Source organism: Babylonia areolata, chromosome 18 (assembly GCF_041734735.1).
Source record: "Babylonia areolata isolate BAREFJ2019XMU chromosome 18, ASM4173473v1, whole genome shotgun sequence".
NCBI lineage: Eukaryota > Metazoa > Mollusca > Gastropoda > Neogastropoda > Buccinidae > Babylonia > Babylonia areolata.
In genome coordinates this window covers 48,023,861-48,095,949 of record NC_134893.1, presented here as the reverse complement: position 1 = coordinate 48,095,949, position 72,089 = coordinate 48,023,861, and the positions used below count along the sequence as shown (strand labels likewise).

The 72,089-nt window shown below is 38.2% G+C and overlaps 3 protein-coding genes across 7 annotated transcripts in view; 2 read left to right on the top strand and 1 right to left on the bottom strand.

The window, feature by feature from the left end:
- Positions 1-6,563, top strand: part of LOC143292038 (uncharacterized) — a 23,359-nt gene extending 16,796 nt beyond the window's left edge. The window contains exons 3-4 of the mRNA XM_076602208.1: positions 1-16; positions 5,002-6,563. The exon at positions 1-16 is cut by the window's left edge and continues 257 nt beyond it. Coding sequence (XP_076458323.1) covers positions 1-16; positions 5,002-5,181 — 196 coding nt within the window. The 3' untranslated portion in view covers positions 5,182-6,563. The remainder of the gene's footprint in view (positions 17-5,001) is intronic.
- Positions 6,564-20,705: 14,142 nt separating this feature from the next.
- LOC143292859 (phosphonoacetaldehyde hydrolase-like) lies at positions 20,706-31,281 on the bottom strand. Of its 4 annotated transcripts, XM_076603489.1 has the most exons (4): positions 29,357-29,764; positions 26,248-26,376; positions 24,636-24,775; positions 20,706-23,233 (listed from the first exon to the last, which is right to left on the bottom strand). In XM_076603489.1, the coding sequence occupies exons 2-4, from the start codon at positions 26,366-26,368 to the stop codon at positions 22,526-22,528; spliced, it is 969 nt and encodes a 322-aa protein (XP_076459604.1). In that variant the 5' UTR covers positions 26,369-26,376; positions 29,357-29,764; the 3' UTR covers positions 20,706-22,525. The 4 variants fall into 4 exon arrangements, with proteins under 4 accessions (XP_076459604.1, XP_076459605.1, XP_076459607.1 ...); XM_076603490.1 differs by lacking the exons at positions 26,248-26,376; positions 29,357-29,764 and adding an exon at positions 31,083-31,281; XM_076603492.1 differs by lacking the exons at positions 26,248-26,376; positions 29,357-29,764 and adding an exon at positions 30,423-31,030.
- A 210-nt stretch (positions 31,282-31,491) lies between these two features.
- Positions 31,492-63,246, top strand: LOC143292858 (uncharacterized). Of its 2 annotated transcripts, none has more exons than XM_076603488.1 (13): positions 31,492-31,682; positions 34,845-34,875; positions 39,598-39,647; positions 40,193-40,363; positions 41,041-41,168; positions 44,300-44,464; positions 45,025-45,937; positions 46,500-46,764; positions 47,437-47,709; positions 48,263-48,400; positions 49,279-49,544; positions 50,450-50,566; positions 51,245-63,246. In XM_076603488.1, the coding sequence occupies exons 1-13, from the start codon at positions 31,590-31,592 to the stop codon at positions 51,728-51,730; spliced, it is 3,096 nt and encodes a 1,031-aa protein (XP_076459603.1). In that variant the 5' UTR covers positions 31,492-31,589; the 3' UTR covers positions 51,731-63,246. The 2 variants fall into 2 exon arrangements, with proteins under 2 accessions (XP_076459603.1, XP_076459602.1); XM_076603487.1 differs by having other exon boundaries at positions 50,435-50,566.
- The last annotated feature ends 8,843 nt before the right edge of the window (positions 63,247-72,089 follow it).

Genomic DNA, 72,089 nt, shown 5'->3' with positions numbered 1-72,089 from the left:
CTCGCCTGCTTCACAGGTTAGCGGTGCTTCTGCTTTGACTCCTTGAGATCCTGATATGGTATTGGAAAAGGAGGTCCGCAAGGGTGTTGTGGGGGTGGTGGGGAGTCAGAGAGAGAGAGAGAGAACAAAATGAAGAGCATTGCCCGCACGTGCAGTTTGTTTTCTAAACTGAGTCAGCCCCTGTACAGTGCCCGTGAAATGGTTCATTTTATGTATAGATGAATATGACTAGGGGTGGCAGGGACCGCGAACATGGCTGGTAATAAACCCACCGTTCGTAGGCTGGACCATTTTCATCCACATCATTAAGCTAGGAGTGTGGGGTTTGCTATTGTGACGAGTCTGTTTACTCCTGCATTCAGTGAGTTCGAGTGTCGAGAGGCATGCAATATTTCTGTGCTGTTCTGATCTAATTCTGTCATTAAAACACTTGAATTTAGGCAGATCAAATACACCACATTACAGTAATTTATTCATTCATTAAGATGTCTTGCTACAGCACATATTCTTGAATATAATGATAATGGAGGAAAGAAGCCTAGTCGATATGTAATAGCAAGAAAGGGGAAGGGGAGAAAAATTGGGGGTGGTGGGGGGGAGGTATGGTGAGGGAAGGAGATGTGGGGGGTATTTTGAACAAACCCTATGATAAAAGTTGGTCCGCAAGGCCGAATGGGTTACCATGCACCCCCACCCCCCAGCCCCCAGGAATGAAGTAGACTAGTCTTAAAATGTTCTTCGGTGTATGCTGAACTCATTTTAATATGTTCCCAAGAAAAAAACTGGGACGCACTCAAAGTTGCTGTCCTTGTCACAAGGGTACCCTCTCCCGCCCCGGTCAATGAAATTAAAGAAGCTCAACTTCCAACCCTCATAAATCATATTCTTATCAAGGAAACCACCACATATTGTATGTTTTCTTTTTCAATAAGGTCGTTTGTATTCGAATGAATATACAGAATTGAAATATCTTCATGCATTCCTTCACAATGAAGGCTTGTATTGGCCAACTATCAAATATTCGACGAATTAACGTAAAATTTTCCGGTCGTTTTATTTTATCATTTCAAGACTAGTATATTTCATTCCGGGTGCGGGGGATGTGGGAGAGGGAGGGGTGGGAGTAACTCCCTCAGCCTTGCGGACGAAGTGTTCTCGACAGAGCAAGTGAAGGGAGATAATCCTAAAAAAACAACCCAACCGTGGTTTAGACTGGAGACAGAAAGCTCTCTCTCTCTCTCTCTCTCTCTCTCTCTCTCTCTCTCTCTCTCTCTCTCTCTCTCTCAATGTAAAAAGAAGATCCAAATACCTATCGTGAGATTTCCCTTCAAATGTATGTAGTAAGCTGCACAGTTATATTCTTAACAAGCGTCTGGTCACATGGATTGAAGAAATGAAAGTAGGGGAGATGTACAAGTGGGTTTTAGGGAGGATCACGCCACAATAGACCACATCTTTACACTCTTTGCAGTCATTCAGAAAGACTTAGTACAAAACAAGAAACTTCATGTTGTGTTTATCGACATCAAAAACGCCTTTGACTTTGTATCACTCAGTAAACTTTGGCCAAAACTTTTGAAACATTAGTTAAGTGGGAGAATAGTCCATGCAATTCAAAGCATGTACATACAGTAAAATTTCGAGTCAAACAAGGAAGAATAACCTGCCCATTACTCTTTTCCCTGTTTATCAACGAGCTAGCCACTGACGCACTAACATTGTGAGTAATGGATTGATTATATTACTATTTGCTGACCATGTAGCCTTGTTATCGCTCACCCCTATTGGGTCACAGCATCAACTGACTTTGCTAGCAGTCTCTTTTAATCTTATTGTTATAGTGTGTCAGGCGCCTATGGTGGAAGCATGGAATTTTTCTCAGGACACACTGCTTACTAATGGACCCTCCTTCCTAACTCCCTAATCTTCTGTCGCTCCCCCCCTTTCCATGGCATCTATCCCCACCAACACCCCTCCCCACCTCCCCATACCCTCTCTCCCTTCCCCCCTTCCTTTGGCCAAGTGCAGAGGGAGCAAGTTATCAAGAAATACTAATTAAAGATGGTATCTCCTCGAACCGTTCTCTTCCTATACACTCCCCTGCCCTTTTCCCTTCCACTTCCATCACCCCAACCCCGTTTCCTCCCCCACCCCCACACCCCCTTACCACCCATGTCGATCTCTGGCAGGATGGCATCTGCCTCAGTGGTGAGTGAGGAGCATGGTATAGAGTGTTTATCATGAGCTGTTTAGAACAGAATCAGGGCTGGGCGACCTTTCCTCCTTCCCTTTCTCTTTTCGTCACCCCTCCCCCCTCCCTTCCCCTTCTTCTTGGCAGTGCCAGGTTCTGTGAGAAAAGTGTTGGATGAGTAAGTCTAGCACTGTTGCTCCCAGATTGGTCTGTTAACTTCAGCCAATTGGGAAGGTTCTGGGTAACAACTTGGCGTCGCCGACAGGATCAGCAGGTGAGGTGTCACTTTTGCTTTAGCAGCACACAGCCCAACCCAGCCTGACAGAGCCCGAAGATGACAACCCCAGCTACCATGGCACAGAAGTTCCCCATGCATTGGTATGCGACACCCACACTGCCGGTATTTTCTGGTGAGACATCCGAAACGTCTGCTGAAGATTTCACCAAGGAGGTGAAACGGGTACTGTCAACATACCCCATGGGAGACAAGATGGCTGCCTGCTGCATATACAGCCATCTTCAGGGAACCGCACGCCGGGAAATCCAACTGCGGGACCTGGAGGAGACCAACATCCCAGAGAAAGTGACCAGCATTCTCCTGAGAGTGTTTGGTGATGGGCGGCGTGTCACCACACTGCTGTCCACATTCTTCAGTAGGGAGCAGCAACCAGAGGAGTCCATCCTTGACTATGCTCATGCTCTCTACAGCATAGAGAGAACCATCCATATAAAGAATGCAGGGGCCCTCATCTCTGATCTGCTGAGGGACCACTTTCATCGATGACTTCCTGAACCCCCTACTGAAGAAGGATCTGCGCCATGTAGTGAGGCAGGAACCACAGACCACCTTCATCCAGGCAAGAGATGAGGCCCTTAGGTTGTTTAGGGAGATGGAAGAAGACCAGCAACAGCAACAGTACAGAGGACAGATGACACAGCTGGGAAATGAACTGTTGTTATTGATGGAAAGTGTTAGGTCAATGCAGGGGGTTGTTCAAGATTTAGTCAGACAAAGAGATGGTGTTTTGGTGGAGAAAAGGTGTTTGGGCAGAAAACATAAGAGAAAGGTTAGGAAAGGGAAAGGTCAGTCAGCAGTGGGGAATGAGATTTCCCCAGGCCACAAAGTAAAGAGCAAGGTTTCTCACAATGAAATACACAGAGACTTCCACAATGGTCTCAAGGGGCGGGATCAAAAACTGGAAGAAAGGATTTCAGATAAACTGATGAAGAGCCATTCAGTAGGTGACTGCAATGGTGATGATCCATGCCGAGATGAATGGGTGCTGCTGCCCATCATGCCACCTGATCCAGGGATTCCCGGTCAATGTTGGAAGACATCATTGTTGTCTATTTTATTTTTTTTTTTTTGTACGCTTATAGTTGACTTCATCACGTTTTTGCGCCTTATAAATAATAGTAGTAGTAGTAGTTGTTGTTGTTGTTTTTAATGTATTTATCTATTATTTATTTATTTATTTACTGATTTTGTTTTTTATTTTTTCATTATTTTTTTTCATTTATTTTATTTATTTATTTATTTATTATTATCTTTAAAAAAAAAAATTCATTTATTTTATTTCATTTATCTATTTATTATCATTTAAAAAATTATTTTCATTAATTATATTATTTTATTTATTTATTTATTATTATGGGGTTTTTTTTCTCAAGGCCTGACTAAGCGCGTTGGGTTATGCTGCTGGTCAGGCATCTGCTTGGCAGATGTGGTGTAGCGTATGTGGATTTGTCCGAACGCAGTGACGCCTCCTTGAGCTACTGATACTGATCTTCTTCACCTTCTACACCTACCCACCACCACCCTTTCACGTTATCAATCTTAATCAAATTTATAGAAATCGAACATTGATTTTTGTTTTCTTAGGAAAAGCGGGTGCATGTTAATCAAGAAAGGTGGTTTTCCAAAGGAACAGGGATAAAAATCGTGAATGCTTACAATTACCTAGGAATTTGGCTCAGCGCTCAACTTTCATTTTCTTTGTCTCTGAGCAAACATACAACCAGGGCGTAACCTCGCCAAGAGTCCACATGGTTTTAGATATTACAAGAATTCCAGCTCTTGCCCTGGTTGTTTGTGAGGTTACGCCATCGCCATCTCTCTCTCTCTCTCTCTCTTTGTCTCAATTTCCTCCTATCCATCGTGTCAATCTGAGTTCTGGGTTTTCTCCCTTGTGTGTGTGTGTGTGTGTGTGTGTGTGTGTGTGTGTGTGTGTGTGTGTGTGTGTGTTTTCAATTTCATGATTTAATGTCTATCCACATTAAGTGATATTAGACGTGAAAAAATAAAATAAAATAATAATAATGATATAAGAAAACAAAAATGTGTGTGTGTGTGTGTGTGTGTGTGTGTGTGTGTGTGTGTGTGTGTGTGTGTGTGTGTGTGACTACGAAATCGGGACGGTGGCCACGACTTACATAAATACGATTTTCAACAGCAAAAACACACCGCTAGTTATCATTGTTTTGCAACGTTTGTTTGATAAAGTGCAAAGGAGTGTTGTACAAAGCGTGAATGTGTGGATGGGAGGGCTGAGGAAGGGACGAAGCGTATTTCAAGTTCCGCTTGGTGATATGAGCATGTTGCTTATATACGTCATTAAACAATTCAAGACTTCACTGAGTCTCTCTCTCTCTCTCTCTCTCTCTCTCTCTCTCTCTCTCTCTCTCTCCTTCTCACACACACACACACACACACACACACACACACACACACACACACACACACACACACACACACACAAGCAGTCAAAGAACAGAAACTAACCGTTCAACCTTTGCCCATTCTGTTTCAGACTGACCAGTCCGGCGCTGTCTACATGTTGTCCCCCAGGATGGAGGCCGTCATGAAAGTATATGGCTTCTCAGCACTTCTGGTGGTGACAGCCGCCAACTTGCTGGCCTGGAACAATGGCATACCTGTGGATGACATCGGCGTGGAGGAGTTGGTGAACTACTGCCAGCTGTTTGATTAAGATGGGCACCCGCGTTTGGTCGTCCACTCCAGACTACCTCAGTCCACCGTGGCCTGAATATATATATATATATATATATATATATATATATATATATATATATATATATATATATACTTTTTATCTGTTTATGCTTGTTTTGTCGCGCTTTAATGATTGGTGCTATGGGACCATCAATAATATTGCATGGTGTTACATTGATACTGCTTACCAGTAGAATAGAATCTCCATTAAAAGCTGTTTTGTCACGCCGGCTGCATTGTTCGATGCTATGAGACTGTCAGTAATGTTGCATAGTGCTGCATGGTTCACTGCTGAACTGTAAGATAGAATTCAACATGTCTTTTTTACCAAGTGAACCGGGGTCACAGGGAATATTAGGGGGTCAGTTGGGGGACGAGAGGGGGGTGGGGTGGGGGTTAAGTACATAAAAGGGTACAAACATAAATCGAAAACCGTATATACAGTTTTCAAGACCCTTCCCCCCCCCTCCCCCCAGTCGATGTGTTTATATTGCGACTTTTCTTCCAGCAATATCGATCTATGCAGTTTCATTCTGTTGATTTTTAAAAAGATTGTAAAAGGCTAGGGGAAGGGGACATTGTAGATTACCACGTGCTGAATGTATGCCTTTCATATAATCTAACGTTTGATCTTGCATTGCGATCAAAGTGTCCATCAAGGAATGAAATCAGAAGGTCAACAGAGCGATGAAAATGTCACAAAATCGAGTCTTGTCAACCCGTTCCACAATCACTCCGCTTTAACTCTCTCCATACGAACGGCGAAAGAGACGAAGTTAACAGCGTTTCATCCCAATTACCACCATCAAAATATTGCAAGCGGAAGGCTCTTGTACTGAAGAGGTGAATGTTGACAAAGAATACCACAATTCTGACGACGGAAGCTAAAGGTTGGGTCATTGAGACACCCACTGGACATCCGAGGGGTCCGTGTAGAGGAGAAGAGAGGACTGGCCGTACTGAGTGAGTTAATCACTATCTCGACAAGCGCACAAGAGCGACAAGCGTCATTCGTTGCATTCTATATTTGGAACGTCACGGCCCTTACGATACCGAAGAAGAAACTACAGTGAGTGCTGCTATGAAAATAAACCTCGTTTTCAGAGGAAGAAAACAGATATGAACCGCAATCCCCCCTTTCTGTCTTTAATCAAAAGGGTGCGATGGGGTGTAAGTGTGCCAGTCGACTGGAGAGCAACAAATAGTTCATACTATATTGACACCTTATCAGTCTAAATACATTTTGATATACAATGAAGATGGCATTGTGTTTTTACATTTTTATTATTGTTAATTGTTCTTTGACTTGCCAAATGTTTTCTGACATTTTGAAAATATATTCTAATAATGAAACATGTGCATTTCGCTTCGGTGTGCATTCTCTGTTTGTATTATGACCAGTTATGTCCACTACTCTTAATATATACATGTGTGTCTCTGTGTGCGCGTGTCTAAAGCATGACCTGATGACACAGGAAACAAATGATGAGCGCCTAAAAGACAGCTATAAGTCGGTTCTACCCTGTTGTGCAAATGACTCTGTGTTTGTAAAGCGCCTAGATCTTGGTCTCAAAAGTATCAATGATAATAAGGCCCAAATGACAACATTGGGGGTTTCTCTCAGCAGATTATAAAGTTGATTTCACTTGATGGTGATCAGAATGCTTACAGAGTCGCAAAAGAAACAACGTGAAAAGGGTTATATGTAAAAAGAAAAATGAAAAAGTACAAAAAAGCAACAACAAAAAAAAAAAAAAAAAAAAAAAAAAACGGCCCGAAAAACAGGAAAGTCGAAATCTGAATGACAGAAACAACGCTGGAAGAGTGAGCGACATCGTTGCGCACAGCATCTTTCACTGAATGACAATTCAATCAAATCCCAGTTTTGGAACATGTCTGCGATTCCTTTTTTTTTCCTTGCATAGAAGGTTATATTTTCTTTTCAACTTTGTCTCCATTACAATTTCACATGAAATTCCACACCAATAAAGCAGAATTGCAATTCACACCACCTTTAGCAATAGAGGTAGTACATATATACATATATATATATATATATATATATATATATATACACATACATACACATATACATATATATATATACATACGCATATATTATTATATATGTACACATACACATACAATATAAACACACATGTATAACATGGTGACCGTTTGCAAGGGTGTTTTTTAGTTAACAAATAGCTAACGAGCAAGCAAGAAAGAATGGATGAAGAATAGAGAAAACAAACAAAAAACAAACACACACACAACAACAACAACAGCAGCAACAAAAACAACAACAACAAAAAAGACATAGATCCCAGAACATGACATTTCCAATCTCAGCTCACAGCACACATTAACAGTCAAATCTCATGGATCACATACGAGTCACAATAAACCAGTCAATACAAGATTGGGCAATATAATATTTCCACTTCTGTGGAAATAACTCTGACTCTATATAAAAGATTAGAGTTCATGTTCCATCACTAAATCTAAATAAGGTAGCCATTTAATAGAGAAATCCTGATAATTCCTTTCCATTAGGTATATTTGTTTTCTGTTGAATAATTGCGTTTGAGTTCAGCAATGAATGCATGTAAACCTGGTTTAACCTTATTAATTCTACACTTGTATATAAAGAATTTTGCCCATAAAACTATCACATCAAAAACATCATCTGTTTTTTCATCAGTGCCAAACAAAATAAGTTCAAAATTGAGGGACAATCTTTCACAGTTTTCACAGTTTTCTTTAAGTTTATTTTCAAACTGAAGCCAAAAAGTTTGTATAACTGGGCAAAACCATAAATAATGCTGTATTTCATCTTTTTTGGTGTCACAAAAATTAGTTGTCATTTTCAGTCACACCCATTACTTTTAGGATATTATTTGACACCAGGATTCTATGGCATATTTTGATCTGAAACCATGTAAACTTTATTTCCTTAATTTTCTTTATCTTTTTTAATACAATCTCCCAATCAGTTTGTGTATTTAGCTTATTTTCCCATTTCATAAAGGCTTTTATGTCAAATATTTCTATCTTTTGCAATAGTAATTCATAGTATGGTTTTATTCCTTTACTTATTCCACATAATATTTGTAATGCCTTGCTATCTTTGTTCTTTTTGCTATTTTCAAATTTTATGTTCCTTTTTCTTGCATATTCTTTAATTGCTTGTGTACAGCTTATGAAGTTCAAGAAATTTTCTTTTATCCCATACTTCCTTGAGAATTCTACATAATTTAAGAATTGGCCTCTTTCATTTATAACATCATCAACAAAAAATATATCTTTATCTGTCCAAGCTTTACAGTGAAAATTGTTAATGCTGATTTTGAACTTGTTATTGTAAAAAAAATAGGTTCTGCTACAATTTCTGCATTCTTATTCAGTTCTATTTGAAGACAAAATCTATCATAAGCATCATATACATCTCTCCAAAACTTATTACCTTTGTTTAGAAATCTTTTAGAGCCATAGTTTTTTATTCTATCTATTTCAGGATGTATATTCTGTAGTATTTTATTCCATTTAAAACATGCAGTGAGCATTTTTCGTAGCCAGGATAGTTTCAGTGCTTGTACAAAAGCCTGTATGTTAGGTATTCCAATTCCCCCGTTTTCTACATCATGCACTGCATACACTCGTTTTATTTTGTCTGGGTTTTTTGTCCCATACAAATTGAAAACACATGTCTTGTAGCTGTTTTAGATCATTGTCAGGAGGGTTTGGTAACAATATCCATAGGTAAACCAGTTTGGACAGAATAAGTGATTTGAGCACAGCTACCCTGCCCAGAGGTGTTGATATTCTTTTCGACCAAATATTAAATAATGTTTTTACTTCGACAAATTTATCTGCCATGTTGATTTCCGTTAGATTAGATAGATCATTTGAAAGCCAGATACCAAGGATTTTAAATTCAGGGGGGTTCCATTCCATACGTTGGTTCTCTAAGTATATTATATTTGAGTTTTTCTTTTTACCTAACCAAACATTAACAATTTTTCATCATTTAACTTGAGTTCTGAAAATTCCTCAAACTCTCCTAATACATCAAACAATTTTTTCATAAGACTTTCTGTCTCCTTCCAATGTAAATGATGTGTCATCAGCAAACTGACTTATTTTAAATTCCGTGTCTGATATCTGTATTCCTTTAATTTCTTTGTCTTCTCTAATTTTACAAGCTAATATTTCTACACACAATATGAATAAATATGGTGATATAGGGTCACCCTGACGACACCCTCTGTTTATAGTGAAAGTCTGTGACATCTTTCCATTAACAATTACACGAGCTTTAATAATTTTTTTTTATAAAAAGTGTATATCAATTTTCTGATATCATTTCCAAAACCAAATGTTTCAAGAACATTTCCCATGTAATCCCAGTTTACGGAGTCGAAGGCTTTTTCAAAATCAATTGAAACCAATAACCCAGGTAGTTGTTTCATATCTAAGTAGTGTATCATGTCATATAATAATCGAAAGTTATCTCCAATATACCTCCATGAAATAAACCCAGTCTGATCTTCATGAATTAGTTGGTAACACTGTTTTCATTCTATTTGCTATGCAAGCTGAACTTATTTTATATATGACATTCAGTAGTGAGACAGGTCTCCAGTTTTTAAGGTACTCCCTTGGTTTATCTCCCTTGGGTATGCAGATTATCAATCCTTCTCTTTGTGTGATTGACATTTCACCTTCAACAAACCCTTCATTTATAGACCAAACCACAAAGTCCCCTATCTGTCTCCAGAAAATTTTTTAAAGGTTTACTGTCATCCCATCTGTACCGTGGCTTTTATCATTCTACATATTTTTCAACACTTCTGATGCTTCTTCTTTTGTTATGAATCCTTCCAGTTTGTCGGATTCAACTTTGCTTAATTTGGGTAAATTTGTTATGTAATTACTAAGCTCTATATTTTGTGATTTTATTTCTTCATATAAATCACTGAATAATGTCTTTGTTTCCTCTAGCATTTCATCACTTTCAGTTAACAGTTTGCCATCATTTGATACTAATTTTAAATTTGTTTGCTAACAAAATGTCTTTTCTCTAATGTACAGAAGTATTTGTTTATTTTCTCCCCCTGAGATGCCCATCTTGCTTTCGATCTTAAGATTATGACTTCCATTTTTTATTTTCTAATTTCTGTTAGTTGTGTCTTACGTTCTGTTATGAGAAGTGTATCAAGTTCAGTAAGGGGTGATTTTCTTTCTAATGCTTGTATTTCCTCTTCTAAGTGTTGTTCAGTTTGTCTTAATTCTCTTTTTTTCTTTATACTGTATGAAATGGATTTTGCTCTAATTTCCATTAGAAGTTTATCCAAGAACAACTGGTCACAAACTGTATCTGGTCATTGCTTGTTTGCTTGAGATTTTCTCTCACATAAGGAAGCACTGCATACCGTTGTTTTATTTCTTCAACAGTGTCATTAATCAATTTTGCATATTCATGGTCTTTGAGTAACAATGAATTAAATTTCCAAAGGCTTCTGCTTCTTTCTTCAACTTTGAATACTATTTCTATACATATTAGAGAGTGATCACTTCGATAACCAAATAGAATGTCTGCATTCTTTACATTAGTGATTAAGGATTCAGAAACTAAAAAGAAGTCAAGACGACTCTGTTGAAAAGGGTTGGTTCTTCTCCAACTATATCTTAAAACTTCAGGATTCAGTTCTCTCCATATGTCAGTTAGCTCTAATGTGGAGGTCATTTCAAAAACTACATCTCTTGCTTTTACATTATTTAAATGCTTATAGTTATAGTAGTCAAGATTAGGATTTATTACTAGGTTCCAATCACCTGCAATAAGGATATTTGGAATACTCATTTCCTCAATTTTTGCTTGGATTTCTTTGAAAAACTCTGGTTCATCCCTGTTTGGACCATATATATTGGCTAATACTATCTGATGTCCAGCAGTGTTTAACACCAGAATGATATAATTTCCCTCCATATCCCTAATTATTGTTTCTATTTTAAAGTCAAAATTATTGTTAAATAAAACTGCCACACCCCTTGATCTACTATTGTTAGAGGAAAGCACACAATCATAACCCCATTCGGTTCGAATCTGACGCTCTAATTTCTTTGTGAAATGGGTATCCTGAAGAAAATACAATGAATATTTCTTTTGTCTTAAATACTGTAAGACATCCTTTCTTTTTGGATAACTCCCCAAACCCTGACAATTAAGGGAAGATATGGAAAGGCTATCCACTTTTTATTTGGACTTTTTGAAAACAACTGATGTTCCCTACCCTATTTTACACTTTACTGACATGTCCTGTTCATCATCAAATTCAAAGTGTACAGTATCATTCAGACAATCAGAACAAAATAACATACTGTGCGATATGGATTAAATAAACAAAACATATAACAAACTTTTAAAAATAACACATTGTAATGTTGGTGAGCTTCGCTGGGTTCCCAGCGCATGGATACAATAGAAGAAAAGGGTGTGTGACAAGCTACTTCAGCCCTGTCCTCAAGCATGTGCTCACATACGTGTACATGATGGTGTCGGCTGTGAGTGTATTGTGGGGTGAGGAGCGTGTGCAAGCACACAAAACAAAAGAAAAGAATAATAGTAATAATAATTTAAAAACAAAACAAAACAAAATATTAATAATAATAACAGTAAATAATAACAATAAAAGATATAATTAAAATAAAAATGACAATAAATCATTGGATGAAGTAGATAATTATAATAGTAGTCATGATGATACTAATAGATAAATAAAAGTAGATGATAGACTAACATGTAATAAATATACGTACAATGTGTTTCAACCATAATACCAGTATCGTTTCACATTTTACATTTTCCAAACACTTGCTTCAAAGGTGATCCTTCCCTAATTTTACCTATTTCAAAAGCATCCGCACATCAATATAACACTATAAAGATGTTATAAAAATACAAAGTAATTTTACAGAAATATAATGAAATAAGGTGAATAAGACAGTTGGTTTAATATTTTTCACCCGTAGTTAAGTTTTATTTACAGGTATTTGTGTGTTCGTGTGTGTGTTAGTGCATGTGTGCATGCGCATGCGCATGTGTGTGTGTGTATTTGTAAGTTTGTATGTGTGTGTGTGTCTGTCTGTGTGTGTGTCTGTGTGTGTCTGTGCGTGTCTGTGCGTGTGTGTTTATCAAAGCCGTGATATTTTACTTGATTTCTCGGACATTGTCTCAAAAAAGATCATTTAACAATGAAAATTTTCACAAACATAAGCAATGAGACTATTCAGAAATAGAAGGAGTGTAAGTATTCAACAATCTGCAGAAATCCACATGTTTAGTAGAGATTAGTTGTTTACTTTGTCAGTCTTATTTTGAGACTATGCAGGTGTGCAAAATTTGAAGAAAAAAAAAAAATAAAAATAAATAAATAATTCAACAAATAAATAAATTTTAAAATAATAATAATAATAAATAATAAATAAATAAATAAATAAAATAAAAATGTGTGTGTGAAATCTAATAACAGTGTCAAATGATTTCACACTCCTTCCAGATCCATAATTTGGAAAGCAAGAAAGTTAAAAATGTTTTTCTGCAAATTTGTGTATTCAAAAATAAAAACTTTCATAAGTATATGTACCTTATATAAACCGACTTTAAATGTGAATACATATCAAAGAACAATATGGTGATTAAGTGCCACTGATGTATCTGTTTTATTTGTAAAATTTTAATTTACTCAAGTTACTGTGTGTGTGTATGTGTGTGCACATGCAGGCGCGCGCGCATGCATGCTTGTACCTATGGGTGCTTATGTGTGAGACATTTCAAAATGCATTACAACCCATAGCTTGTACTCAGAGGAATTCATGAATAATATGTGGAACAAACAAACAGAAATCATTTACATGATTTTCATAAAATTTCAATAGCTCAAATGAACCGCTATCACACACTTGGAATTGTACTGGCATTAACTGCACTGGCATGAAGTTCCAGTATTATATAAGCAGCATTTTGTATTGTTCCATTTTCTTACAGTCCCATCCAATGATCCACCACCTCCAAGCAACCTTAATCAATATCAACCTGTCATATTATTCTCATTTTTCTTAAATTTTGATAGTATCGGCACTTCTAACACCAGAATCACAAGTCAACCACCACTTATTTTCCAGTCTCATGGCTGATTTTCAACAGAATTAATGATATTTACCTGTCAAAATACAGTCATTATTATATATTTACACATAATTATTTACTATTTGTTATAATCTATTAATTATATTGACCATACATGGTTAACTTGTCCCACTGAGGTGATTTGATCCCTCGTTATGTCCATGAGCAATTATCCTGCTTTCCAACTATGGTTATACAGGTTACAGAATTAAAACATCAGTGAAACAGTCCATCCACATCAGTGAGATAGTCCATCCACGTTAGTGAGACAGTCCATCCACATCATTATCAGTGAAATACACCATCCACATCAGTGAAACAGTCCCTCCACATCATAATCAGTTAAAATAAACTATCCTTTTAGTGAAAACAGTCCCTCCATATCACTATCAGTGAAATAAACTATCCACATTAGTGAAACAGTCCCTCCACATCACTATCAGTGAAATAAACTATCCACATTAGTGAAACAGTCCCTCCACATCACTATCAGTGAAATAAACTATCCACATTAGTGAAACAGTCCCTTCACTTCATTATCTGTGAAATAAACCATCCACATTAGTGAAACAGTCCATCCACATCATTATCTGTGAAATAAACTATCCACATTAGTGAAACAGTCCCTCCACATCATTATCAGTGAAATAAACCATCCACATTAGTGAAACAGTCCCTCCACATCATTATCAGTGAAATAAACTATCCACATCAGTGAAACAGTCCCTCCACATCATTATCAGTGAAATAAACTATCCACATTAGTGAAACAGTCCCTTCACTTCATTATCTGTGAAATAAACCATCCACATTAGTGAAACAGTCCCTTCACATCATTATCAGTGAAATAAACCATCCACATTTGTGGAACAGTCCCTCCACATCATTATCAGTGAAATAAACTATCCTCATTAGTGAAACAGTCCCTCCACATCATTATCAGTGAAATAAACTATCCACATCAGTGAAACAGTCCCTTCACTTCATTATCTGTGAAATAAACCATCCACATTAGTGAAACAGTCCCTTCACTTCATTATCTGTGAAATAAACTATCCACATTAGTGAAACAGTCCCTCCACATCATTATCTGTGAAATAAACTATCCACATTAGTGAAACAGTCCCTCCACATCATTATCAGTGAAATAAACTATCCACATTAGTGAAACAGTCCCTTCACTTCATTATCTGTGAAATAAACTATCCACATTAGTGAAACAGTCCCTCCACATCATTATCAGTGAAATAAACCATCCACATTTGTGGAACAGTCCCTCCCCATCATTACCTGTTAAATAAACCATCAACATTTGTGGAACAGTCCCTCCCCATCATTATCTGTGAAATAAACTATCCACATCAGTGAAACAGTCCCTTCACTTCATTATCTGTGAAATAAACCATCCACATCAGTGAAACAGTCCCTTCACTTCATTATCTGTGAAATAAACCATCCACATTAGTGAAACAGTCCCTCCACATCATTATCAGTGAAATAAACTATCCACATTAGTGAAACAGTCCCTCCCCATGATTATCTGTGAAATAAACTATCCACATTAGTGAAACAGTCCCTCCACATCATTATCTGTGAAATAAACTATCCACATTAGTGAAACAGTCCCTCCACATCATTATCTGTGAAATAAACTATCCACATTAGTGAAACAGTCCCTCCACATCATTATCAGTGAAATAAACCATCCACATTAGTGAAACAGTCCCTTCACTTCATTATCTGTGAAATAAACTATCCACATCAGTGAAACAGTCCCTTCACATCATTTTCTGTGAAATAAACTATCCACATTAGTGAAACAGTCCCTTCACTTCATTATCTGTGAAATAAACCATCAACATTTGTGGAACAGTCCCTCCCCATCATTATCTGTGAAATAAACCATCCACATCAGTGAAACAGTCCCTCCACATCATTATCAGTGAAATAAACCATCCACATTTATGAAGCAGTCCCTCCACATCATTACCTGTTAAATAAACTATCCACATTAGTGAAACAGACCCTCCACATCATTATCAGTGAAATAAACTTTCCACATTGCGATTCCATGGTTAATCAATCGATCTTATCTTCACTGAAAAAAAGTACAATTTACTGTAGCTGTTTTTCAATTTATCGTTTCATTAATTTCATTACTTATGCATTAATTTACTTCTGTGTTATATTATATCCTTCATTCATTTCTTGCTATTTCCCCTCAAGGCCTGACTGAGTGCGTTGGGTTACGCTGCTGGTCAGGCATCTGCTCAGCAGATGTGGTGTAACGAATATGGATTTGTTCAAAAGCAGTGACGCCTCTTTGGGTAACAGAACTGAACTGAATTGAACTGTTACACCTATTGCATTCAGGACAATATTTGAGGCAATGATTCAGTAGATTTTTTTTTTTTTTTTTTTAGTTTCTAGCCATCTAAGCCTGACATGAGTTTTGTGATTTTTGTCGAAAAAAACAACAACAACAACTTTAATTCGAACACTTGAAATTTTAGTTATCTGACCATTTGGAACAACATTTGGTCTGGTAATATTTCAGGGGCGTCAAGTAGTCATGGTATATTTTCGTACTGATACTGGCATAAGTTATTCTCAGGGCATCTGTGTCAACAATTCTCTTCATTTATTTCATATCCAGTTTTCGCTATAATTATACTGGTTTATAGAAGAAGTCCACCCACTGAAAGTAATGAATTTTACAGGCATAACATGCATACCAATTCAACCCCAAAGTATTGAGCACTTGTCTTAAAAGACCTGTTTCTGGATTTGTTAAGCGTGAAAGTATTTTGCTCGTGGTCACGGTAAAATTTGATCTAACACTTAACGTCTTTCTCAAATTGATCATCATTGTCAAAGAACACCTGTTCTGCTTTAAACTTATACAGTATTTACATCTCTTCATAACCTGCGCCAGACTGATAAAAAATTGTTAGATTTATAGGCCCGTAAATAACAGCGTATGCTGTCTTTGTCATTGTCACAAAATGAACATTTATCAGTGCTTCTGATGTCCACTTTCTTCAGAATATTATTTGTGACCAAAGGGGTGTGACATTTTCTTACATGGACCAACTTTGGTTTCATTTATCTATTAACAATTTCTTTTATTACAGTTCTTTACCACCACAACAGATACTTTTTTTTTTTACTACAGGATCACATATGTCTTTAGACAACTTCCCTTTTTTTTCTTCACCAGCCTACAACAGGTTTTTCTATACCACAGGGTTTGCTGGATTTTTTTTTTCTTCTTGTCTCATAACGCTGATTTTCATCCATTGTTCTCATCTCTCTGTAGATATATATATATATATATATATATATATATATATATATATATACATATATTCTAGACATACACACACACACACACACACACACACACACACACACACACATATATATATATATATATATATATATAGTGTGTGTGTGTGTGTGTGTGTGTGTAAGAGAGGTGTAACAAGAATTTATATACATTGAGGGCATCGTCTGCCTCATGGACGACTCGGACATCCTCATCCATGCAGAGGACCGTCAACCACACGGGTGACCAACGCCTGAGAACAGACCAGCAATGCCTGCAGGAAGCTGGTCTCAACGTGACCCTGAATGACAAGTGTGAATTCTCCAAGTCATCAGTCCGGATGCTAGGCCATATCGTCGATGCAGCTGGCATCCACGTGGAAGCGATCAGTAGTCTCCCACCTCCCACCAACATCACTGAGCTCCAGCGCTTCCTAGGCCTACTCCGCATGGACACAGCATGGACATGAGGCAGCCAACAGGAGGCAGCTTTCCGACAAATAGAACACCTCCTCGCGTCAACTGAACACCGGTTCTTGCTCATTACAGCCCTGCACCGGCGAGACCCCGCGAAAAACTGGCCTTCGTGACCTCTGACTGAACGCTTCTAACTCAGGGATCGGGGCAGTGCTCTACCAAGCCCACGACGATGGCACACGACGACCCATCTGTTTCATTTCAAGATCGCTCACGGACAGAGAGAAAAAATATGCAGTCATCAAAAAGGAAACCCTAGCAACTACGAATGATTAAGTCCTGGGATATGTCTTTGCGCCTTCCCGAAGGCCTTTAACTCACTCAGTACGGCCAGTCCTCTCTTCTCCTCTACACAGACCCCTCGGATGTCCAGTGGGTGTCTGAATGACCCAACCTTTAGCTTCCGTCGTCAGAATTGTGGTATTCTTTGTCAACGTTCACCCCTTCAGTGTAAGAGCCTTCCGCTTGTAATATTTTGATGGTGGTAATTGGGGTGAAACGCTGTTAACGTCGTCTCTTTCGCCGTTCGTATGGAGAGAATTAACCCTTTTTTTTCTTTTTCATTAAAAAAACAAAAACAAAACAAAAACAACGACAACAAAATTTATATGTTTGGAATGTTCGCGTTTCAATCAGCCACAGAACGCTGACATTGATTATGGACCGGTATTCTATGAATACGTACGCGACAGACAGATCATAAGAGACAGAAATGCGATTATCGGGGATATAAGGGTCATAACTCTTTCGCCCAAACTTTCGTCAGAAATATATCATGTTCTCTCCCATTCTGTTTTTGACAAATTTAACAGCTGGAACTTCTTTTTACAACAATGACACAGGTCTTGAACTGTGCTGTTCTGTACATTAGTTTGCAGCAAGCAAATCAGAGCATAGTAGAATAAGACGCGAAACGACGAGAAAGGCTGAGGACCAAACGAGCAATGAGATGAGCTGTTGAAGTCTGTATTGTTGCTCCGACCCGGTGTAGCGCCTGTAAATGACCCCCATGGAGATGTCCCTGAAACACTCCCCTTGCAGTTATTTCAGGACAGGGTTGTTGTTGTTTGGGGTTTTGTTGTTGTTGTTGTTTGGGGTGGGGGGGGGTTGTTTTTTGTGTGTGTTTTTGTTGTTGTTTTTACTCCACCTCCTTCCCACTTGTTAGTCACACCGACCCCTTCCTTCACTACCGGGAAAATCTTGATTTTGCAAAATGCGCATATGGAAAATCGCGTGTCAAGGCTTGCAAGGCAAGCGGTAATGTTGCATTTGGAAAGTGAGTCTTTCTAGATCAGCTGAAATTGGTCTCGATGATTTCCGAGGCCACCTTATCTTTGAATTTTTATTTCCGATAGTACTTGTGGGAGGGGGTTTCAATGGGCGTATACGGCCATCGGTGCAGTGAATCAGTCACATTCACTGTGGCTGGGCTCGACCGGCTTTGGAAGGTTTTGACCCATCTTCTCCTTCCGTCGTTTTAACCTTCCCCAGCTGAAGTTAGGTACCCATTCACTCAAGGACAATTGGTGTAAAGTTCCTTTCTCAAGGACACAACAACATGCGAAAACTCACGGGGCCTCCGTTGGATCTTGATCACTGGTGAAGACACGATCCGGAGACAAACGACCGGGGGACCGAATTCTGCCACAGCGCCTCACTCCCCAAACATGTGCAATGTGACAATGGTCAGAGCCAATGGCTGATGGTCACTGATGGAAGCGGAAGGTACATCAACTTCCGCCACTTGAAGTACAAATGACATGAGGCAGTGTCTTGCACCGGTGGACATCAGACGCGGGGATGGTGTGGGTTGAGCTAACACTGAGGGAGGAGGATAGGACTCAGTATTTCGTTTTCTCGTACAGTGAAAAATTAGCGCACATCCACTGACAGATAATCCTATGTTTTCTCCCACTTTACAATAAAGCATTTGACCGAGAACACGTGGTTCCGCAGTGGTGAGTTTAACGACCGTCGAGTTGTTCGTGGCTGTGGTCTTTTTTCGGGAAGGGTGGTGTGGTCGAGGCGTTGGTTGCTCTGCCACGGCAATAAGAAACTCTTGGGAGAGCTGGACAGTACAGGGTCTTCAGAGAAGAAGACCCCCTCAGTCGAGTGTTTTGGCCCTCGACTCCTTACACTCTAAGGGGCCCGGGCCGTACCCAGGTCATGACTCTTGGATGCCCTTGTATTGCCGCCTTTTCTTTTTTCCTGGTCCTCCGAGTCAGCAGGTTCGAACCCGCGCCTCCGTCCTCTGACGGTGGTCGCTATTTCAGGACTGTCACCTTTTCTCAGTGGCAGACGTTTTAACCACTGAGCCACCGTACGCCTAGTTTGAGTAGGGAAATTTAATCTTAATGAAGTTTACTTTCATTCCTCCTCGACCAGATCCAGATGGAACTCTTTTCTGCTGCTTCTGCAATTGCCTTGGGAGCCCAAGTCCTCTCTCTGCCAGATACCAACAGCTCTCTCATGAGGTTGTAGGCAGATGCGCCCACAAACCCTCTTGCGTCAATCTCTATGGCGAGGACTTTAGCTTGGAAACCAGATTCTCTCAGGCTGCTGGCTAGGCTAGCATACTTCTCGGTCTTTTAGATGTGGGCTTCCTCCATTCTGCTTTCGTATGGCACAGTGAGCTCAATCAGAATCGCTTGTTTCGTTGCATGGAGTGGAGTACTATGTCAGGTTTCATGCCGCTCTTGCTGATTTCCGGGTGTCTTCCACTCTGGTAGGTCCCATACTTCGGCACCATCAAGCAGCCCACGTTTCCATGCTTTGGAAACTTTGGGTGCTGTTCCTGGCCAGACTTTGCCTTCTGCCGTGCGGAACTCTACTGGAACTTCTGGTGGGGTTGGTGCTCCTTGGACAGTGCTCACCACGTGTGCAATTTCTTTTAGCACTTGGTTGTGCCTCTATGCTTTTATATTGCGATTGAGAAAGGCGCCCCACGCTTTCTCGCAATGTGTGAGAAAGCGTGGGAAGTCCCCTTTATATTTTATATCAGAAGTAATTCCTTTGTCATTATGATTGGTTTCTCGTCTTTTCCTGACACAAATCTCAGACTGAGGAAAAGAAATCAATGAGAAAGAAGATGAGAGGGGTACGATGATCGTGGTGATGATGACGTTAACGAAGACGCCAACGGTGATGACACTTATCTTTTTTTTCGTTTATGTCTGTGTGCCGGCGCGCGCGTGTGTGCGTGTGTAGCCCACGTGCGCGCGCACGCACTACTGCCAGTGTCAGTGTGTGCATGTGCGTGTGTGTTGGTGGGTGTTTATGTTTGTATACACGTCTCTGTGCGTCTTTCTCAGTGTCTGTGCAGTATTTGTTTGTTGTCCTTCCACTCTGTGACAAATATGTTCGTGTCAGGGGTGTGTTTTCTGAAACCGAAAAGCTCATTTCAACAAAACACTGATCAACACACACATATATATATATATACACACACACACACACAATGCGATATATACTACATACTAGGTCTACGCCATTTATTGAACTATGGAGTTAATTGTCTTCATCTTGTGTCAGTGACCGGTCATCACAGGTGAGTCGTCACTTTTTATGCATGGGTTCTGTCCCTTGGCATACAGTGATACAATAGTCAGTTAGTATGCATGTATTTAATTTTGAACACACACACACACACACACACACACACACACACACACACACACACACAAATGTATGCACTGTCACCAAACAAGAGAGAACTTTACCGACAGAAAGAAAAAGGACAGAATAAAAGAAATAGTTTGACTTAGAGCATATGAGTGTGGGAAAGATATAGCAGGAACAGGTCTTTTTGCATCCACACAAAGTATTGACCAAAAACAAAACACACAAAAACACAGTGATTATTATGCTGAATCAGAAAAAATAATAGTAACACAACTTAAAAGGACACAGCAGAAGTGCACGGTCTCTCAGGAGTGTGGCATCATGGGGACTAACTGACAGCTCTGTGTGGACTGCTGGCATTGTGGGACTGTGACAGAACCAACCATGGTGTGGCTGTGTGTAAAGTATTCAGGGGGAGTAGTGTCACAACTGAGACCACTGAAAAGGTGAAAAGGTGGCAGCAACCAAATAATTATTATACCATAATAATCTTTGCATGCAACAGTATGATGAAGATTTTAATAAAAAGAAGCTATTTCAACTGCACACAGAACAGCATATGAAACCATGATTACCTTTGTATGCAACTGTGTAATTATGATAATCAAAACCAGCTACACCACAAACATAACAAACAGCATAATCATCACAAAGAAAACAACTTCAGTTATCATTATTTTAAATAATCCTTGTAAATAAAATGGCTGGTAGTTCCAATAAAATAAAATTAAAATGCCAACTGTTATTGCACAAAAACAAGAATGAACAACACTCAATGTAAGTTGGAATGGGTACAAAGTGAATACCGGAAATCACAATGACAAAAAAATAAATCATATCACCTGTATGGGAACAGCCACACATATCATCACTGAAACAAGATTAAAAACTATATATCATAAAATATAACACCATCTCTCTCTCTCTTAGTCTCTATCTCTTCAACGTAGATAATAATTCAGCAACAGTGTATCTAGTAAAATATACTAACATGAAGCTCAAGTTTATATGGTTCTAACAGAATACATTTAGACAAGTTTTCTGTTTGCTAGGACATTCCTAAAGAACTCTCTTTCTCAAAACATAAAACATGCATACTTCTGGATGAAAGAACAATGAGGCCATGAGAGAAAAGTATTAAACAACAATGGAGAGACGAACCATCTCCATTTAAAAGGTATACAACTTTAACTCAATTCTGCTTGCGCTATCAACTCAGCTAGCACACAGGTACATTAAAAGGTACATAAGACAAACCCAGACAAATCCTCAAAAATTTGTTTACTAATTTCTTCTGTCATTGCTGCTGAGTGCACACATCAAATGATGGGTAAAAGGACAGCTCTGGAACTTCCTTTTCAATAATGACGATAACAATTATGCCTATATACCAATCTCAAGTAATTAAGTTTCGAGTTAAAACTCTCTCTCTCTCTCTCTCTCTCTCTCTCTCTCATTCTGTTTTCTCATAAACAGATGAAAATACAATAACACCACATCACTTGAAAAGATCACAATGTCATAAAGTAAATGAATTACTGGATCAAAATTTGTTTCAATCACTGATCAATTTTAACTCCTTTTTCTCACAACACTATATTCAAAAATAGTCATTATTACCATGGAGATCACATGTATAGGTTACAACATTATTCAGTAAAAAGAGTAAAATGACATATTTCTATGGTTCCACATTCTGTTTCACTCAAGGTTTCTCTCCTCTGGCTAAACGACAGTTGATGTCAGCCACCACAGCTGGCAGGTCTGCCACAGAGTCAATGACATAGTGTGCACCAGCCTGCCTAAGAACCTCACGTGATCTCTCCAGGCGACTCTCCATGTCCTGGGCAGTGATCTCCTCCTCCTCCTCCAACCGGTCAATCCCCATGTAGTGGCTGTACCTGGCCACCCCTACAGCCCAGCACCCTGCATTATGAGCCTCCTGCATGCCCTGCGCAATGTCATCCACCTTCACCACAGACTGGATGGGGTGCACATCCAGCAGATCCAGATTTCTGTACAGCATGAAGGGCCTCGGTCGCAGTCCATTGTTCACATCATCTCTGGCCACATTGGCGTCTGGTTCAAACCCTTGCTTCCTGGCTTCAGCCACAAGCACATCCGCCATGCTGCGGAGGAACCCAGTGGTTATACCAATCCTGCAGCCTAATTCCTTCCTCAGCTGATTGATACCTTCAACAGTGCCAGGCAAAACAGTGCCATGTTTTTTCAGCACAGCTATCTGAGTAGGAACAAACTGTTTAAACATTGCCTGGACATCTTCATCTCTAGGGGGTTTCCCATGGACATCCTGCCAGCGCTGCTGCACTGATGGCATGCCAGCAATTTCTGCGATGTGGAGGTCTTTACGTATGCCCATAGGCTTCCGAGCCTCATCCATGCTGATTGGGACCTATAACATAAGACAGTTTGTTAAACATATAATGATATATGAGAACAACAATATGTAACAATTTTTTGTAACATCATTTTTTTTAATCAATTTCCAGAAGCACTACAAAACTGCAGTCATTAAAGTTGGGCTGTATTGTTTTAACTTCTATCATATAGAAGATGCATTTTTGTCTTTCAAAAATTTAAAAAATCAATTTTTGAAAATAGATGAATTCTCAATTTCATGCATTCCTGAAAATATATTGTACATGGGAAATGTTTTTGCACATTTTCTATTGTCTCTATAGATTAGTGAATAAATAAACAAACATATCCTGCAAATAGCAGCTCCTTTTCTAATTTGTGTGTCTGAAGGACCCACACTTTCTAAAGAACAAAACATATCAACACACACACACACACACAAAAAGATTTGGTTCCCACAGACCTATGATGTACAGGGAAACACTGCTAAATTGACTCTACTGCAAGTGTTGGTCTAGCAGGCCCACTATGCAGGAATAAGTGGGTAAATAATTCAGTTTGGTGAAGGTTAAAATCATGCCATGCCAACTCTCTTGCCATCACTATATGTGCGAAGTGCTTTTCATGAAGACAGTTCTGACTCACCAGCTGTGTGAGGACCATTTTCAAAATTAACTGCACACAGTAAAACTAAACATCTCTGCTGCCATATCACCTATAGTTCTTGGTAAAGATCACCATGTTGTTGATTTTTATGTTCAGGAGCAAACAGAAACAAAAACATTAGTTTCAGTTTCAGTAGCTCAAGGAGGCGTCACTGCGTTCGGACAAATCCATATACGCTACACCACATCTGCCAAGCAGATGCCTGACCAGCAGCGTAACCCAACGCACTTACAAAAACATTATCTAAGACCTTATCTAAGACCTAAATAAAATAAAGAGTTTGGATGGGTTTTTTCAACAGACCATTATACTGTGAATATCAAAGTTCATTTTGAATAAACTATCACTTATCATTATATAATAAATTTGGTTTAATGTACTCTTTGTTCACTTCAAAAAGGTAATCTTGACAGTCTTGTCGCATGAAAATTTGTAGTCTGAACAGTTCCTTTTTGTTTTCATAGACATTCAACACATTCAAAGCCATATATATGAAAAAATCAGCGATATCAAACACTACACACACACACACAATATATATGTATCACATACAGTAAGTACTTGTCACACACAGATGCACACACACACACACATGCCCCTCTAGCACCCCACAGTCAGTGCTTGTCACACACACACTCTCACGTGCAGACTCACAATCATACCCCACACAAACAATCAGTGCGTGTGAAACACACAAGCACACACACACACACACACACACACTGCACAGCCAGTAAATTTTCAGATAAAAGAGAATCCAATGTGGTTACTTTGCGCTGTTTAAACAGTTCCAGAAAAACAGCTGCTGGTGCCAGGACATACTTGTCCACAGTGGTACCACTCCAGTCCAGAATGCAGGCCTTCACAGGACCCACATAGCGTCGTGTGTAGAGGAAATGATTCATCACACCTGAAACAATGTTCTATTTTAAACATTTATAAATTGATGATACTTAGTATAAATCTTCAACATTAACTCTACAGCACTTGTATTTTTCTTTTTAGTTTAAAAAAACAACAGAAATTATTCAACATATGAAATAAATCTCTGCATGTATGTGTATGCATGTGTAAATGTGTGTGTGTGTGTGTGTGTGTGTGTGTGTGTGTGTGTGTGTGTGTGTGTGTAAATCTGACTATCAATAATCAAGTGACAAGCAAGTCTCTGTGCTAATCATTGTTAAAGCATACCCATCATGCTACTTTCGTGGTCAGTCGTTTAAGGTAAAAACATAAACAGAAACAAAATTTCAAAGGACATTATGCTCTATACTTGATAGACAGATAGACAAACAGACAGACAGACAGAAAGATAGACTGATAGATTGGGTGGATGGGGTGGATGTAGGAGGGGGAATGGAAGTGGAGGGCCATGTGAGCAAAGTTGGGGACCTGGGGTCACGATGGTAGCTCGATCTGTAAATACTAGTCCAAAACTGCATCCCAAAACTGGATTAGAGAAGCAAACATTAATGCTGTGCAAAGATAACAAAGAAGAAAGACCCACTACCAACAACATATGTCTATGATACTGATATCTTTTGTGTAAATATTAAAATCTCAACAATCCAAAATGATCACCTCACCCCCTAAGCCTTAGAACAATGTGTTATGATAACAGACTATAATATTGACGTTTACCAACTGTGACAGCCAACTTCGACCAAGTGCTGCACCATGTTTTCAAAAGCTGCTAAGTTAGCCCAGAAAAACAAAAAGCTATGAGTTCCTCAGTTAACCAAGAGTTAACCAAGAAAATTTGTTTTACATAAAGTTTTCCTATTATATTGCCAACCCTTTTGCACGGGTACATTATGCCGCGCTTTTAATTCGACCCACATGAAACACTATAATTACCTCAGAATTTTAAACTTCGTATCCGCTGCACTGTGATAAACAAATCGAAAACTGGTAACGCGCCCTGTCTTGAGTCAAGGCGGAAGCACATTGATTGGTGACGTTTTACACCAGACAACGACATGCAAATCTCTCCAAATGGCCGTGGCCGATGATGATTTAGAGATTCCTCCATATAAAATCTTATATATTTTTACAAGAAAAGTTGTGTGTGGTAGAAACTGATATAATCCCCAAACCATTGTATCATAATGTATACCAACAGTGCATATTTCGGTCGAAATAACTGACCTTTAAAATGTTCGATTTCAAGTGTTCAGTTTATCCCAGCCTGGTGTACTTAAACGACCCCAGGATTTTATCGGTTCGTGACTTTAATACCCTAAAAATCTCACAAATATGACTAGACACATCAAAACCAGTGTGTATTGTAGCTGTAAACACATTCCTACAACATTTATATTGGGATCTTCTCACGGTTTCAACCATCATGAACAATGAATTAATTCAGTCGTACATCAGTACCGTAGGGAATTTTCTCAACTTCCCTCTGAACCCGTCTCTGGATCTGGATCTGGTGGCCGTGTACGTCGGTCGCAGACGCCACTTCTGGCAATATAGACGCGACGGAACTAGGAGGGCACATCAGTGTACCTATCAGAAAAAATAGTCAATGAAAGACCTAAAGAAAACTGTCTACCCTGGATTAAGACCATCAAAACCCCCGCCGGGTTCGGCCGGACTAAGGGTCCAGGCCCCACTTCCAGAAACAAGATCCTAATAAAAAAAAATTTTAAAAACTTTAAAAAAAATTAAATTAAAAAAAAATTAGTGGGTTGCTGGTCACAGGCTCAGATGGTGATCTGGTTAGCGCTGATGACAATGAGCTGACGGAGCCTGCAGCCCGGCGGTGATAGTGTGGCAGTTGGTTCCACACCATGGCAGTTCTGAGTGACTCGAGAAGGAGCTACGATATCACTGCGGATATTGCTCTGTTCTCGCGTCGGGGACCCGGAATCCACGGGAGTGGTTGATGGCCTGTCTTTCTAGTACATTTGTCAGTTGTTTTGAATCCTTCAAAATTGGTGGACTTAATTCTACAGTGATTTGTGGGGGCCGGAGTTAGGAGTTTATCCGCTGGGATAGCTGGCCGGGAGGACACCCTCAGCAATCTTATAGAAGAGGCTGAGGCGTTGGCCGGTGCCTGCGTCAGTCATTCCTCTAGGGGTGTCAGGTTTAGTTCCCGAGTTCACGGCATGCCGCGGCCACAGTTACCGCGGCATCCGGCGGGATTCCTGGACTTGTAGTCTCCGGTAGCAAGGCGTGCTGCTTCAGCCGGCCCGGGGTTGGCGTTGCACTCTCTCCAGCCACTGAAGTTCTCGATGTTCTGTCTCTCAGTGGTGCGGGTCCCACACTGTCGCGCTGTATTCCAGCTTGGATCTGACCACTGTCGTGTATGCCGCAAGGCACCTGCAGTCTTTGGGACAGTTCCGGACGGGTTCCGGCGCAGGAATCCTAGGGTCGATCCAGCTTTGCGGCTGATATTGGACTGAGATATGACGGGGTACCATTTCAAGTCGTCCGCGATTTGTACTCAAAGATAGGGTGTCTCTCAGCTGCACTTGTTTCAAAATTACTCCTCCCAGGCTATAGAGGTAGGACGAAGTGCTTTTGATGGAGAGCAGCCGGATAGCGCTCCGGAATCTGGGCGTTGAAACGCATGCCCCACTTCTTTGCCCATTCTTTTACGTTACTGACATCTGCCTGCAGGGTCAGATGGTCCTGGAAGCTGCGAATTTCCCGGTACAGCAAGCAGTCATCAGCGAAGAGTGGTCAGTACTGTTGATCTCACCGATTCCGGCAGGTTTCTTTGTTACAGTGTTGCCGTTACCGCTATGTTCCTCCATGTCATTATCTATCTGGGAGAGAGGGGAGGTCCCCGAGGATTTCAAGGATGCTTCAATTGTCCACATTTACAAACGGAAGGGAGACAAAACATCCTGCGATAACCACCGTGGAATCTCTCTCCTCTGCATCGTCGGCAAGATCTTCGCCCGCATCATACTAAACAGACTGGTTGACCATGTCAACACAGTCATCCCTGAAGCACAGTGCGGCTTCCGCTCAGGCAGGGCAACATGTGACATGGTGTTTGCCGTACGCCAGATGCAAGATGAGAAGTGCCGTGAGTAGAACAAGGAGCTCCACATGGTCTTTGTAGACATGACTAAGGCCTTCGACACGGTGAAACGCCGTGGTCTGTGGAAGATCCTCCTAAAGTTTGGCTGCCCAGAGAGCCCAATCCAGCTGATTGCGTCATTCCACGATGGCATGCAAGCGAGAGTACAGGAAAATATTGACATATCGGATCCGTTCCCTGTGGTAAATGGAGTGAAGCAGGGCTGCGTCCTGGCACCCACACTGTTCTCCATTATCTTCTCTGCCATGCTCAGGCTGATTGACGCCTTCCAAGACTGTGACCGGGGCATCTACATCCAGTTTCGCACATATGGCAAACTTTTCAACTTGCGGCAACTCCACGCCAGGTCCACTGAGGGTGTTTGAGGAACTGCCGGGTTGAGAGAGTTCCTCTTCGCTGATGACTGCGTGCATGCAGTTCACTATTATGGACAGGTTCGCAACCTCCTGCAGGCGCTTTGGACTCACCATCAGCCTCAGCAAGACCGAGTCCATGTACCAATCACTGAGCTAGCTCATAGAATGCCAGTGCCTATGCAGCAACGGAGCCCTTGATGCAGAAGTGACGCTGCGCATCGCCAATGCCAGCTCCAGTCCGCCTTTGGCAGACTCAACAACAGCCTGTGGAACAACAAAGGCATCAGGCTCAGCTCAAAAATCAAAACCTACAGAGCTGTTGTGCTGACCACCTTGTTGTACTGCTGTGAAACATGGACGACGTATCGCCATCACATTCAGCAACTTGAGCAGTTCAAGTTCACCAGAGATGCCTACGAAAGATCCTCGGAATAAAGTGGCAAGACAGGGTCTCCAACCTCCAGGTCCTAGAGAGGAGCGGCCTGCCCAGCCATCGAAAGCCTGCTGATCCAGCCGTGCCAGCTACTGTGCTGGACAGGACACGTTGTCCGCATGACAGACACTGAGCAGGATCCCGAAGATGCTGTTAAGGCCAGCTGAAGGAGGGCCACCGCGAAGACCCTGGCCCTTTGGAAGACCCTGCAAGCGCTTCAAGGACACCGGCTTGAAGACAAACCTCAAAGCCTGTGACACAGAAATCGCTTCATGGGAAACTGATGCCCTTGACCGCTCTCGTTTGAGGATGATGCTGTGCTCTGAGAGTGGCAGTACAGTAAAGACGTTTGAAAACAAGCCGAGAACGCTGGCCATTAACGAGAAGCGTGAGCGACTGAAGGAAGCAGGGCTCAACTTCTGGAGACGTTTAAGTTTCCCTTGCAACACCTGTGTGAAGTGCTGCGCATCCAGAATCGGTCTCTTCTCCCATACGAGGACACACACCGACAGATAAGCCTGCCTGCCTACTCGGCCGCGTCCGTCGGTCGGACGGGAGACTCCATTATTAACCATGTCATTAGGGCTGTAAAGATTTCAGAGTTAACCTGAGAGGGCTCTTTCAGTGTAACGTTAATCATTTCACCTATGTTGGGGTATCATCACGGAGGATAACCACTAAAAAACAACTTATCAGTGCCGGATAAGAACGTCGATCAGTACAGGTCCGGCCGGCGCTACGCTCAGTACGTGTAGATCACACTAGAGCTGATCAAATCTTTATACCGGAGTCCCCAGTAAGTTCACATACAAAGTCAATGTAGACGATCATTCTTTTATTACAAGCATGTCAGTATTCTTAAAATAAATAAACACTATCAAATCTACACGGCGCATCGTTTACTCAGTCAATAAGGCCTGATCAGCGCCCTGTGTCATTCGACTCTGTTACGATTCAAGCCGGCATCAGTCTCACCCGGCACGGTACCGCCGGTGCTCCTCAGTCAAGTTTTTTTTCGAGTTCAGTAAAATCAGTGTGGTGTCGTATGGCCGCCGGCGTTCAGTTGTGGTCACCGCGATGTCAGTATTTCTCTCCGCATTCCACGCGGCTCACGGCTGGCTCAGTGACGTACTGGCAGTGACACCGTGCCCCCGAATCCTCAGTTGAAACTGATATAGTTCCTACTGGAGCTTTAGTGGTACGTTGAATTCAAATAATAGCAGACCAAGAGAAACCATAAAGATCAGCCTGTCTGTGAGCTGAACAGCCTTACCTTGCGTATCATATTATCAGTTTCCTTCAAATCAGTAATGAGTTACAGTACTTATTCACGCCACACCGAGTGCAAATGAACAATATCGGTAATACAGTCATTAGTATCAAGTTCAAACTGGCACACACTGTGACAAACTGACTCGGACGCACACTCAGTACACGTACACCACTGAGATATAGACTTTTCGATCTAGTACCTACTACTGATGGAGCTTTAGTCAGTGGTACGCCAGTTGAATTCAAATACTTGAATAGCAGACTATAAGAGACTTGAACCTTAACTAAAGACCAGCCCACTGAGGTATACAACTGAGCTGAAAAAAAGAGAGAAAAAGTGACAGCCTTACCAATATGCGAATCATATCATATCATCAGATATATCATATCATATCATTGATATTTAGTCACATGCCATATAATTATAGTCATATCATACCTCAGTGAAAAATAACTTGTGACAACCATGTAAAGTATTGCCTTGTTGATTTCTTGGTCAAGTATCCGATTTTCTATGCGGGATATTGCCAGTGATCACCCGTCCGAGTCTGCAGTGCCGGAGTCATCAATGGTTTCAGTTCTAACCAACGATACAAACAATGTTGCTCAGTTTCTACTCAGCCGCTCAGTGGCATCGGTACAAACGTTCGTGCCACGGCTTTCACGCCCACTGCCACTTTTTCTCACTGAGTCACGACACACGGTTTTCAATGGCCCGGAAAGTTTCACAAATTGATTTGGTCTGATGTACGCACGAAACAGTATCAGTATCAGGTAAAATGTATAATTGCCTCCCGGCATCTGTCAGTGTCATTACTCAGTGTCTACTAGTAGCCCACTGTCGTGCTCTCCGTCAAAGCGGCCGCACTTCATTGTCACACTCAGTTACATTCATTGTTATATTCAGTGCAAATCTTCCCGCCACTAATAAACTTCGACAAACATAAAGTTTTTTTCAAGTTGCACTTTTCTTCAAATTAATAATGAGTTACAGTACTTATTTACACCACACTGAAAGAGTGAGTGCTAACGATATGTAATACAGTCAATAGTATCGTCAAGTTCACACACACACACACACACACACTGACACACACACCGTGACACGCCGGTACATTCCGGACGATACCGTGACGCCATGATTCCGGCGACATTCTCCGGCACTGAGAGACCCAGAGAGAGAGAGAGGATTTACAAAACTAAAAGATCCCATAGCCTTTTAAGGCCTTAGGGGCACTGAATCCATAAATATTATCCACTGTCAGGGCTCGGCATTGGAGGGCGGGGCCCAATCCTCAATCTCCTTCCGTCGGCCTGTGTTATCCTTCACTGTTCCCCGGCATTCACATCTGGGTGGAGAGAAGAAAATCGAAGTACAGTGCTTTTCCTAAGGATACAACACCAGGCCGAAACGGGGGATCGAACCCTGCCCACTGGATCAGTTCTAAGTCCAACGCTTTACCGATTCTTCTGCTGCGCCTCCGGAGAAGACAGTGGGCAGGAGATTTTATAGTTTTGTATAAAATCCACTCATTAGACGAAATACAAGCGAAAAGTTTTTTCGCCCAAAAGATCCTTTTCCGGAAGTATTCGTAATCTATCCACAATGGCTGATAGGAGAAGGAGACGTGCATTAGAAGACGAAGGAGAAGAAAATTCTGAAAAAGAAAATGTGGCGAAAGGAAGACCCTCTGAATGCGTAAGTATTGTACATTTCTATTTATGAATACGTTATGTTGGTGTCTGATGCAAATATCAGTTTTAAAATATGGACGTTTTTGTCCAAAGGAGAGGGGGGAAAAACGTAGCGCAAGGTTCATGGCTGAAATTCTTTTTGGTTACTCATTCTATTCGTGCCAGCTTATTTATGGCACATATGCACATCGGCTTCTGACATCCGACACAGACTGATTAAGGGCTTAGTTAAAGAGGGCAAACGAAACGTTCAGTTACACAATATAGGCGAGGCCATTTATTGTTCGTTTGGTTTCTTTGTCATGGCGCAGTGTCAGCTCTGGACACGTGTGTGATGATGCTAGTAAACTTGTCAGTTCATGCTAAACTACCTCTCTCCCTGTTCAGATGAAACATTCCTAGTATTGCATCAACGAACGTACGACCTTGCGTGCCCCAAACAGTTATGGTCTTTAGATTGCAGAGTTTAGGTTTAGTTCAGTACACAATGTGACCGCGTTTTTGTTTTGTTGTTGTTTGTTTTTTTTTGGTACCTTTTATTTATTTATTTATTTATTTTGGTTTTTGGTTCACCACAAAATAGTGGGTCTTTTTGAATTTCAAAACCACATCTTCTTTCCCCATCAGCCACCCCGCTCCTCTCAAAATTTGTTTATTTAATTTGTACATTGGTTAAAGCGTTGGACTTTCAATCTGAGGGTCCTGGGTTTGAATCTTGGTAACGGCACCTGGTTGGTAAAGGTTGGAGATTTTTCCGATCTCCCAGGTCAATATATGTGCAGACATGCTACTGTGCTTGTGCCTGAACTCCCTTCCAGTGAATAAGCAAGCAGAAAATCAAATACGCTCGTTAAAGATCCTGTAATCCTTGTCAGCGTTCAGTGGGTTATGGAAACAAGAAAATACCCTGCATTCACTCCCCTGAAAACGGAGAATGGCTGCATGCATGGTGAAGTAAAAACGGTCATACACATAAAAGTCCACTCATGTACATACAAGTTACAACTTTTTACAAGTGAACATGGGAGTTGCAGCCCACAAATGCAGAAGTACTTTATCCATTACTGTTTCAGTGTTTAGCATGTACAGTGGTTTAAATGTGAAACATGAGTAGGAAATATATGGGGCAAAGTCAAGTGCCTGAAACAGTGAAAGCTTAAAAAGAAAACCAATGTTAAATTTACTTTTCTCTTACACATACAGCAAAAACAAACAAATAAACAACAAGAGAGGCAAGGCCTTCAAGACTCACTTGTGATACACTTAAAAAAAAAAAAAAAATCCAAGCTTTTTATGTATTGAGTATAATGCATTTACTGTTATATTTATATTTTTTATATTCTCTAAACTTGGCACTTTCATCTGATATTCGACCCAACAAAAGATCTGTCATTATTATCATTTTTTGTTCAAACAGGAACTTCTTTTGCTAAGCATGGAAGTTTTGTTTATTGCAAACGTTTTGGTGAAGACAGTAAAACAAGGGAAATTACTCTGCTGGGGACTTAGTTTGCTTTAAACTGATCTTTCTCATCTTAAACATTACATTTTGAAATTATACTCAGTACATAAAAAGCTTGGATGTTTTTTAAAAAGTGCATCACAAAGAGTCTTGCAGGCCTTGCCTCTCTTGTTTCAAAATGTAATGTTTAAGATGAGAAAGATCAGTTTAAAGCAAATTAAGTCCCCTAGCATTAATTAGAGTAATTTCCCTTTTTTACTATCTGCACCAAAACGTTTGCAAAACAAATAAAACTTCCATGCTTAGCAAAAGAAGTTCCTGTTTGAACAAAAAATGATAATAATGACTGCTCTTGTTGTTGGTTCAGAATATCAGATCAAAGTGCCAAGTTTAGAGAATACAAAAAATATAAATACAACAGTAAATGCAGTTTGCATATAATTAGGCTTCATTTTTTTTTTTTTTGTGCCCATCCCAGAGGTGCAATATTGTTTTAAACAAGATGACTGGAAAGAACTGAATTTTTCCTATTTTTATGCCTAATTTGGTGTCGACTGACAAAGTATTTGCAGAGAAAATGTCAATGTTAAAGTTTACCACGGACACACAGACACACACACACACACACACACAGACAACCGAACACCGGGTTAAAACATAGACTCACTTTGTTTACACAAGTGAGTCAAAAAAGGGTACATTTCCATTTATGAATATGTTATGTTGGTGACTGATGCAAATATCAGTTTGCAAATAATGAAATATAGACGTTTTTGTCCAAAGGAGAGGGGAAAAAAAAGTACTGGCAAGTTTTACTAAACTGAAATAATCAAATACACATTTTCAAAGTGATATCTTTTAAGTTAAGAGTTAGACTTGAAACTTTAAAAAGCCTTACTTTTCTGGCTTGATCAGTTGATATGGTTATATTTGTGGTTCAGGTGACTGGGCAGGTGACTAGTCTCTTTGTCCTGGTATGTGACTCTAGAGACATTTTAGTTTGCTTGACTTACACCTGTTGAGAGCATACGCTGCCTGACAGCAACTGGATTTTTTTTTTAATAGAATGTCATAGTTAGTAAATTAGTTCCCTTGAAGTGCAACAGGATATATATATATATATATATATATATATATATATATATATATAGAGAGAGAGAGAGAGAGAGAGAGAGAGAGAGAGAGATAGATAGATAGATATGTTCATCATTGCCATGAGAGTACTGAAGGGAACACTGTGAGGACAGGTGATAAGCTGCATACATACTGGCTTGAAATAATTTCAGCAGTGCTTGTAAAATGTAAGTCCACAAAAACAGATAATAAGGTGTATCTTGGTGATAAATGATAATTAGGTGTATCTTGGTCATAAACATTGACTGTCATGTCCAACTTGCCAAAAAAAACCATATGAACCAGGTGCAATTTTGATTGAAAACGTTTCTGTGGTTTTCAAGAGTAATCGGTCTAGTATCTGATGTTGACACACAGGTGAATCCCTGCATATATATCATATGTATGTGGCCTGTGTGTGTGCGACACTCTATGATAATTTATTTGTGTATCATTGTGTTGTTGTATCCGTGTGTGATATTCTGTGTGTGTGTGTGTGTGTGAGAGAGAGAGAGAGAGAGAGAGATATTGTGTCAAACAAGATGCATAGCAACAAAAGCATAATTTCCCCACCATTTCTTCTCTTAACAGGAGAGTGAAGGTGAACCGGCAGAAACGGGGGGTAAGTAACACATTTGAATGTATGCAATGAATACTTACCGGTTATCCAACAAACATAGCGATCACCACCACTCGCTTCCCCTCACACCCCACCTCCTTTTTTCTTTTCTTATGTATGTAGTAATGTACCCTCCGAGTCCATGTAAGTTATAATCCCTCTTTTTCTGTTGTTTGTTTGTATGTAATTCCACAGGCGCTGATGGCAAGATTATATATATTCCATTTAGTCAGCAGCTGTGATTTTAAAAACTTGAACTAAAGAAACCAAACAGGATTCTTATATATAATTTATAGATATTGATAGGTTTTTCTACATATAATACTTGTCACTTTTGTGAAGATTTTGCTCATGTGTGTAAGTAATATTTGATTTTCTCTCATTTTCAGCAATGCTTTTAAATCTTTAAACATTTACAGATTTAGTTGTTTTGTTTTTCTCAGCCAGGCAAAGCATTTTATTTTTCATCAGGCATTTGCAAACCTCCTTAACCATTTTAGTGCCTATTGATAGATATAAGACGTCAGCTGACGTCCTGCAAAAAGTGTTACCTTAGTGCCTATAAGACGTCAACTGACGTCCTGTATCAGTGTATGTATTTCAATTATTCCTTCATTGCAGTTTGGTACAATGAAAATAAACAGACTGATTGGGTAGTTTAATGTGTCTAGATTATATTATAAATATACTATTTAAGTGAACATTCGTCAAGTGGAAAATCGGGAAGACCCTTTTTTTCTCAATAATGATTTGCGAACTGGATCACTTGGATCGTGTGTGTAAAGAGGGTTGCCTCATATAAAGGTGCCAGACACTTAATCAAGTGAAGACAGTGGTCCCTGTAAAGCGGATTTACAAAATTTTGCAAGCGGTGCTGATGATAATTTATGAGAATAATGATGAGACATGGATCTGTCTTATGATTGGTTTGAACTCAAAGGTGATGACAGTGACAGTAACAGAAATGGCAACAGTATCCTATTCTTTCTTCAGTCCATCTTTCCAGTCAGACATCAGTTGTGAGTGAGTGACCATGATTGACAGTGAAGGCACTGTACTTTCATATAATTTGAGAAGACGGGGAGGAGAGATAGAGGAATGGTGTAACACAATAGGTCAAAGACCAGACAGAGGGCATGGTCAGTGGGCATGGCTGAGTTGTCATTTTACTGTCTTTTCATTGTTATCAGCTGCAGGGAATGGCAACAGTGATTACCCACAATTTTCTTGAAACCTAAGGTTGACTGATGATAGATAGGAATCAAGTGTTTTTTTTTACTTGTTCACTCTTTTTGTCACTTATCAATTGACCGATATATATATATATATATATATATATAGAGAGAGAGAGAGAGAGAGAGTTAACAAACCAGATGCAAAGCAGACACTCCAGAACGCTCTCTCCTGTAGATGGGGACCTCTTCGGTGTGATAAAAGCTTGAAGGCTCAGTTTCTGAGAACATGTTTGACTTACTGACTGAACCCACATGTGTCATTGCTGGGACAGTTATTCACTTGCATTATCATTATGACTACAGACAGTACAGAACAAGTTTTGTGATTGTTATCATGAACTTGTAAGTCATTTATTTTCATTTCTAGGTATATAAGATAAGATAAGATAAGAATAACTTTATTATCTCCAACTGGAGAAATTTGGTCAGGTGCATTATCACAACATAGACAAGTAAACAACATGGGGACCATAACTGTAAAAGCCAACAACAGCCCCTACAAATATTACGAAGATACAAATGTAAAAAATATCACATACATCGTTTCATACACTGCAGGTAATAACTAGTATTCTTAATGTAAAAACAGAAAGAATTAAGAAACATTATATCGGACTGCTATTTGCAGCTGTGTTTTGGGTGTTTTTTTTCTGGGTGTCACTCTGTGGAGGTGGAAACAGACTTTTTTTTTTGAATGCATAATAACTGTCTTCACTTTGAAATTCCAGATTAGTTATCTGAATTCAAAACAATTGAAAAAATACAAAAATCTGGCACTGAACTGGTTAATGCTCCAAATGTTGATAAATGAAAATAATTGTGGTTCAGTTCTTGGGTATATGGCCCATTAAAGCCTGTCAGAAAGCCAACATTCATTCCATTTTGAGAAAGATGATGCATTGTGGCATTTTGTTGAAAAGAAAGCAGTGTCAAAAGTTGAAAAAGAGTCAGATCAGAAAACTGATAACCTGGAATCGGGAAAACTGGGCAGTAGGGAGTGTGTGCAGGCCCACTTTCACTTTCACTTTGTCACTTGCAGAGAGTGAAGTAGGTCATATGATGTCATGGGCATCCCACCACACACACAAAAAAGTGACTAGCTTTTTTGGGTCTGCACTTCCTTTTTTGGACAGCTTGCTGCAGAGTTCGATCACATCATTATCTTTGCACAGACTGAACCAAACAACAAAAAACTATGTCATCAAGAAAGGTCTTTAGAACTCAAGACATCTACAGCATTTTAATGAACAGTAAGTTCATTATTATACCCACCCCCACCCCTCCAAAAAAAAAGAAGAAGAGGAAAGATAAGAAGTTATAAATTCCTCCAATCGAGATCTGTTGTAAATAAATGACAGAAAGCAGACCACATATTCCATGGAACCTTTTCATTAAATGGAATGTATAGTAGATCCCATCAACAGTTGTCCAAAACAACAATTTCCCCTTCCCTCAACTTCACAAAGACATGAAAAATTATGCATGCTCTGTATAAAATGATGCTTCAAACTGATATTCAGCGTGTCAAGTCTCTCCTAGTCCAAAGTCGAAGCCAGATGAGGCTCGGTGTTGAAGTTTAAATAGATCAGTTTCAATATTTAATGGCAAAGATTTGACAGAAACATGCTCAAAGTAAACATAGAAGATTGAAGTAGATAATTGATGTATTGTAATTATAAAACCAAATATAGCTTGTAAACTTTCAAAAATACTCTTCGATATTTTTCAAAATCCTTCCTTCGGAACAGCAATTTCCATGACAAAATTTTAGCCTTTCAGTGACCTAGAAAAACTGGCAGTGGAGACACGCATGCGCACATGGTTATCGTTAAAAATAACCAGGGAGTCCTGACGAAACTCTGATGAAAGTGGGAGTGCACACCCTCCCCATTACCCAGCCTCAGTCACACAGAGGAATGGAGGGGAAGAAATGTGGATATAGCTGAAGACTGATTAACCTGAAATTATAAAGATTGAACAATTACTGTGAAAAGGTTACTAGAGACCATAAAACTTTACTTAGTCATATGGTCTTTCTGTCTTTCTAGTCTTAACCCCTAGGCTGTCTATATGACAAGATAACTCATCAGTGCAAGCATGCATATAATTATATGCTTCGCTGCCACAATGACGAGATAACTCATCATTGAAATATTCTGACTTTTCCCAGGTTTGCATTCAGTTTGTTGACAAAAATACAAGTACCAGTAACTTTAGCTTTGGGAATCTTTCTAGATTCTATTTATAGCTAGAAACACCATGACCATCTATGTCATGAGGCGATCCTTTATTGAATGTTTTGGTTGGGTTACTGCCGCAGTGTTTGCCTGGCTCCTCTCCTCGCTCGCTCAACAAAATGTGGGACTGATGCCGTGCTCAAGACATGCGATCTGGCGAACTCTTCAACCAAGATTGCTTTCTTTAGCTGATGCTCAGAAAGAATTGAAGCATAAATTCGAAGAAGACAGTGATGAACATTTATAGGATGATTTGATAGAAAATAAAGGGAGCAATCAAGAGAGTGACCAAGATACGACTCTCAGTGAGTGATGCCGGCTGTACAGCTGTAGCAGGTAACAGAAAGTGACTGAATTATTAGCAGGACACAGTGTGAGTGATTTTCTTGGCTCTCAGTCAATGTGGTCTGATGAGAACTGGATAAAGTGACCGTGTGAGAGGGGTGAAGAGGAGGGGGGGTGGAGACTGGGGGGGGGGGGGGGGGGGGGGGGGGCGTGGCCTCACATCCATATTATCACTTGGAGAAATCAAAATGCATTGTGCATGTCTCTTTTTAAAATTTTTTTATTGTGGTTGTTCTAGTATTTTTTGTTAGTGCAAATTACCTGACTAATGTTTGTTATGAACAAGTTGAAAATGTGACAAAATACAAAACACTGATTTCAAAACAACAGCATGTCACTGAAAATATATAAAATGAGAAAACATCATGTGTGTTATATTCTTTATTCGTTTACCTTTCAGAAAATATATACTTTTATGAGTCTTTCTCCCATAACAAAGAGCACATAATTTTTTGAAAATTTATACCCGTTTTTTGTAAATAAATCCTGGCAAATAGATTTCACTTCAATCTTATTTTCCTGGTAGCGAAAGGGTTAAAGTTAAATGGTCTTTCTGTCTTTCTCCAAGTAGAACAGTGTCAGTTGAGATGTGCAGGAGCCTTGATACTTTGTAATGCTAATTCACTAATTGATATGTTAATGTGAGTACAAACTACAATGTTGGTAATTGATAGTTGATTGTTGTTCATCTGATTCTACACATTGTTAAAATTGGTATTTGTATGAAATCAAGAATGGGGATAGAGATGTATGTAATATATCATTGAATTTTGAAACGAAGATTTGGCAGGGAATCCTGTTTTAATGAACAGTAATTTGTAGAATGGCATCTTGGAATGATTATACATGTGCATATAACTGCTGTACTTCAGCATAGTAGAATAATAGTAATTGAATTTATTTTTCAGATCTTGCCTCAGAGTACGAGAGTGCTGCTGAAGACAACCGTGATGCAGGGGTGGGTCATCAGTTCATTCAGTTCTTTCATGCAGAGATTTTAAAATTTTGACACTACCTAGAAAGTTGACCAATGTGTGATTATAAACATACATAGATTTCTACATTAAAAAAAGTTTTTGCACTCAGACTAAGCATCACATTTGCAATAGAACACACATTTGGTCATTCAGTTTCACTGTTTAATTGGGTAATAATGATCGGTATTTGTCACACACACACACACACACACAAAGATATTGGTAAAATAAAAACTTTGTTCAGTATAGACCTTAGGAAAAAGTGGACATTTCTTATATGTAATGTTGTTTCTTCCCAAAAGAAAACCCTTTTTAAAAATTGTACAGATTTTAAGTATTGAATATATTTATCTGAAATTTTCAGATTAGTTTTTTCTTTGTGTGTGTGTCCCATATTGACTTACACTTTCATTCTAGGTATTTTCAAAAGTTTTTAGTCAGTTCTTATGCTTACAAACATTTAGAATTTTATTTTTTTAAAATTTTTTATTAATTGTAATTATATCTGATATTTGTCTTATTACAGGCAGATGAAGATAGCGAGGAGGGAAGTGAAGAAGAGACAGAAGAGGAAACAGAGGAAGGGAGTGAAGAAGAGGAGGATGAGGACGAAGAAGAGGAAGAATACACTGATGATGATGTGATCATTGAGGGAGAGGAGCAAATAGAAGAAGAGCGACAGAGTGGTGATGGAGAGGTAAGTTTAAAGAGAATCTGTAAAACTGTTGATTGCCTGTGAAAATGTTTGTGTGTGTTTTGTCTGGCTGACGATCACTCTCCTCTTCAGTCATCTTCATTTATCTCCCTCCATCTCCTGTCAGTCACATCAAAACCATCTTCTTTCACCTTTGGCCAGTCACATCAAATGCTGTCTTCATCACGCTTCAAATAGTAAAGGATGAAAAGAAGAAAATATTCACCTCTGACCAACTGTATACATTCTCAATCAACATAATACCAGTTGTTAAAAAGAAGAAAGGTCAACGTAAATTCTGTCATCCCTGGATAAGAGTTTGTACAGCCAATCTCATTTCTTGACACAATCGTCCAATCAGATTTCCGCTTTCATTAAAGAAACACAATGGCATCTTCCTTGAAATCAAAGCAAAAAATTCCATTGCAAAAATGAATGTTTTATGAACATAACCACAAGAAAGAAGTTTACATTGCATAGCACCAGTGTTGATATTGTCCAGCACCATTTTGCCTGTTTCTAATTCAGTTGATTACAGTTGAATCATTAATGCCATCTGTGACAGCAGTATTCTTAGACATTTATATATCTTATAATTTTGTAGCTTTTTGTCCAAGTTATTTGACATTTTTGTTGATGTTTGCATCACTGTTTCAGTTGTGATTGTTTCTTGTTTACAGGAGCAGCCGGACAAAGAAAATGTTGATGATGATGAAGATAAGAAGAACCCAGCATATGTGCCACGCAAAGGAGCATTCTATGAACATGACCTGCGTACCGGAGAGGAAGATAACGAAGAAGTACAGAAGTAAGCAATATTTGCTGATTTTGTTCATTATTTTGAACAAAAAATTTTTATATTCCAAATGTGGTCTCAATAATTTTTTTTCACAAAATATACCAATTTTGAAGTGATTCAATACTTGAGGACAAACATTGTCACTTGCCTAAGAAATAAAAACAAGTTTACATTCCACCTATCACAGAATCATATTCATGGACATCTTCTCATTAAAGTTTGGAAATTTTGTTCTCATATGTCAAAGATAGGGAGAGAGTAATATCCTGATTCAGTTATTTGTCTCTCCTCATATCATGTGTGTGCATAAGAGTGATGAACTACTTCTAACATTGTCATTTGTCTCTAAAACTACAGATACCATACTTGACATGATCATTGAAGTATTCTTATGTAGTAAAGTCCATGAAATGGATAAGTACTATATGAATTAAGAATTATTGGTGTGCATCAAAAGAGGAAGCTAGTCAGTGATACAAAGGGGAGGTAACCTACTTCTGGGAGGTTATCAGCTGCAGCTACTTTCATTTTCTCCTCATAGGCAGATAGTAGTTTGCACAGGACATGAATCAGACTCCCTGCCAGAGTCTGCACTAGTGAGTCACGGTAAATATGTTAGATAAACGTAATTTTAGTTTAAAAAAAAAAAAAATTCCTTTTGATGTCCTTTTTTTGTGACATGCACTTTGAAAATTAAACTTGATTTTTTACATTTTTATTTTATTTTTTAAACAGATTTGCTTACTTACCACATGCACTCAATAATATATCACATTGACGTGAGCATGTCTACATGTGCTTTTATTTATCATTGATATATACTTTGTTCATACTTTTCACACCATGACTTTTTAAAACTGTTTAATGACTGAAAAAATATTTTAAAAGTATTAAAACTATTTCTCTAAAAACAGCTAAGAAAGGTATTGGAAACAAAACAAAACAAAACAAAAACCAGAAAAAGAAAGAAAACCTTTCAAACAAAAGAAAACAAATTTTGCGACATTCAGATTAAAGCACTTTTATCAGACAAGATGTCAGACTGATCCAAATATGCAATTAAATGAGTGAATAAACCACACTGATTAATACACAAGGTCATGTTAATTGCTCTCTGTGACAAGTATGTAGTTGCATCTTGTTCAGTGATTCCCTTTATTTTCGACATGCAGAGATTGATGAGCAATCTTATATTGCTTTATATCAGTTTGATTATATAGTATTTTGGTAACATCACTACAAACCTGAATTTAAACAACTCCCAAGAGATACATATTTCAAAATAAGAAATGGAAACAGCACTCTGATGATATTATTAAATATTAATATTTAAGATGTTGGGGTAGGAACAATGCCAACTCTTGATTGACAACAGAAAGTCCAGTTTTGCTGAAACAGTTTCTGTCATAACTTCACAACAAAAACTGTTGCATGAAGTTAACCAGGGTTTGTGAATTGTAAAAGGATTGAACTGGTATGACCAAATTTTTGCAAGATAAGAATCAGAGATTCATGATACACCATGTAAACTAAATCACAGTCTACTATCAGATTTATTATCATTTTAATCCCAGGTTTATAAACTTCACTCCAAACAGTGGCTACAGAATGGAAATCTTTTGTAAAAAGTTGCTATGATTTTACATTTTGGCAACGCAAGTTAATAAATTAGAAATCGGTTTCAATACAAGCGTTGACATAATTAAATTTGAAAAAGTCTGGTAAGTATTTCAAGATGCTGCTTATTTATATGGGGAAACGAAAGAAATCTATTAAGTTTCAACAGCAGGTATTTTGGTGCGAAGTTGCCTTCACCTACTGAAAACTAGCAAAATATTGATATCACAAAAAGTATGAATATTTTGTCATTAGACTGATAAGTGTACACATTTTTGTTTCTTTCTTTGAAAATCAGAAATTACAAATTTTGTTTTAACATATAATTTTGATATTGTTGGTTACCTCATGACATTACATAAATATGATATGGGAGGTCCTCTAAAAATAATGACAAAAATAATGTTGCTAGTATTTGGAAAGCAATGAACTTTAGCATTTGAGAGCAACAGTAAATCAGACAATCCAAACTGTATGCCGTCTAGTCAAATGACAGCAGATTTCTGAAATAAAAACTAGCATTCAAAACTAAGCTAAACAGTAAAGTTACTCATTGCTCTTTATAAGGGCCTTCGTGCATGTCACATAATTGAATTGTCAAAAATGGAAAAGGACGACTTGAAAAGTGCCAGAAACCAAACAAAAATGGGTTCAACCAATTTACTCAGTGACATGTCACCAACAAAAACCTACTCAAAACTCAGGACAAAAAAACATTAATTATTTCAATATTTACAAGGTTTTCTTGATCAAGTATTCTTTATTGATTTTCTGCCGGGACAAATTATTTTGAGGAACAATATATCTCATTGCATTAAAATGCTATTCATATGTGAAGTTTGTGTAATTGCTGGAAAATAAACTATGATTAGTATAAAGGTAAGGTTGAAGTTCACAACAAACAGTGATGGCAGTTTCACTTAAAATCAAAGCAGTATTTTTCAATTTGAGAGCACAGTTAGCACCTTATAATGTATTGCCCATGATCGTATGTGTTTCTGCACATAACATATATTATGTCTATTCAGTAAAATTTTCAGTTGAATAGCTGTGCACAATAATTCTTCGTCACTAGCCCATCAGTATATCACAAAAATTCAAGGTAAACCCATGCTTCTGTTCATGTTTTGATCAGTTTTTACCTCTAAAATGTTATTTCCGATGAAAAAAGACATTATCAAGGGAAAGTTTATTCATTCTTGGACTCAAAGAAACCATTCATTTTCATGGTAAGTGCTTTATTGTGACCACAGAAGTTTAAATCTGATAACCTGGGAGATTTCAGCGTTCAACCCCATTTCTGATTATTGACTGTGTAAACAAACATTGAGGATTTAGCAGATTCTACGGTTTCAGTACTTGCATGAATTTAATCAACTCTAAATGGGAACAATACGTATTGATCAGAGAGGAGAAATTTTGGTGCGCCATTAATCTGACAAATGATTAAGAACTCACTTAAGCCAGTAATCCAGAAATACAAAATTTAAAAGAGCATCTATTTGTGGTGGAATTGGTTGCAGACCAAAAAAGAAGTTGTGGCAGGATGAAGGGAAATGGGCCCATGATCGTTTCCGTGAGGATTTGCAGGCCCCGAAAAGCCGAGAAGAGCTAATGGCTTTGTATGGCTATGACATACGTGCTGCTGACAAGCCTCCAGATGCTCCCCCTCCAAGGCTGCGTGGCAGGTAAACTTTGTTCTACAATCAGCCTCATGCTTGTGTGGATATAGTTAATGATTGTGCATTTATATGTCTGCTATACTGTATTGTATGGACATCATGAACATATTCACAATAAGGAAATGTGGCAGGTGTTGTGGCTTTGTTATGTTTGAAGTGTATCAGGGCTGAGCAGGAAAGAATTGAATCTCATAAAAAATGGAAACAATAAAGTTAACAGACTTTTCAAACAAAGATGTTGTATAGAAAATTTTCAGTTTTGGAAGACAAATTTTTAACACTATCTTTTGATTTTCCGAAAGTTTCCATTGTTTTTAAGGATTGCATGTTTATTTTCAAGTGATTCAATATTGAATAGTTCTAGGTAAATTTGAAAATGATTTCATTTGTTTGGTTCATGTGGGTTTTTTGTTTTTTGTACAATGATTAAAGGTTTTTGGAAAGAATGTCACAGAAGCATATTGATTTACTTTCTGTTGCAGCATATTTTTCTGTGTGAAATTCATTTTGGATTATTCTGGTGTGTTCACATGAGTGGTAATAAGAATATTTTCTTTTTGTACAAGGGGACGAGGAAGGCCACAGAGGCGCTCTAAGCTCTCTGACTTCATGGAACCAAAGGAAACACCACCACCACCCCAGCCAGAGGCACCCCCCCCCCAGCGCATGGTGGTGATTGACACCACTGACACCGGTCAGAAACCAAAGACCAGATCTCAGCCACCCCCACCCCCACCCCCACCTCGTGAAGAAGTGTTCGAGGACTTTGATGAGGAAATTGAGGTACCCTACATGACCACCATTGATACGACGCAAAGCTCGGCAGATAGCTACCAGCCAAGGGGGCAGAGGCGGAGAGGTGCAGGACCTCGACAGAGAAGGGATCGGCAGTCTTTTGAAGAGAAACAGAATCGAAACAGCTACCAAAGTGAAAATTATCAAGAACGTAAATTCAACCGAGAGCGCCAGACTTACGGTGACAGAACCGGGGGTCGCCAGGGTGGGTACCGTTCACAGAACCCTGGTTCCCAGGATGCTCGATTCTCCCAACCTCAGGATGCTCGACTTTCCCCTCAGCGTGACTTGTACTCACATGACTACCCTGCACTGAGTCATCGTACAGGGGGGGCTCCAGCCCCGGAAAGGTACTCACAGAATTCCAGAGCTCCACGTTCTCAGGAAGACATCAGAAGCAGGAATAGTCGTAATATGCAAGATGAAGCTGAAGTTGAACATGATCAACGTAACAGTTTTAACTATTCTCAACGAGGTAGTTCCAGGGGCGGTTTCCCAAAGCCTGGACGTGGCAGAGAACGCAATGATCGCAATAACCGTCCTCCTCGATACAGTCGTATGGAGAGAGAAGAGCGACATAACATCTCACATGACCTTGTTCCTGCTAAGAGAGAGTTTACAAACTCATCTTTCAGAGCTGCTCCGTCTAATGAGAACTCAGCAGGAGCCGAAAACAGTGCACAGGTAAATATCCATTTTAAATGGTATTATTTTTAGTTTGAAAACAGAATTTTATTCTAACTGAAGAACCTATTGAATGCTATAACAGAGTTCAAAGAAGATGATTGCTGGATCTTCAGGTAATGTGAATAAAGAAGAGTAAAAGTACTCATGGACTTGAACTGTTAAAGGTCCTGGAGATAGGTAAAGTGAATACAGAAGAGTAAAAATACTATTGGACTTAATGGTCCTGGAGGTAAAACTTCATACCAGTGTATCATGTGTTCTGTTATACACTTCTTGTCTCAACTGGTTGAGAAATGATGTGGTGGAGAAGTTGAGTGCTGTAATTGTATCCTTGGCTTGATAGTTGTTACTGGTCTGTATGGAGCAAAGATATTTTTCGGTCTTTTTTGTTGTTGTTGTTGTTGTCAGAATAAGGAAATGGACAAGTGCATGTGATTTTTTCTTGGTGGGCTGACTGTTATAATAGTTCACATGTTTTTTTTTAATTTATTTTTTTTAATGTTTGTAATATGTGCAACATACCCCAAGCTACTATAATTGAAACTTTTTTTCTTTCAAGGAGGTTGACAAAGGTGTTGAAAAAGATAATGATCGTCAGACAAGTCAAGACGTTGTCATCTCTAACAAGGAAAATGTTCAGACCATCAGTGTCACCATAACCAACACTACTATGGAACGCAAGTCCTATGCCAAGGACCGGCGTGGGAAGTCTGGTTCGTCGGTGATGGGGCCTGGAGGGGACCTGATGGGAGTGGAGGATCCCAGTGTGGCCACCCCCATGATAGAAGCCCCTCCCCGCCAGCCTGCCAGCAGAGGGGATCAAGGTAGGACGTTGCTCACAAATCATTGCATGAGACTGACAGTACTTGTGCCTAATTTTCTTTTCCTTTTTTTGTTGTTGTTGTCAGGTTTTATGGCAGTGTTTTCAGCCTTGATATTGCCATGTGCGTGAGACTGACAGTACTTGTACCTAATTTTCTTTTCCATTCTGTTGTTGTTGTCAGGTTTTATGTTAATAATATTGGCAGTGTTTTGAGCCTTGATATTGCCATGTGTGGTCAGCTGGACTATTTCAGCCTTGATTTTGCCATGTGTGGTCAGCTGGACTGTTTCAGCCTTGATTTTGCCATGTGTGGTCAGCTGGACTATTTCAGCCTTGATTTTACCCTGTGTGGTCAGCTGGACTATTTCAGCCTTGATTTTACCCTGTGTTGTCAGCTGGACTATAAGCAATAATGATGATAATTCATTTCTTTCAAACCTGCATGTCCTAAAGTTTTGGTAACTTCTGATTCAATCCTTTATTTCCCACATCCATTGTGAAATCTTAACACCAGGTATTGCATAGTTTTTCTTATATCTATTTCCGTTGACTGACTTCAGTTTTGAAAATGCATTTTTATTTACAGTACAATGTAAAGGTTGCAGACTGATTAAATGCTACATCCAGAGGATCAGTACGTTGTATCTTTCAACACTGTTTAACTAACAACTAGGTGACAAGAGATACCAAAGAGGTGCCGGTCCCAGGCAAGACAGCGAACAAAACCGACCCAAGCGCTACTCCTCCCAGCGACAGCGTAACATGATAGAGTATGGCTATGGTGACCCACACCAGCAACAAGCTGCCCCACCACCTCCCCCACCACAGCAGCAGCAGCAGCTGCAACAAAAGCAGAAGCAGGTACAACAGCAGCAGCAGCAGCAACAACAGTCAGCTCCAAAGAAAACAATGCCTGTGGATTCTGGGTCTTCCTTTTATAATCAAGGTATATATGTACATTTTGCACAGATGTTCATACCACCTGTTTTTATATTGCTTTGCACATTTTTATTATTGGTGAAAAAAAAATCTGTTTTAGTTTTACCCTTGTTTTAGGTGAGAATTGTGTGATGTTTGAGAAAAAGTTCAAGAAGGAAAATGATACTTCTTGGTACTTAACCTTTTTTTTTTTATATTGTTATAAACAGTACTGCTCCAGTGATACAGTTTAAACTTGATCCCAGAAAGAATGGAATGACACTCGCAGGCAACTTTAACATATCGTCGATCAACATGATAGCTTGTACTTACTGTTAATCTATGGAAATTTGAATAATTATTCTGTTGGAAAAGATTAATGGTAAAGGTTCTGACTTATGATTACTAAGTTGAAATTGTTAAGATCTGTGACATTTTGAACAAATTAGGAACCTATTATTGGTCTCTCTTTCCTTTTTGTACCAGATAATCCCCTGATCCCAAAGATTTCTTTTGTGCATGTATGTGTGTGTGTGCTTTTGTGTGTAAATACTTGTGCACATATGTGTTTGTGGGCACAGTTTTCCCCCCAGGTCACCCCCCTGCCCCTATGTTTCACCCTGAAATGAGTGGGGCTACACGCCCACCTCCCCCACCACAAGATCCAGCCGCCTTCAGCACTGCCATGCTACAATCCCCCATGCCGTTTCACCTGCCAGGTGTGTGCCTCTTTCAGCTGCCTCCATTTTGTCCTGCGCTTGTCTGCTCTCTCTTGAATGCTGTCTCTGTGTCTTTCTCTCTGTCTTTCTGTCTCTCTGATTTTATCTGTTAAGATTATATGAGAACATAATGCTGTTTGTGGGTCAGTTCATTTTTGAAAAGAGGTGGGAAATGAAAAGGAAAAAAGGAGGGGAAATGTGCAGATTATTGTAGTAAACATTGATCAGATGTGTGTCATATTCCTGGCATGTTTCTTGTGTGGATAATATTAGCAGGCAAGTCCCTGTTTAGTGCGCAAATCAGTTGAAAGTTCTGTGGCATTTTAGTGGTCACATCTGCAGAAGTTAAGAAATTCATCAGGATTGTGGAATGGTAGTCTTTAACTCTTAGCCAGTTTATGTAGTTTGCTCATGTATATTGCATGAATATTTTGAAAAACACAAATCATATCAACCGTTTTGTTTTGCCTATGCTCTTAGTCTACACATACCAAACTACGCTTCGATTTGGCTCCACTCTCTTAGTATGATGTCTTTGACATAAAAATTTTGGTCTTCATTCGAATCATTGTCCATATCTTGTTTCATTCTGTGAGAAGAGCAGTGTACTGCCTTTTTGATTTGCTGGCATTGTTATATATGTAATAGAGTGTAGGTTTGGGACAGATATGGTACATCCACATTGGCAGTGTCAGTTGAGCTGAGAAGGGCATAATGATAATGATAATATGGATACTTATGTTTACATATGATATACATTACAGCATGCGATATAGGTTTAAATGAAGCAGGCCATTTTTTTGGTCCAAGCTATGGTCCAGTTTGTTCATTGCTGATGAGATGTAGACGTTGAGTTGATCCAGGTGATTGTTGTGCAGTGTCAGGCCCGGGCATGCCCAGCCCTCCACGCCTGATGGGTCCCAACATGGCGGCCGCCCCACCTGGCACTGTGGCTGTGCCCATCAGCAACGCCTCTCCCCAGCTGCTGCCTGCACCCTACATGGCTGCCCCAACCGTCATCTACTCTGCTCCACCTCCACCTCCTGGAGCCTCTCCTCCATACCAGGTGCCACTGGGCTACACCTCCCCTCCACCAGCTGCCCCTCCGCCGACATTGGCTCAGCCACCTGTAGTTACCCCCCAGGTGAGAAACTGGACGTGTTGGTGTTTTGGTATCGGTGTGGCGGATTGAGAGCTCATGTGCCTAAAATGATACATGAATCAGTTAACCTGTAGATGGGCAGGAGAAGGGGAGGCAGATTTCACTCATAAGAAAACACAACTGTGGAGTCTGCTTGGGTAAGAGCTTAACCTTTTTACAGTGAAATCTGCTGATCAGTGCACGTGGTTCCTCGTTTCTGTTCAGAGGATGTCTTTGAAACATCATTATTTGTGATATTTATGTCTTGTTTTGTTACAGTTTACCAACATTCCATTTGGATATTGCTTTTCTCTCTCTCTCTCTCTCTCTCTCTCTTTTTAAATTTTTTTTTTTTTTTTTTTAAATCTGGGGGTTATGATTTAAGTGGAATGGCTGGGGTTTACAACATAGGCTAATTTTATTGAGGAGTCTATAGTGTTATCAGCAATAACATAGAATGTTTGTTTCATTTTTCATGTCTGCTTTTTATGTCACTTGTTTCATATCTTGCTTTTTGGTTCAAGGATGTTTTAATAGGTGTTAAACCCTGGCTTGACCTTTGCAGTAGGATTAGCTACAAGGAACATGATATATGACTGGACAAATTCAAACATTTGATTTATGCCTTAAATTATTATTTTGCCAAATACTCACAGCATATACTGTATGCATCTATTCTCTTGATAGTTGCATGCACAAATACAGTTTATCGCCATACAAACAGTACTTGCGCACACTCCCATGTGCACACACTCACACTTAACAAATGCGCTTACACTCATAAACTTTATCTAAATGCAAGAATCTGTATGAATAGTTAGTTTTGAGGTAATGCTTTGAAGATGCATCAAGAAAGTGGTGATGACTATTAATGTTGAAGGTGGCATTGGAAGATGCTTATGTTTCAGTCACAGCCTGAAGTGCATCGTGGAGGAACTGTCTACTTCCCGCCATACCTGCAGCAGCCGTCCAGTCGCTCCCCGGCAAGGAGGCAGAAGGTGGCTATACCCATTGTTGACCCCACTGTAAGTTGGAATTGGGATTTGGTGTGTGTGTGTGTGTGTGTTAAAAGTCCGTATTTTGTTTCATTATGGTAATTGAATAAGCAGTAAATGCTTTTTTTTTTCATCAAGTCATCTGAAAGAAAGAAAGACAAAGAAAGAAAAAAAAAAAATAATGTGTGTGTTCCTCTTTGATTCAGATTATCTATTTAAAAAGAAAACAAAAGAAAAATAGTCTTGTAAAAGAAGAACACCCTTTTTTTATCATGAAAAAGTACAAGCCTTGCTGCATCCTGGATTTGCTTGGATAACTGGTAATAATAGCAAGACTCTGAGGAAGAATGTTAGGGTACACCTCATAGCCTGCCTCTTAAATCATGTTTTCATCCCTGCTTACAAATGTTGATTAGGTTTATAAAGTTTGCCACAGGTTCGCTAAAAATTGTGAGGGCATGTGGTTGGGCGGGAGGAAAGAGAAGTGGATAGATTATTGCTTTTATTTCAGTCATGTTTTTATAGTCAGCACCATCAAATGACATACTCTTCCTTGATGACTGCACAGTTGCATATACTGAAAGATTTGTATTGATCAGAGGCTGAGCGTTTATCAGGGGTTTTTAGCAAATCTGTTTTTTGACCAAATTGTGTGTGTGTGATCCGCCTGTTTTATGTTAAGTTGGTTGTGGTGTGTGGCCTGTGCAGGAACTGAAGAAGAAGTCTGCAGTAGGGTCTGCAACCCCAACTCCGGAGGGGCTGGTTCAGGACAGCAGTGAAAAAGGCCTTGAAGGCAGAGAGAAGGCGGCAGTGTCTATTAAACCTGAAACTAAGCCGGAGCCTGCTGCCATTGACCCCAGGAAACCTTTGAATGCAGACACCACCACCACTAGTCCTGTAGTGCCTAAACCAGAAGACGGTAAAAAAAATACCAGAGTTCCAGATGACTCCTCTTTCAAAGTGATAGATGTTCCCAATGTTATACCTGTGGAGGTGACCCCCACAACTGGAGGGGCGTCCCTGCAGCCAAGCACCAGTGATACCAGGGAACCCACATCCTCTGCAGTAAAGTCTAATATAGCACAGGTTGCCGACAGGTTGGCATCAGAGTCTGAGGCTGCAGAATCACCGCCCAGCTCGTCGCATGCTGACCAGAATAGTGTTCCTATATCTGAGACAGTGACAAATTCTTAACATTTTGTGTGGGTTTTTCTTGTTTTTTCCTGTTACAACTGTGTGATGTTTGGTAAAACTACTTAGTGATGTGGCTGTAATTTTCATTAACGTATTTAAATGGGTGTTGCTTTACACTGGCTTGTGATCAGAGTACAGGGCAGGCTCTTTGTATTTTGTATTTTTGTAGTTTTCCATGTTTTTCACTGCACACCAGTATGATGTCCTTATTCTTGGTTGAGATAACTGTTGTGATGATGAAGCCTTTAAAACTTGTCTGCAAGCTGTGGGACCTGAATCCTGTCAGTGCCTGGGGGGAGATATGTACCAACTGTCTGGTCATTGTTTGTGAACACCTTTGATTGGCCACACCCTTCTGTAGAGATACGCAGATCAAAAGGGAGGATTTTGTTGTCCTTGTTCACAGGCCTTCAAAGTAGGAAATATGAAAACACCCAGCATGCATTCTTCAATGGGTGTGGATTCCTGAACATAAGAATAAACATGGCGTGGAGATAAAAACCTACTCATACCCATGATTGTTCATGGGAATAGCAACCTTCAAAGCCAGTTGAACTACCAACAGAAACAAAACATTCGCCAGGTGAATGATACAAAGTGTTGTGTTTTTGCTGTTTTCTTTCTCACTCAAGCATTGTGTTTGCATTTTCTCTTAAATTTTGTTTTTAAGATTATTTGTTGAACCCTTTCATAATGTAACAAAAAAAAACCCCACAAAAAAACCAAAAAACAAAACAAAAACCAACCAACCAACCAGACAAAAAAAGATTTAGTTCCATAATTCCAACTTGTTTACAGCATCAGAGTGACAGTGTAACACCTCATCCTGTAGGGAAGAAAGTGTTACATGTATTGTTATTCTTTCCAAGGGCATGACACATCTTCCCACAAATTACTTCAGTGGGCACATGATTGTCATGCACAAGTAGTGTCAAGCAAAGGAATTCTTTGAATAAATGCCATCATTTTCCGTTGTATTTGTGTTATGGTTTTCAAGGAATTATGTGTGCATCAAAGCAATTGAAACTGCAGGAATGAAATCATAACTCACAGTTTTGCATGGGATTATGAAAAATGTTTTTATTTGTATCTGTCCTGCTCCCCTCTCTTTCTTTTACATCCACTGCCTCTGTCTCTGTCTCTGCCGTTCTCTGTTTCTACCTTGCTTTTTTGTTTGTCTCCTTGAAAGAAAAAACAAACACTTAGGAGAAGATATGATTTGGCAATGTTGACAAGAAAGGTATTTCAGAACAATGTTAAAAGTAAACTACATTTGTAATTTTCAGGTTTAAATCATTAACCCATTCAGTGCCGGAGAATTTTGTGAAAAAGTGCTTTCCCCTTATTATGGTATTTTGTAGAATTCAGGGGTAATAAATTTCATAATTGAAAAAAAAAGTTTAGCACAAAAACTGTACATGACAGAGAATGAAAGTAAAAGTTTTTTGTGACAGAAAATGATTGTGGATTCTAAGCTGATTGTGGATTCTAAGTCTGGGCTCCCTCCCCCCCGATTATTTTGAATGTAGACATATCTGGGCATTTAAAAAAGAAAAGAAAATCAGACATTTCAGAGTTAAGATAATAATTTCCTTGCATTAAAATGTCTGTTTCTACCTCCACAGAATGACACCGAAAAAGAAAAACAAAATACTGCCCGAAATTGCATGCTTATTGTCTGATTTAGTGATTATACCTGTAGAAGAAAATAAAACAGCTTAAAAGTTATAATTCATAATAACAATCACTACTCTTGTAGTCATGTAAGTGAATAACTGACCCAGCAGCGCAGGTGTGTGTTTGGTCAAGATGAAAAGTCAGTCATGTTAGTGAGCTATCAAACTTTTCTTACACCTAAGAGCATCCCCCTCGAGAGGGGAAAGCGATTTGATGATATCTCTTCCTCTTGATTGTAATTGAGCTGGTCAAGTGTTGTGCATCCAGTTTGCCCCCTCTACAAAAAACAAAAAAACACCAAAAACCCAGAAATATCTGATTCCCGTCTTTCATCTGTCAGCCCTTGGTTTCATGAAAAACATAGTTTAATTACACATACTTAACAGTGACCCACTAGTGCAGACTCCGGCAGCGGTCTGACATTCCTGTCCTGTGCAAACTACTATCTGCCTACGCGGAGAAAACTAGATTATTGGCTTTTGTCATTCCTGAAGTTGAACACTGAAAAGACAGTCCACTGATGTTCACGGCCATTGCCCCTTTCACACCTTATGTCTGGCCTTCTATGCCTGTCGTCTTACATCACACATCTCTGTCTTCTCCCCGTCTTCTCAAATTGCATAAAAAAAGTACTGCGTCTTCACTGTCAGACATGGTCACCACTCAAAAATGATGTCTGATTGGATAGATGGACTGAAGAAAGTGACAAATGTTGCTGTCAGCTTCATAACTGTCATTGTTATCGCATTCAAGTTCAAATGAAACATAAGAAAAGAAAAGATCGGAACAGCTTGTAAAGTTGTATAAATCCACTGACTGGGACCACTGTTTTCACTTGATAAAGTGTTTTTTGCGTGTGAGACAAACCCTTTTTCCATGCGCACTCCAGGTGGTCCAGTTAGCAAATCACTATCGAGAAGAAATGGGTCTTCCACCTGAGTTATGCTCATTTAAGTAGCATGTTTATAATCCAGACACATTGAAGGAACCATTCACTAAACCATTCGCAGTCTATTTATGTTCATTGTACTTAGCCCAGATGAAGGAAAAATCGAAATAGATGCAGAACATTGATGGACGTCTTAACTAGTTACGGGCTCTATGCAACACTTTGAGCAGGATGTCATCTGACATATTACAGGTACTGAAGAGCTTAACATAATTAGATTTTTCTTAGACAATTCAAAATGATGATCAAATGAAATGTAAAATAATTGCTTCCTTCAAAACTCCCACAACTGCCTCAAAGGGGATATCACAGAAAAGAATCTATCATTGACTCGGCAGAAAGATGCTTGTGTCTGACCATGAATTGAACATGATGATGTTAATACACAGGGGATTGTCACATTTACTACAACTTTTTTGTCATTAAGTCTGAACATAACCAGTGTTATGACTGGAAAAGGAGTAATCTGTATCCAGCCTGTTTAAGCACAGTCTCCATTATCTGTTTGGGGAAAAAAAAGGAAAAAATCCTTGAGGTCTGGATGGATTCGAAACAGTTTGTTGTTGATGTGGTGTTTGTCAGAGGTCTGTTAGACAGGGCTCAGTTCAGAAAATTGAAACCTTCAGGAAGCAGTAACTACATCCTCAGCAATATGTACATGACTACTTAGTGTTTACTATGATGGAGTCGTTTTCCAGGTTGCTCTTTCATTTTCACTCCAAATAATGATTTTTCAGCTGTCCTGCCCTCTTTTGTATCTGGGTCATGCCAAATCAATAGCAGGTACATGGCTTGCTGTCACCTTGCTAATAGTCTTCCTTGTCAATATCTTGTGCCAGCAAAAAAAACAAAAAAAATTCATGTAGATATTTTTAACAGTACTGTAAAACCTTTTCAAACACATAGCAGGTACAACAGGTTTCACACGTTGCTGGAAGGCTAAAAATTATATTCTATGTGTGAATGCACTACTGATTGCTTTTTCACAGCTGTTACACTTGGGCACAGGAACTAATGCAACTATGATATATGTGCACATTTTATACACTTTGGTCTGTAATTTATACAAAATGTGTCTCAAATTCAGTCAGTGAGCAGACTTTTTTTTTCAATATCTTCTTGTTGGTTCCATAGTTGAAGTGGTGAATTCTCAAATAAACCCATAATGTTGGCAAATTCACCAGCAGTTGATCAGAGGGGTGTGCAGAGGTTGGCTTTGGGTGTAATAGATAATTTCTTAGTTACTTGTTGAACCACAAACTCTATTCTGAAATGACATGACTTTACTCTTCTCGGCATACATGACTGTTGATATGTGTTGCCCTTTGTCACAGTTTTAAAGTCTCTGGAATTAGTCATTTTAAAAGGTTGAAAGCATGGTTAGGAAAGGTCTGAAAGGTGGGAATTAAGGGATAGAGGAGCAGCAAAATGGGACTTAATTCTTATATGTTCATGCAGATATGGTGCTGAATTATTCTGTATCAAGTTATTTTCAAAGCTATCTAAATGAATGAAAGAGGCTTCAAACTTAGTCTCAAAATATTACTGTTTTCTAATGATTTGTTTTTTTTATCATAAGAACATCTGAAAGAAAAAAAAAGAGGGGAAGTTGTAAAAGTGAGTTTCATTTTTGACAGAAGTTGCAAGCATTGTATAAACCAAAAGTATTCAAGATTTTTGAAGAGATGATAATTTACGATGAATTGCTAAGTTTATATTTGCGTTTTGATTATCATATTTCATATAAACCTCACATCCTGTCGTCCTTTTCCTGTCTTTCAACTCCTGAGAGAAGGGAATCATATATTCTTCCTTAATAGCAACAGACAGGTGTGGCAAAGTAATTACAGACCTTTGATTGTGTGTCTTGATCCTTTGAACTGAGCAAGACAGGTAATACTGAAAGGTTTGGAAAGTTAGTAGATTAGAATTGGGTGTATTTGTGGTTATCTGTGGAAATGCATCTTGCTGCTGGCCCATTCAGGCTGGTACTCAGGTCATGCAGGGAACCCAAGTAGGTGTCAGTTCTGCACACAAACTGTACAGTTTTGCCAGCTACCATGGCTAAGTCTTCAGCGTTGCAGACTGATGGCTGGGAAGACACAAGATGGATTCCCAGCAAAGGTGTTTTTTTGTGTTTTGGGGGGGCCTGCAGCCAGCTACTATCCAGAGTTGAGTGTGCTATGAGCTTAAATGGGAAGACCAGGACTGCATTGCTGTTGAGAATCATCTACTTCACGGATGTGTCTTAGGGGTTGTTGTTTAAATTTCCTGACCAACTCTGCAGTGTTTGTATCCTTCAGGACTGGTTGACACCAGGATATTTTGAAAGGAAGTGAAGAGTACAGCCTTGTCACATGGTCCCAGACTTTAAATGGACCTCCATAGCAGCATTGTCATTGTTGCCATTCTCATTTGTCATGAATAAAAATTTTAAAAAAAGCAAAAAAAAAATGTCCCAGATTCTGTGATCTTCCATGCCCTGCTCTCATCTCATGGTAACCTCAGTTTCAATACCCTTGAACATCCATGCTTGGGGTGAGTCATCAGTCTTCAGTATTGGCAAATTCATGGGGGACTATCATTAGAGGGACATAGTGGTGTCTCCATTCTGAAGGGGACACACACTCACCCAGGCTGTGCAACAAAACGATTATTGTCATCATTTTGGGGCTTAGTATGTTGTGTCCTGTGCATGTTGAATAGAAAAAGGCAATACCGAACACCACCAAAGTGACTCGGCAACACTGCAGGGTCCCCTCTGATGTGTGGTCTTCTAGTGGCCTAACATTGATTGTGGACTGCTGACACTGGGACTGCGATGAATGAACCTGAGCAGTGTTGTGTATGATGAACTGGGGATAAGCAGCTTGGAAGTAATGCCACTGAGATGGTGTAGATGATGGGGAAGCAACAACAACAAATAATAATAATAATAATATATATATACATAGAAAAAAAAACTTTCTGCCTGAAATACTCATTGATTAACAGATGTACATCAAATGTAATGTTGTTGTCATATACATCAGCATGCAGGCTTCTAACATAAACATGAAACTCTATGATGTTGAAAAGAATAGTTTTCCTGTCATAAATCTGTCAACCAACACTGGGTGCCTGTCTTGACAACACTTTTCACTTGGCCAGGTCTTAAGATATCAGAGCAGGTCTTTAGATGTAATCTTATAAACTATAATGCAACGTATGCTCCAAAAATTCAGTTTGGCAGATCACTGTTAATCTGTTCCTTCTCGAGTCATTTTTTTCTTTGTCTCTTCACAATAAGTAATGATTGTTTAAACTGTGTATCCGTTGGCTGTCATCAGCTGTTTCACTGTGGTGAGCACATTTCTGTTAGAAATGCCCTCAGATCATTATTATTATCATTTTTGTTCATAACCCATCCAGTCACACAGGGTCATATCACTATTTTGGGGGTTAATAACATCGTCAGTATTGATCTCATATAACCTGAAAAAACAAAACACCAAGTAAATAATGTACAATTACAGTCGTATCCATGCATACATACCAAAGACATGCTTCTGACATCCATTCCATTAATTGTTCATGAGAGGATTAAAAAAATATATATACATATATATAACTTGAACTTAGATGTAAAATTATGTTACATGTATGATAAAAAAAAATTGTCTACAAGCAACACACATATCTTTGGCCCAAGAAAGTATACAACATAATCAGAATGTCCACTTAACTTATCAAGTCCAAAAAAATATACAGGGCTTTCTAGAAAATTAGATAAATGGACCAGCAAGTTAGAAAATTGCAAGAGGTGACCGGAAGAAGGAAAAGGCCAGAAACAGGACATTGACAGCACAGCATTTTGAGGTGGAGATACTATATACATCCCACAAGGGAATTTCATGGAATGGTGATATCTTCATCATCAATGGCCCATTCCATAATCAAAGAGCTAGATACTGAAGGATGGATAGATGCATGGAAGGAAGTTGTCTTATTCAAATCATGTATTTCATTGGAATAAGATCAGACTGATTTGTGTAACATCCTCAAAAGAAGGCATCATTGTGGCAACACGTGTGGAAAACCGTGATTGGTTTAAAGGCCACATTTATTTTTAGCAGTATTTTGGAAGAAATGTACAACGGATACACATATATATGTATAGGTCTAGCTGTTAGAATTGGTCTGCAGTTGTAGTCATACATACACCCAGACATTTGAAACACAGAGTACTTGCATTGGCTTAAGTTGTGTGAGCCCCCAAACCCTTTGGCTCAAGAAGCTAACATAAGCTGTCCCACCCCCACACCCTTGGCATTTTCAGTTTTGTTATTATTCAGCAGGAATCATAAGTGAGCTTTGAACACTTTGCCTCATTTTCCCCCCTTTGGGCTCAGAACTGAGCAGGTAGTGAGAAGGGCTGAAGTCAGAAAGCTATAGTCTTTGACTTGTCAGTATTTCATGGAGAGTTCAGTGTAGTAATCCATGTCATCTGAGACTCGTCCATGGCTTTCCTCACCCATTTTTTCCATGTTTCAGTGAATCCTTGACCAGTGAAATATCTCCCCCAGTTGTTTAAAAAAAAAAAAAAATTATCTTTCACAGTCATTGGATCACCCTTGATGAGGACGACATGGAAAGGAAGTGTCTGGGTGTGTTTCTCTGTACTTAGTGTTCACCTGTGTCCATGCAAGCTATTCAGATGCGCAAAGCAAGAATGGCTTCAAGTTGTGTGCCTTTAACTTGTTGAGAGCAATAGTTATTGTACTTGTTTGTTGTTCAATGGAAAGTTGTTGTTTTTTTCCCTTTTATGTTCTATCAATTCAGCGCATGTTTTTTCCATGTTTTTTTTGTCTTTCTGATTTACTGATTGAGTCTGGATTTTCCTTAACTTCAGGAAATATTTTTTACTCAGTTTTTAAGCTGTTATGTCTCATTTTATGTCATTTTTACTCAATTTTATGGTGTCCTTAGCTTTCTTAGGAAAGTGTTTTCCCTGCAATTCTCATTCAGTCTTTGGTTTGGCCTTAACTTCGAAATATGTGTTTAAGTTCTTTTCTTTGAGCCCCAGGATTGTCCTTTGTCTGAGTAACAAGTGAAGTATGTTTTCTTGCCCAGAATCAGAGTAACTTTGTCATGTCAGTAAGAAGAATTAAGTATGGAGAAGTCTGTAATGCAGCTTGATTACAAGCAGAACACTAAAATTTGGCATCAAACATACATAAAAAAAATCATACACAACAGAGTCATAGCAAAGCAAGCCTGATAAAAAATATCACATATCCACTATTTTATACCCCCTCCCCCCCACAACCCCCCACTCCCCTACACTCACATACACACACAAACACACACCTGCTGGTGCACACCAATGCACACTTTTTTTGCATAAGCACTTGCAAAACATTTTTCAGGTTCAGGTACAGAAGGTTTAATACAAGGTTTAACTGAACCTGTTTCACTCTGTCTTTTGGTGGATGTTAAACTGGCTTCACAAGTTGAATCACCCCTATTTCGCCACCTACTACCCCCCTTACCTAAAGCCTCATTGTCCATTTATATATTTTGTAGGGATGGGTGTGGGGGAAGGAGGAGCAGGTGTCTTATCCATGCCGTTGTGTAGCGTATGTGTCAGTAACTGACATCAGTTTTGATGTGTGGCTGGGCTAGCTTATGTCAGTATTATTTTTAAATGAGTGTAAAATTCAAGTAAGAGTGTGCTTTTATTATTAAGGATGTGGAATATCAGCCCTCATAAACTGTCATGTTTTTAGCAGTTTGATTTTTTTTCCAGATGTGACAGGGTTTGTGTTTAACACAGCTGATTTTTTTTTCTTTAGTTGGGCAGTCCTGATATGACCCAGAGCACAAGTCAATTGTCAAAAGCCAAAGCAACAGTAAGCAACAGTGTCAATTATCAAATGTCAGAGCAACAGTAAGCTACAGTGTCAGAATATTGATCAGGTGATCAAGTCATTGATGGATATTCAAGTGATGGAAAACGGGCATGATTGTGCTTTGGACAAAGAACAATGTCTTATTTACTTTCGTGCGATTTTGTGTTGTGGAGGATAATAAGAATTAGCAAAAGGTCATAGTTTCAACTGAACAAATTATCAATCTGAAATCAGTGAAAGAACATTCATGCCCCAAAAATGTATAAAGTGTTAATGCTGTTGCTTGTAACATAACATACAGTGTAATCTGGTTGTTTATATACCAAGCTGTTATGTGATTCATCATCGTTAATCCTGTGTGTGTGTTCTGTGAGTCATATGGTCATCATGACCAGAGCCTTGGAAAAGAAAAAAAACTGACATATGAATTGACAATATTCTTGTGTATTGTCAAAAGTCATTGTAACAGTGGTAAATTTTCATCAGCAGGAGTGGAGAGATTTGCTTATTGATAATGTAAGTAGAGCAACTTCTCTATCACTGACTTTCACTTTGATGGCTTGTGTCATTGTGTGTGTGTGTGTGTGATGAGGATCTTCACTGATGCGAAAGTTGGATGACATTAATGTAAGTGTCACTGTTTTTTGTGTTGCTTTACACCAAATGTCAGTACTTTTAATTTTGTTGTTGTTGACAGTTTCAGTTTCTCTAGGAGGCACTGCATCAGGACAAATCTATATATGCTACACCACATCTGCTAGACAGATGCCTGGCCAGTACCATAACCCAGCATGCTAAGTCAGCTCTCAAGTGCATGCACATGTGTTCATACACCTATCAGAGTGGATTTCGTCTACCGGTACATAATTTTGCCAGAGGACTCTCTTATGTTGAGTTTTTCAGTGTGTCAAGTGTGTGCTGCATACTGGACCTCAGATATGATTATGATAGATGCTCAGTTTGATTTTCCAGTCAAACATAAGAGAAAAGACAAGATCAGGATTCAAACCCAGACCCTCACGGACACTGTATTGGCAGATAAGTGTCTTGAGCATTCTGCCACCTTATGGCATGAAAGGTGGGTGAATGATAAGTCACTTCGATGTTTCTATGACATTATGTCATCATATTTATGGTGTAAACAAGTGCTGGAAATTGAGTCAAAAGTCATTCTGTCTTTTAAGTATAACATAATGTGATGGGTCTTTTATTGATTTAAGATCTTGGCTGTTTGTATTTAGGCATTTTGCAAGGGTTATAATGCGATGGGTCTTTTACTGATTTAAGATCTTGGCTGTTTGTATTTAGGCATTTTGCAAGGGTTTTGTTGTTGTTTTTGCACAAAAAACACACAAAAACAAAACGAAGCAAAACAATCCCAACAAATCCATAGTGGCAGATTTGACAAATAGCAAATGCAGCATGGTCAGGATAAGGTCACAGTAAAAATGACTGTGGGGTGGGGGTGGATTTTATCCTGACAGTTGTTTTAACTAGAATCCATGCACACGCCAAAAAAGAACTAACAAGTGGAATCAAATGTGAGCATTGTATGCATTCCTAAGTAGTAAATTAATTGAAAATTAGAATAATGCTTCAGTCTTCCTCGATACAGCAAAGTACAAGTCATCTTTTCATTTTGTTCAAAAAAGATATAGGTGTTTGGTTGGTTTGATAAATGTATTATTTGTAATGACTGTAGAATTGTTTTGATTGTAATCTCTATTTGTACTCATATATTCCCAAATACCTTTCTCCAAATAAGTCACAGGAGTCCCACATACAATTTAGAGAGTCAAGCATCTCAGTAATATTCATAGGATATAGGGTCACCCCTTTAACATGACCATATGGCAACATCTGTAAACGTTATTGCATCAAGAGCAGATGGCCATGTGATGACAATCACTGAACAAAAAAGACAGCCGCAAACAAAACTGCCCCAACATTGTTCATTTGATAACATGCCCAAACAGATAATCAAAATCTAAAAGCATGTCAGATGGGATACATACCCCCCCCCTCCTCCCCGCTCCCAAAAAGTGTTGCAGGTTGCTCTTTATGGATTTCTAGTTGTTTTCTTATGCTTCTGTATATTATGTACATGGATCAGCAGGAACCTTGGAAGGCAACATAACTGAACATGTGTGGTTGTTTTGTTCATTTCGTTTTAGTGTTTTTACTGGCTTAGTATTTTTAGAGCACAATTATCACACCTATATTGTTATTTACAGATATTATAGCAAAAATGTATTCATAAGTTTATAGTGTATCGCCAGCAAAATACTCACTGAATGATATAATAAATCATTTATTGTAATAATAAACATTGCATTGCAACTCTATAAAATGAAAGTTACATCATAAAAACTAATCTTTGATGTATATGCATTACACGAAGTGTAAATTTTGTATACGAGTAATTTTATAAGAATATGATATGTAACATATTACAATCACAAACAAGTGTGTAAGTCAGAAACATTAAAAACAACTAAATCGTGAGTGTGTCAATGATAACAAAAAATGATGAATTGTTCAAACATTGATATATTCATCACACACAAAAATGAGAAAAGTATATTGTTTTTATGACCAGTATGTGTGATGCATGTTGTACGCATTGTCCGATGATCAGTATCAGACAGTCTCGGTGTGGGAAGATTTCATCATTCTTTTAAAACTTTAAACTTTCAAGATCTTTTCCTTTCTGGTAATCTTCTGTAACCTGTATCTGATTACACACTTTGTCCCAACTTCAATTTTTCTCTCTTACGTTTTTTATTTGCATATTTTGACAAAAGCTAAACTGATTGCTTTGGTTTGCCTGTGGCATTCCCTGTGACTGCCTGCAGTGTGTGCATGTGTCAGTTCAGATTGATTTGTGTTTTGGCGCTGGAGTTTTGTGGTTGGTTGCTTTTTTCATCAGTTCTAATATGCACACATAAAAAGGTGATACCACTTCTGTTACGCCTACTGAAATTAAAAGACAAATTCCATGTGAGTCTTGGTTTGATTTATTTTTCTTTTGTTTTTGAATTTAAAGAAAAAAAAAATTCAAGCCTTTTTTTCTCTCTTCTTTCCTTGTGTGTGTGTGTGTGTGTGTGAAGTTGTAATCTATTGGTTCTTCATGATTTTTACTTCTTTAACAAAAGACTCGTAGACTCAGAACTTGATGCAGCTTGTTCTCTTGCCTCAAATGAAACTGCTCAATGGCTGTCAATGGCACCTGGACTCACTGGAGACTGAGAGGTGTGTGTTGGGATATGAGTGGCAGCAGTTTGTGCATACATGTGTACATGGTTGTCAGGCATGGGCATTGCCTGTGAAATTGCAAAAGTTTTTATGGAGCGAAAATGATTTTCTGCTCAAAACAGTGTGCATTGGAAAAGACATGCAAGCATGCACCCCCACCCCACACCCCACCCCTCCAAAAAGCAAACAACAACAATTTTCATAGAAAAAGACATGCAAGCATGCACACACACACACACACAAAATGTTGGATCAACTCAGCAACGGATGCCCGCAAAAGAAAAAAAAAAGGAGCTTTGTGCACATGTGCTCACATGTAATACATATCATTATTATTATTATTATGGAAATTTACGCCGAATCTTGAAAATAAGCCCTGTAGGCGTTTACAAACAGAACACGTGTAAATATCAAAAAGGAAAAAAATTAACACAAGATACCTTCGCCCACGTACTCCTGACCCCCCCCCCTCCTCCCTCTACACACACACCCACAATACACACAAGCAAATGTGCACGCAGACACACATTTCAGTTCATACTGGAAAGGGATGAGCTGTTGAGAATTAATCAGGAGGCGAAAATGTGGGTCTTAAGACTGGATTTGAAAAATATTATGTATATATACATATAAACGGAGGGTGTGCAAGCTGCACTCGCATATAGTCCTACGCTTTACACTCGTACACATTCACAAGTCCCCCCACCACACACACACACACACGACACGCACACATGCACACGTACACACCGTAACCGTGACACACACACACACACTCCCCAGTGTTCACAATAAACACACACTCCAGTTCCAACCGATAATCATTTTAATGCGTGTATCCCAATGAACCCCCCTCCCCCCTTCCATCTTCCACCCTCCCCCCCCACCCCCCAAATACTCCGTAGTATAAAAAAAATTGTCAGCCACTCCACACTACAGGCGCATGATTTTGTTTATTCAATGTTATATTTTGTAAAAGCTTAATAATGTCTAAAGTTACACATGCAGTTGAATTGAAACTTTTAAAGGTTGTAAAATTCACAGCGATGTTTGCTAACACTCAGAATCAATGCCAGTTTTCCCGGCAAACACCTTTCAGTGGAAAGTTTAGGCTTTCTGAATCTGTGTGTGGAGAGATAATTGCGGCACATATTGTCGCATTTCCTTGGTATGGTATGAAACAAAATCAGAACTATTTTAATGTAAGGCCACCAACCTGTGCACATATGGATGCACGTGTTGTACACACACACATATGAAAACCAAACCCTGAGTTGGATGAACACACAATGTAGAAAGAATAAACTGATAATACAACCAAACTAAATATAAAAAAAACACTAAGGGCAATTTAGAAACATGTCTTTCATCTGAAAATGAGCGCTTTCTGCTCTGTTTTAACGCATAAAAAAAAATAATAAAGACACTGCTACACAACTCTTGTCACAATGCTGATGACATTTTAAAGCTTGGATAAGTATTTCTTTCTCAGAATATCATATTGTGAACAAATTGCCAGTACATGATTTTTTTTGATTTTTTTTTTTTTTATGTGGCCTCAGTTGCATGCAGGACATGGAGCACTATTATGTGTTGGGCTTTTTCTTTCTTTTTTTTAACTTTTTTTTTTTTTACTTTTTTTTTTTTTTTTTTTTTTGGTGCTTTCACATGCCTTCTTCATTGGCCAAAAAAAAAACCCCAAACTTTTTTTTACCTTTTTTGGTATGAAACAAAACAAAACAAAGAAACCATTAAGGAGCGAGCAGCCTTTAATATTCTTTTTCCCTCTTTGCGAGATGGTCTTTTCTTTTCAATTTCTTTTTTTTCAGAACTCAGACTTGTTTTAAATATATAGAAATCACACTGCATACAGTCATTATCTTCATTTCCTTCATAATAAAATCAAAAGCAGCATAAGAAAAAGTAATTTCATTTACACAATCATGACTATTATCATTTATCTATTTCCTTCAAAGCAAGAAAAATCACTGCATGCATAATTATTATAAAATCTTCCGTATACCTATTCTTTGTTTTACAATTAGAACAAAATGTACATATACAAAAGAAAACCAACAAGAAAACAGCATACAACATAAAAAGATTAAAAAAAAAATAAAAAAAAAATTGCAGCCAACATCAGCAAAAATTGTCTATATTTTATGAAAACATTGTCAGCTAATATTTGATACAGTGACGTTGGTAAAACACACACACACACCCCATGTCCAGTCTTTAGTGGCCTCTCCATTTACAACCAAAAAACATTTAAAACACTCACTACATGGTGTACTGCTGTAAAACCTTATCAATTGTTTATTACTGATAGGCCACTGCAGTTTTGCCAGCAGCAAAAATGTTTCTAATAATAAAATCAGCATCACACTTGTTACATTAAATTCAATTTTGATCAATTTCCTTCCTTCCTTTAATATTCTTTTCCCCTCTTTTAAGATGGTCTTTTTTCTTTTCAAATTCTTTTTTTTTTCTTTTTTTCAGAACTCAGAACTGTTTTAATGTAAGGCCACCAACCTGTGCACATATGGATGCATGTGTTGTACACACACACATATGAAAACCAAACCTTGAGTTGGATGAACACAATGTAGAAAGAATAAACTGATAACATAACCAAACTAAATATAAAAAAAAATTTAAAAAAAACAACAAAAAACACTAAGGGTAATTTAGAAACATGTCTTTCATCTGAAAATGAGCACTTTCTGCTCTGTTTTAAGGCATAAAAAATAAAAGACATTGCTATTTTTTTTTTTTTTTTTTTTTGTGGCCTCAGTTGCATGCAGGTCATGGAGCACCAGAATATGTTGGGCTTTTTTCTTTTTTTTTTTTTTTTTGGTGCTTTCACACGCCTTCTTCCTTGGCCAAAAAAACAAACTTTTTCCTTTTTTTTCTTTAATAACATAACTTTTTTTTTTCCTTCTGGTTTTTTTGTTTTCTTTTGGGTTGTTTTTTTGTGTTTTTTTTTGGGGGGGGGGGGGGGAGGGGGGCAGAGGGGGGTGTTTTTTTTGGTTTTTTATTTTTTATTTTTTAACATGTCAGTTTTCGATTAATACATTGTTTCTTTTCCAATTCTGTTTTCTTTATGAAAACCCCACCACATGCCCAATCGAGAATGACTTCACTTCTGTTGTATTAAAAAAAACAAAAAACAAACTCACTTTCATAACTGTAGGGAAGGCTGTTGTAAACTGCACATATATATACAAATTGTCATTCTTTACTAAAAATATAGAAATAATTTCCTTGATCAATTTCCTTGGTATGGTATGAAACGACAAAAAAAAAAAAAAAAAAAAAAAAAAAAAAAAAAACCCACTAAGGAGCAGCCTTTAATATTCTTTTCCCCTCTTTGCAAGATGGTCTTTTTTCTTCTTTTTTTTTTTTTTTTTTTTTCAGAACTCAGAACTGTTTTAGTGTAAGGCCACCAACCTGTGTACATATGGATGCACGTGTTGTACACACACACATATGAAAACCAAACCCTGAGTTGGGTGAACAACACAATGTAGAAAGAATAAACTGATAATACAACCAAACTAAATTATAAAAAAAACACTAAGGGCAATTTAGAAACATGTCTTTCATCTGAAAATGAGCGCTTTCTGCTCTCTGTTTTAACGCATAAAAAAAAAATAATAAAGACATTGCTACACAACTCTTGTCACAATGCTGATGACATTTTAAAGCTTGGATAAGTATTTCTTTCTCAGAATATCATATTGTGAACAAATTGCCAGTACATGATTTTTTTTTTTTTTTTTTTTTTTTTGTGGCCTCAGTTGCATGCAGGACATGGAGCACTATTATGTGTTGGGCTTTTTTTTTTTTTTTTTTATTTTTTTTTTTTTTTTTTGGTGCTTTCACATGCCTTCTTCATTGGCCAAAAAAAAAAAACCCAAACTTTTTTTTACCTTTTTTTAATTATTATTTTTTTTTTATATAACATGTCAGTTTTTGATTAATACATTGTTTCTTTTCCAAGTCTGTTTTCTTAATTTCCTTGATCAATTTCCTTGGTATGGTATGAAACAAAACAAAACAAAAACCATTAAGGAGCGAGCAGCCTTTAATATTCTTTTTCCCTCTTTGCGAGATGGTCTTTTCTTTTCAACTTCTTTTTTTTCAGAACTCAGACTTGTTTTAAAAATATAGAAATCACACTGCATACAGTCATTATCTTCATTTCCTTCATAATAAAATCAAAAGCAGCATAAGAAAAAGTAATTTCATTTACACAATCATGACTATTATCATTTATCTATTTCCTTCAAAGCAAGAAAAATCACTGCATGCATAATTATTATAAAATCTTCCATATACCTATTCTTTGTTTTACAATTAGAACAAAATGTACATATACAAAAGAAAACCAACAAGAAAACAGCATACAACATAAAAAAAAAAAAAAAAAAAAAAAAAAAAAAAAAATTGCAGCCAACATCAGCAAAAATTGTCTATATTTTATGAAAACATTGTCAGCTAATATTTGATACAGTGACGTTGGTAAAACACACACACACACCCCATGTCCAGTCTTTAGTGGCTTCTCCATTTACAACCAAAAAATATTTAAAACACTCACTACATGGTGTACTGCTGTAAAACCTTATCAATTGTTTATTACTGATAGGCCACTGCAGTTTTGCCAGCAGCAAAAATGTTTCTAATAATAAAATCAGCATCACACTTGTTACATTAAATTCAATTTTGATCAATTTCCTTCCTTCCTTTAATATTCTTTTCCCCTCTTTTAAGATTGTCTTTTTTCTTTTCAAATTCTTTTCTTTTTTTTTCTCTTTTTTTCAGAACTCAGAACTGTTTTAATGTAAGGCCACCAACCTGTGCACATATGGATGCATGTGTTGTACACACACACATATGAAAACCAAACCTGGAGTTGGATGAACACAATGTAGAAAGAATAAACTGATAATATAACCAAACTAAATAAAAAAAAAACCAAAAAAAACAAAAAAACACTAAGGGTAATTTAGAAACATGTCTTTCATCTGAAAATGAGCACTTTCTGCTGTTTTAAGGCATAAAAAAATAAAAGACATTGCTAATTTTTTTTTTTTTTTTTGTGGCCTCAGTTGCATGCAGGTCATGGAGCACCAGAATATGTTGGGCTTTTTTCTTTTTTCTTTTTTTTTTTTTTTTGTGCTTTCACAGGCTTCTTCCTTGGCCAAAAAAAAAAACTTTTTCCTTTTTTTTCTTTAATAACATAACATTTTTTTTTCCTTCTGGTTTTTTTTGTTTTCTTTTGGGTTGTTTTTTTGTTGTTTTTTTTTTTGGGAGGGGGGGAGGGGGGGAGGGGGGCAGAGGGGGGGGGGTTGTGGGGTTTTTATTTTTTATTTTTTAACATGTCAGTTTTCGATTAATACATTGTTTCTTTTCCAATTCTGTTTTCTTTATGAAAACCCCACCACATGCCCAATCGAGAATGACTTCACTTCTGTTGTATTAAAAAAACAAAAAAAAAACTCACTTTCATAACTGTAGGGAAGGCTGTTGTAAACTGCACATATATATACAAATTGTCATTCTTTACTAAAAATATAGAAATAATTTCCTTGATCAATTTCCTTGGTATGGTATAAACGACAAAACAAAACAAAACAAAACAAAAAACCACTAAGGAGCAGCCTTTAATATTCTTTTCCCCTCTTTGCAAGATGGTCTTTTTTCTTCTTTTTTTTTTTTTTCAGAACTCAGAACTGTTTTAGTGTAAGGCCACCAACCTGTGTACATATGGATGCACATGTTGTACACACACACATATGAAAACCAAACCCTGAGTTGGGTGAACAACACAATGTAGAAAGAATAAACTGATAATACAACCAAACTAAATTATAAAAAAACCACTAAGGGCAATTTAGAAACATGTCTTTCATCTGAAAATGAGCGCTTTCTGCTCTCTGTTTTAACGCATAAAAAAAATAATAAAGACATTGCTACACAACTTTTGTCACAATGCTGATGACATTTTAAAGCTTGGATAAGTAATTCTTTCTCAGAATATATTGTGAACAAATTGCCAGTAGATTTTTTTTTTTTTTTTTTTTTTTTTGTGGCCTCAGTTGCATGCAGGACATGGAGCACTATTATGTGTTGGGCTTTTTTTATTTTTTTATTTTTTTTTTTTACTTTTTTATTTTTGGGTGCTTTCACATGCCTTCTTCATTGGCCAAAAAAAAAACCCCAAACTTTTTTTTCCTTTTTTTAATTTTTTTTAATTTTTATATAACATGTCAGTTTTTGATTAATACATTGTTTCTTTTCCAAGTCTGTTTTCTTAATTTCCTTGATCAATTTCCTTGGTATGGTATGAAACAAAACAAAACAAAGAAACCATTAAGGAGCGAGCAGCCTTTAATATTCTTTTTCCCTCTTTGCGAGATGGTCTTTTCTTTTCAATTTCTTTTTTTTTCAGAACTCAGACTTGTTTTAAAAATATAGAAATCACACTGCATACAGTCATTATCTTCATTTCCTTCATAATAAAATCAAAAGCAGCATAAGAAAGAGTAATTTCATTTACACAATCATGACTATTATCATTTATTTCCTTCAAAGCAAGAAAAATCACTGCATGCATAATTATTATAAAATCTTCCATATACCTATTCTTTGTTTTACAATTAGAACAAAATGTACATATACAAAAGAAAACCAACAAGAAAACAGCATACAACATAAAAAGATTAAAAAAAAAAAAAAAAAAAAAAAAAAAGCAGCCAACATCAGCAAAAATTGTCTATATTTTATGAAAACATTGTCAGCTAATATTTGATACAGTGACGTTGGTAAAACACACACACACACCCCATGTCCAGTCTTTAGTGGCCTCTCCATTTACAACCAAAAAACATTTAAAACACTCACTACATGGTGTACTGCTGTAAAACCTTATCAATTGTTTATTACTGATAGGCCACTGCAGTTTTGCCAGCAGCAAAAATGTTTCTAATAATAAAATCAGCATCACACTTGTTACATTAAATTCAATTTTGATCAATTTCCTTCCTTCCTTTAATATTCTTTTCCCCTCTTTTAAGATGGTCTTTTTTCTTTTCAAATTCTTTTTTTTTTTTTTCAGAACTCAGAACTATTTTAATGTAAGGCCACCAACCTGTGCACATATGGATGCATGTGTTGTACACACACACATATGAAAACCAAACCTTGAGTTGGATGAACACAATGTAGAAAGAATAAACTGATAATATAACCAAACTAAATAAAAAAAAATTAAAAAAAAAACAAAAAACACAAAGGGTAATTTAGAAACATGTCTTTCATCTGAAAATGAGCACTTTCTGCTCTGTTTTAAGGCATAAAAAATAAAAGACATTGCTAATTTTTTTTTTTTTTTTTTTTTTGTTGTGGCCTCAGTTGCATGCAGGTCATGGAGCACCAGAATATGTTGGTTTTTTTTTTTTTTTTTTTTTTTTTTTGGTGCTTTCACACGCCTTCTTCCTTGGCCAAAGAAACAAACTTTTTCTTTTTTTTTTCTTTAATAACATATAACTTTTTTTTTTTCCTTCTGTTTTTTTTTGTTTTCTTTTGGGTTGTTTTTTTGTTTTGTTTTTTTTGGGGAGGGGGGTGAGGGGGGCAGAGGGGGGGGGGTGTTTTTTTGGGTTTTTTTTTATTTATTTTTTAACATGTCAGTTTTCGATTAATACATTGTTTCTTTTCCAATTCTGTTTTCTTTATGAAAACCCCACCACATGCCCAATCGAGAATGACTTCACTTCTGTTGTATTAAAAAAACCAAAAAACAAACTCACTTTCATAACTGTAGGGAAGGCTGTTGTAAACTGCACATATACATATACAAATTGTCATTCTTTACTAAAAATATAGAAATAATTTCCTTGATCAATTTCCTTGGTATGGTATGAAACGACAAAAAAAAAACAAAACAAACAAACAAAAAAAAAACCCACTAAGCAGCAGCCTTTAATATTCTTTTCCCCTCTTTGCAAGATGGTCTTTTTTCTTCTTTTTTTTTTTTTTTTTCAGAACTCAGAACTGTTTTAGTGTAAGGCCACCAACCTGTGTACATACGGATGCACGTGTTGTACACACACACATATGAAAACCAAACCCTGAGTTGGGTGAACAACACAATGTAGAAAGAATAAACTGATAATACAACCAAACTAAATTATAAAAAAAACCACTAAGGGCAATTTAGAAACATGTCTTTCATCTGAAAATGAGCGCTTTCTGCTCTCTGTTTTAACGCATAAAAAAAAATAATAAAGACATTGCTACACAACTCTTGTCACAATGCTGATGACATTTTAAAGCTTGGATAAGTATTTCTTTCTCAGAATATCGTATTGTGAACAAATTGCCAGTACATGATTTTTTTTTTTTTTTTTTTTTGGTGGCCTCAGTTGCATGCAGGACATGGAGCACTATTATGTGTTGGGCTTTTTTTTTTTTTTTTTTTTTTACTTTTTTTTTTTTTGGTGCTTTCACATGCCTTCTTCATTGGCCAAAAAAAACCCCCAAACTTTTTTTTCCTTTTTTTTAATTTTTTTTATATAACATG

What these genes read in the sequence shown, in the direction of transcription:
- LOC143292858 (XM_076603487.1), top strand. Translation starts at nt 31,590, where the DNA reads ATGGCTGATAGGAGAAGGAGACGTGCATTAGAAGACGAAGGAGAAGAA. An exon ending in AAGGAAGACCCTCTGAATGC is followed by an intron (nt 31,683 to 34,844) that starts GTAAGTATTGTA and finishes TTCTCTTAACAG; the next exon opens with GAGAGTGAAGGTGAACCGGC. An exon ending in CCTCCAAGGCTGCGTGGCAG is followed by an intron (nt 44,465 to 45,024) that starts GTAAACTTTGTT and finishes TTTTTGTACAAG; the next exon opens with GGGACGAGGAAGGCCACAGA.
- LOC143292859 (XM_076603489.1), bottom strand. Translation starts at nt 26,368, where the DNA reads ATGTGCCCTCCTAGTTCCGTCGCGTCTATATTGCCAGAAGTGGCGTCT. An exon ending in AGTTGAGAAAATTCCCTACG is followed by an intron (nt 24,776 to 26,247) that starts GTACTGATGTAC and finishes ACATTGTTTCAG; the next exon opens with GTGTGATGAATCATTTCCTC. An exon ending in AACTGTTTAAACAGCGCAAA is followed by an intron (nt 23,234 to 24,635) that starts GTAACCACATTG and finishes CTTATGTTATAG; the next exon opens with GTCCCAATCAGCATGGATGA.